Here is a 72,089-nt window from a genome sequence, read left to right as displayed (position 1 = left end):
AAGAAATGCATACATGCTCAGTAGGCTTCAAGGAGCCAAATACCTCTGAGGAGCAGCAGATTTGAAGAAGACAGACATCTGACCTCTGAAAAGGTTGAGAATGTTGAGAAAGCTGTTTACCATGGAGGGGGCAGGTCCAGTTTTGTGACTGTGCTCTCAATGCCCTCAAGTAGAGTCTCCCTCTCAAAAGGCAGCCTTGCACTTGGGGCTTAATGCTTTGTGGACATCATGTTGAAATTCTTGACAATTTTGTCTTTGAATTTGAGTTTTGTGAGTGCAATCTAATGGAATGTTAGAGGATGTGCCAGAGATTGGCACCTTGCCTCCCCACCTTCCCAGGAGAGGATCTCAGCTACCTGTTTTCTGCCCACATCCAAGGCCTATTGCTCCCCTCACTGGGGGCCCAGGCCTGGGCCTAGGAAGAGACAAGATCAGGCATATGATCCCCACACTTGGAGTTGTGGGCAAGACCCAGGTACCTGTGAGAGTCTACACCTGCCTGGAATATATCTCCACACCCAAGGGAGCATGACGTTAAATAATAACAAAAATGATAAAAGGAAAACATCACTGGTTTAGAAAGAGAACACAGAAGAAAGTGAAAAGCTATTTTCTCCCTGCTTTTTGCACAAAGAGGCCTGTGTTGGCTTTTCACACTGGGTTCCACAGATTACTTAGCTGGTTTTCATTGCAGGTTTCCAAAGGTCACAGTGGAAAGAGTCTGGAAGGAGGGCAATGCGATGATGAGTATTTGGAGAGAAGGGACATCAATGAGACCTTCTGAGAGGATGGATGGAAAAATTGAGATAACAGGGGATGATGAACTTCACATTTTGAGCAGTGGCCAAGGATATGTTTGTGAGAGACAGAGAGGTTAGCGTGTCAAAGATCCAGATGGAAACTTGGCCAAAGTTTTAGTAAGTGCACGGAACTCCAAAGTTTAACTTTCCTGCTGAAGGCTTCTACTCAGGGCACCAAATACAAAGCTGAGAGGTTCTTATTAGTTGGTTTAATAAGTCCTTTCCCAGGGGCTATTTAGTTACAGAAACTTCACTTCAAGTTTGAAACAGCTCCTCATGTTGAATATAGCAATAACCTCATGGTATGTGAGAGCAGGTAGAAGCCAAAAGAAGCCATTGGAGACAGAGTATGGGTCTCATTATAAAGAGCTGGTTACAGCCAAAAAATTATTGAACTTACAAAGGAAAAAGAAAAACCTCTGGGTCTTGGTTTTTCAGTTATCAACTTTTAAACTGAAATGAAAGATCTTCATTTCTTTGAGGTTTATCTGTAAAATAGAAATAATGATAATTCCTGCTTTTTGACTATTCAGTGTTGTTGAAAGTGTCAAAGTACATAACGTATGTGAGGTTTCCTTGCAAATAGCTACCTTAACATTGTGACTTTAATTCTATACCTCCTTTTTTTTTTGTTTTTGAAGGATTATAGGATGCTTCCAATTACTCTGTGACAGCACAGAAAGAGAAGCTGCAGTCATGCTTCCTCACTGCCAGCCCCCCACTTCTGGACAGTGAAAGCCGTAGGGTGGAGCAATGGAAAATTTGAAAACAAACAAAGCTAAAGCAAAAGGTGAAGCTCTAAAGCAGAGGAAGACGAAGTTTATACATAAAAATCTCAAGTGTGCATTGGTGAGTGCTTTAGAAAATTTATATATTGAGGTAAGAAGACTGGGAAGAGGAAGAAAAGGTCTTATTTTCCTGAATTTTAGAATAATTCCCACTCCATATAATTCATCTGCATCCAAGTTGTTTTTCTATGCTATTGTCTCTTCCTCTCATTCAATATATCATGGAAAGGCCTAAGATGTAAGTGGGCTTAGCCCTGTCTAGCCACCTCACCGCATTCACCAGTGGAATACCCACATGAAAGAGTTGTCACACAAGAGCAACTATGCACAGTGTGGAAAAAAATACAATTATAAATCTAAAGATATTAATGAGACATTTGATTAAATAACAATGTCAGGATTTTAGGAAAAAAGCTACTGGCCCAGAAATTAAAATTTAAGTACAATTTTTCACAGCCACTTTGATAATTAACAAAAATCCCAGAACTGATGTTTTTGAAGTATCTTTTCCCAAGCATGTATTTAACTTTTTAAATAACATCCACTTCTCCAGTTTTGTGAGATTTTGAAAACAGACTATAAAATCATATTGTGACCCCAAATTCCATTTTTTTCCCCTGTGGAGATGAAAGTAATAGCTGGAGTAGGATATATATTAGATGAATTCTCTTAGATGGAGGTGCCTGCATAGCTTCTTTGAAAAGATCGCCACCTAGGGGAAATTAACACATCAATGCAACATCTGCAATGCACCACACAAGCTGCACAATGCCTAATGACATATGTATTTTAAGGGGAAAAAAAAAACCATCCAAAATGTTCTCATATCTCAGCAAATAAGGTGGGCCACCTAGGAGACAGACTACCTAGTATTCCCAGAAAGTGTGTTTGTGCACAATTTTATTGTTATTCCTAACATTAGAACTGCATATAGCTTTTGTTTATTCATTAGGGCTTGACTTCTAATTTCTTCCTCCATATTTAGAAAGATTTTTACAAAATAAATGTACATTTGATTATAAAGATAAGACTTACACTTCGGGAACATTTACAATTTAAAAATAATAGTTTCAGCTAGTACCCTCAAAGTGTTGATGATCCTAACATAAAAGAATTTCTACCTGAATTAAGACTCAGAAATTAACAAGATATTTCTCCTTAAACTCTCTTGTTTCTGAGAATTTCTGACCGTATCTTCAAATAAGAGCAAGTGAAGTGGAAGATAAGTTAATTGGTTTATTCACGTAAAAATAGGCTATTTTTCTTTGTTTCAATTTCTGATGTTTTTGATAAATGTCTTAGAGAATCACTGCATTTTCTGAAAGCATATTTAACATAAAATATGATCCATGTAGTAATCTTTACATGCTATGCTACAGATGGAGGAACTCAAAAGAAAACAACAAAGTTTAAATGAATAATTAAGCAGCTACTAGAAATTTAGGTCTTGTTTCACAAAAGTAAGTTACTAATTACAAAAGTCAACTTTCTAAAAAGTCCTAAAGATGATTTTAAATTAAATCACATGCTGTGAAGATAATTTTTGATTAATTAAATACTTATAGATTATGAATTGTTAATGCATCAATAATTATGAATAGGCAAGATTCTTAATAGGGAAAAACAATTTTATAATTTATTTGAAATAGTATTATGTATGCTGTGTTTACCCTTATTAGATCAGTTGTCATACTGTCTGGTGACTGCCCATTAACTTAATATTCCTCACTAAATGATAAGCCTACTGGGGACAATGACTATGTTTTATATGCAGTTATTTCTGGGGTGCTATTTGGTCAGTGTTTGTTTTGATTAACTGGTGCCAGAAAACCAGTGGTTAAATATTTTGAATATAACCCCTAGATATATCTACTATGTGGAATAATGCCTGACATTTAAAAGGGACACAAAACACAATGGGTGGGTGAATGAATGAATGGTCTGGCAAATTAGGTCTGCCTTCTGCATTAAGTGTACATGTGTGGAATGTACCACCCTCCCACAAAAAAAAAAAGAAAAAAGAATCAAGAAATGAATCTACTGTAGAAAGCATAATCAATATTTGTAAGGTAAATATAAATTATTCCCATTATCCCTTTTTAGATTACTGCTACTCTAATCATCTTTATAGATAATCAAGGACTAGCAGTACATCAAAGGTAACTGTTTTTGTCATATGAAATTATATGTATATAATTGTGTATATACATATATATGTACACACAAAATTTTAGGAATCAGTAGTATATTTGGTCTTGGAATAGAAAAGATTCTTAGATGAATTTATATACTTGGATAAGTAGACTTGACATTTGATCTCTGCTTATTAAAATTATTTAAAATTACTTGGCAGTCCACCTGTAATACTCCTTGGTTATGCTAAATTCAACAAGCACTAATTGTCTTCAGTTTGCAAAGTAGACATGTTATGATTCTAAACTTTAGTGTTGTACAGTTTTTGTATAAAATTGGCTACTAATAATGAACACTCTAAATGCTGAAAAATTCTGCATTCTAAAACACACTTGGCCTCAAGGATTTCAGCAAAATCCTAGTGGGTATACCTTGTGTATATTATATAGACCAGCTAGCTTTCTGCCTATAGCTTCTATCAAACGTTCATCACTAAGTTTGAATCCCCATGAAATTTTATCTTGTTTTAGTCCCTACAGATTCTCTTTTTTAAGTCAACAACTTTGCTAAACTGGATAAACTAATCCATGCTATTATATGCTGAACACTATTAATTGCCAAATCTCTCCTGATAAATGTAGAATCTAATAGTCGACTTATAATGAACAGAAAGCTGTCTTAAACTAAAGGTGTGGTGAGGCTCTAGGTGGGATGTTTAAGATAGAGTGAACAAGAACAAGATAGATTGACCAGTAGAAGCTATTTTGAAGAAAGTAGAGTTTTAAGGTACACCAAAATGTAAACTCCCTGTCTTTGGCCCCTAGGTCTGATGGTAACCCTAGTGACACAGGAGTTATATCGTACGTAGTATTACAGTATTCCTAGCTAAGTTCTTTTTTCTTACTAAATCTAATCCATATTTTCTATTGAGATTCTTGTACACTCTGAAATTCCAGATACTTCCTCATGGCGAACCTTTGTTAGCTTTTATACTTTGATTCTTCCTTATAGTCATCTTCTTTCAACTGACCTCCAGATAGTGTTTACTACTTTTATTTTTCATACTGTATTTTTTTTTCCTAACTGTGACTGCCATATGGCAACCCTGGAGCTCTTCCCCTGCCAAGAGCTAGCACTTTTCCATTTCCATCCACTTCCATTAGTGACAGCTGATTCCTAATTTAGAGAATTAAGAATTCTGCATTCAGAGTGATCTTTATACTTTCACCTTAAAAGAAAGGGAAAGGGGCCAGGAAACCGCTTTAATGATGTGAATATTCTAGCACAGTTTTGCACTCTGCTTGTTTTCTCTCTTTAAAATGTCTCATCCCATAAATAATTTATCACAGAACCTCTGGACATCAATTACTGAGACTCAGCATTTTTCCAGGAGAGCATTACAATATGCAGTATGCAAAAATTTGGCTTTGGATATTGACTCAAAGTTATGTCCTTGAATAATCTGAACTGTATCTAAGATTTCATCATACTCCCATCCATTTCAGAGTTCAGTTAATAATATAGGGAATAGATTGTGTGGCCTCCAATCTCTATGACCTTAGCCTTGGGACCTTGGGTAAGTAAGTTGCTTAACAGATCTTAGCATCAGTTTTCTCACAAGTAGACTAAGCATATGAGCTCAGCACAGGTCCTGGCACAAGGTAAGAGCTCAGCAAACTTCAACATAGAATAAAAAGTGTTGGCTATTTTTAAACTTCTAAAACAGGTACTTTAAATTGTAAAATTATAATCTTAAGATGTATTTTCAGGTGCCCTGAAATACTAAGAGGAGAAATACTATAAGTATTTTCAAGGCGAATCATACTTACGCTGAGTCTTTGGCCCAGCAAGCTGGAACCAAGAGCTTCTTGTTACATTAAGAAATTTTCTACCCAGTTTCTATGAAGGTCTGTCTATCCATGAGGACCTGACTACTTACTGTGACACAGAGTTTAGAGTGCAAAAAATGTGGTTAAGCCCCCTCTTCAATTTTCTCTCTGCTTTCCTACTGAGAGTAGTTTTAGTAAACACAGGGATAAGTCACTATGCTCTTCTGTTAGAAGAGCCTAATAATCATAGTTCATTTCATAGATTTATTTTTATTTTATTCATTTTTTTCTTAATATTGAAATTATTTAATGAAGGCTTCTAATGTGCAAGACTATTCACTGGAAATAGAGAGATGATTCTTTACCCTATAGGATTTTCTAAGCAGAAGAGAACCACAAGCAACGAACTATAATTAGAAAAATATAATGGAAGTATCAATCGAGTGAAGTATTAACGAAGTATGATGCAGGAGTATCTACTCTTTCTAGAGGTGGTCTGGAGCAAATGCTATATGCATTACTAAGATAGCTGTAAATGAAGAAACTGCCTCTCAGATTTATGTTCCCAATATAAGTTGTTAAGCAGCTGGAAAGAGCTAGGAATGGGGCAGTAATAAAAATATTAATTATCCTCTGGGTGCCAGACCAGCAAACACACAGGTTTGCTTCTTTCTCTAACAAGATATACTCTAATTAGTGGCCATGACCATTAATAATTAAACAATGCTTTAGTCCCAGGAGGGGATTGACCATCACAAGTATTGCTTTTAAAAGTAGGCTGATGAGCTGGCCGGTTAGCTCAGTTGGTTAGAGTGTGGTGCTGATAAAACTAAGCTGATGGACATATATTTTCATTTTTATTTCTGAGGATTCAAGTGTCAAGCATTAGTTTTAGCAATTTGGATTTAAAAGTTAAGCATATAATTAGCAAATTCGTTGTCTTCTTTATTGTCAGTATTAAAAGCAAGATAACACTGTCAATGCAGATTGTTAATGTTAACTAGTGGCGTTAATGTCAAAAGGAATTCAAAATAAATTTTTTGTAGAAATGCCTTTAGATAAAATATAATTAATAATATAAAATTATTATATCTGTATAAAAATAATAATCCATAAAAATCCAAGAACTCAGCCTATGTTTTCTCTCTTTACACACCTCGATAGTTTATAGCTTAGTCTTATAGGTCAAAAAGATACTAATTATTAAACAATGAGCCATATGACAACACATTCAAATACATAATTTAAATATCTGAATATGGTACTTGTGCCAACACCATTGCAATACCCTTTTTATATGTAGTAGAGTATTATGTCTTCCAAAAAATGCATCTGTAAATGCAACAGGAACACACTGATTAGTCACATTTAAATGCTTTACCTTTACCACTAGGTGGCACCAATATATTGGAAGTTACAAAGCAAAAATTTTGCCTAAGAAGGCAAACTAGAGATGAAAGAAGAGAAAGGAAAGCTAGTTTCATAAACTTTCATTTGTATTTAAATATTTGTGCAGGAAACAGGGTAGAATTCAGAAAACTTTTTTCAAAAAAAGAAAAACTTTAAATATTCCTTTTTTTTTTTAAAGGTGAACATTTATTTTGGAAAATCCACTGGGGAGGGGGAAGAAAACGTATAGCCACTGAAATCTTGACCTCAGCTTGCCATTGTATATTATAATCTCCAGTTCAAGGAAATTCTATAATTAATGAACATTAATAAAAATAAAAGCCTGTAATTATATATGGCAGCATTGAAATTCAGCTTTTGGTATTAAATTTGATAAATTTAATATAAAAAAAATGTCTAGTCAAATAGTGACTTTTGTGAGAAATGGCAAATTAACACCCGTTAAGAGTCTTAAATTGCTAGGACTAAAAATTACATGCTAAAAATCTTAATATATTCATAAAAGAGAATGCTCAATAATGCATAATAACAGCTATCAATCATAAAAATATCAAATAATATATGAAAATATCAGAAGATGGCAACAATAATAGCTTACATAACAGCTAAAAATATTAGCTAATGTCAATCCCAAACTTTTAAAGAGAAATATATATTTCTATTCTTAGACGTTAAAAGTTTACTCAAGGTAACTTTACTGGAATTATGAAATACCACCAATAGAATTTGAAAGAAATCAAAAAGTAAAATAACACTGTAGTAATCATTAAATTTTTATTACAACTCTTGGTACTGTCTAAGCTCTCTTAAGTATTGCTTTGTATTTATTTATTAAAAATAACGCTATTGAATTTAGGCAGCACAACCTTAATAGTGTGATGCAGTGATATAAAGATGAATAGAAATTCAGTGTCCAGATCATGAGAAGAGTGCACTAGTGAGCTTGAAGTCTGTGATTGATGTCTTAAATTGAGAATAACCCATTTTAAAAGAAACATCTAAAAAAAAGGATTTAAGATGAAGCAGCCTACCAGGATGGTATGTGGAAACCTATGTAACATGAGCAGTTGTGTGAAGAATTAGAGGTGCTTCCCCAAAAAAGTGTCCAAATATATCCAAGTCCTTTTTGTGTTTGGAATACATTATGTTTGTTTATTTTTGCTTTAGTGCAAAACTAGGGCCAACTGGTGGTCATAGGTTAATTTTTAAAAAATCTTAAAACCGGAACTACTTGTTGGAAATAGGACCATCGATTCTAAGATGTAAAAAATAGTTTTGCATGTGATGTTCATATAGGAAACATTCAAATACTGTTTGTATAAAATAAAGGGAGTATTAAGAGATTTGAGCTCATGACTGCAATACACAAAGCCTATAAGCTTTTGATTTAAAGCTATTTGTTTGTATTTTTAAAACTTACAGCTAATGGAAATGGGGCACACTGTGTGGGGGAAGGACACACTTGTAGCCCTGGCTTGGGCAAGGCAAATGCATTTCATGTAACCAAAATGTTTGTATCCCCATAATATAATGAATTAAACAAAACTTACAGTAACAGCAATAACTATAGATACTCTAGTAGACGGAAACCAGAGTTAGAAATCCATGCATGGTCTTCATGCTGGAAATCAGTTTGTTATAATAAGGTAGACCCCCTGGAGTACTATAGAACCTACAGTGGAGAAATGGCACTGGCAATTTGCTGAAGTTCACTAGGGGCTTTAAATTACAAAGCAGTAGGAGCTAGTGTTCGCAGTTCCATAGAACGTTGTACTTCTATTATGTAACATCCTTTAGCTGCTCATTACTCAAGGAGGGCGATTGTCTGTCCCTCCTCTTGGGGATCCTTCTGAATATAGGATTTTTCTGTTAGAGGAACTCTGCCGCGTGTCTGTATTTATATATGTGTATTTATATGTAAGCAGATTTTCTAAATGGTTGACATCTAAAAGTTAAATTCTGCACTTGTTATACACATCGTGACTGAATATATTTTGAAGTGAAAGTATGCTTGACTTGAGGCATTGCCAGAGAAGTATTTAAATATAGTTTGTTCCGGGAATACATGTGTGTCAAACACTGCCTCCCTACCTCCCACCCTGCCCTAGTAGTAGAACAACTATAACATATTACTATACAGCAATATATAGGTATAGCAGTGTATTCTAAGATGTCCTTCAGTGTCTTGATCTCTCCAAATAAATCACTTTTAACTCCTCTTGACCACATGAATAGCATTCCTACTCTAAGATGATTGATCCCAGCTCAGTGGCCTGGCAAGGGTGAATCAACCTTGTGTATCACGCTCTTGACTTTGTGTGAACCAGCATAAGAATTATAATTGAGACAGGGATATCAGTATGTCTTCCTCAGGTGCCTCTATTATCAATCTCACATTGAAAAGACCATAGTCTTCCTACCCTCCTGGGAACTCAGGTGAAATTTATTAAAGGAAATTTTTTTTCTAGGTAGATTGTTTTAAATAAAACGACAGTGTGTTCAAGAAACAGAGTGTACCTACAACACTGAACTAAAACTAGAGGACTTGAATTCTGAAACAATTCTTTGAATTTCAGGTCATTCATCTATCTATAAAACGAAAATAAAGAATTAGCTCACAGGGTAGTTATATGTTTAAATGTGATAATGCATGTTAGGAATCTTGCATGTGCTCAAATGTTTTTTGAAATCTAAGGTTTATGTTCTGAGCAAGTGTTTTACAAAGGTGTCTTTTAAAAGGTATTTAATATTGTTTGGCATTTTCATATATTCATATTTTTATCTACAATGAGCTTGGCTTTAAATGTAGCATAAAATGGAACCTTCAATACAGTGGTAATATTAATATTATGAATGATATCCAGTTGTCTTACATACCTCTAAAATTACCTATAAATCTTAGGAATATTTTTCTAAAGTAAAACATTGATTTTACTTTAATTACAGATGAGAAGCAAAACATTTAGACCAATTTATCCCAATCAAGTATTTTTCCTACCAAGTATGTATATTGATATACATATACATATTATTCAATGTGTTAGATTTTCATTATATCATTTATATAAAATATCAAACAACTACTAACAAAAAGAGTTTCTTCAAGTATTACAATTGCATGTATTTTGATTTTGAAAAGATGCATTCAAATATCCATTGCTTATATAGGAAAGAATGGGTAATTCTTAGCACCAGCCATTAGGGTGTTCATGTCAGTCACAGGAAGAAAGGAAACATCATTGACCTAGGCAAGAGCAGAGGGAGAGATAAAGGACAAAAAATCTTATCTAGGGAATGAGTTTAGCTGGAGAGATTTAATTGGTTCTCATAGTCTGCACAATAGTATGTGCAGCTCAAAGTAATGCAACTGTGGTTGTCCTGGGAAAAACAGGAAAGAGTTAATGAATCCTTTTGTTAATTATTTTGAGAGATTTGACATTTATAATTGTTCTCACTAATAAGTAACTTTTAGACACCACGTAATATGTCTATTACCTCATTTGTATATTTATTGAATACTTATTATAGCTAGGAGGTATTGAATGCCACTATTCAAAGTGTTGGGTAAGTTTTGGCCCACTTAATCTTCATAATCTCCTTTAGTTCAGGAGGTTGATATAGCTGAGGAAAATAAAAAGCCAAAATTTCAGTAACATACCTAAGATCACACAAGTAGTAAATGATAAAAGTTTTCAATGCACAAACCATAATCTTAACCATTAAATTCCTATGAGACCTCTGCAATGGATCTAACCCCTAAACTACAGAGCTTCTAGGTGTTTAATGTGCATGTGTATCACTTAGAGACCTTGTTAGAAAGCATATTCTAATTCGGTAAGTCTGAGGGAAGCCTCAGCTTCAGCATTTCAAACAAGCTCTCAGGTAGTGTCAATGCTGCTGATTCATAGACCACACTTTCAATGTGAAGGCACTAGACAATGTGCACAGTGTACATTTGCACAGTGTTTTACCTGAAGCCGAAAGAAACTAAATTTCAAGGACAAGTTGTTTTATGCTCAGTTCAGTGGTCACAACTGAAACATCTGGATACCTCAATCCAACAAAAGTGCAATGAGATAAGATTTCCTGGACTTACTAATAAATCTAGAATGATCTAATGTTTAAAGTTTAAGTGAGATCCTAACTTTATAAAATACCGCCATTAAACTGAATTTATAATCATCAATAGTGATTTATAGTCTATGAAACAATTCTTCTCTAATAGTGGATATTTGGTCTTCACAATAGGCCTAAATGATAATAGAGTATGGTTACTATCTTTGAGGAAACAGAAACCCAAGGCAAGTGGCTATCACCACAGGTCACCAAGGCAGCAGGGCAACACACATCCAGGTCTTCCCATCCCATGCCTACATCTTTTTCTTCCTTTCTATCAGCTGACCTTGATGTTGGGAGGTTCTAGTAATTAGCTAAAACTGAATAGATCAAAAAAAAAAATGCTAGTATTGAAACAGCTAAGACACAGCCACATTCTGATTTTGCTTTAAACACTCAAGATGATCCGGGCCAAAGTGATTTGGAAGCATTAATAACTTTCAATTGTTTAATTAATATGAACATGTCTGAATACAAACAACATAACTGCATATATCATATTTTTATGCTGCTAAAATAAAAACAAAATTTAAAGAAGCAGTTTTCTTAGTCTTATCCACTCCCTCACCCCCAGATTACCTATGGAGTGATGTTAGTATTAATATCATTTACTTCCCAGATCTGTAGGTTTGGTGTAGCTGGCAAGAGATTATTTCACCTCTTGTGTTTATCTTAATGGAACTAAATATGTTGAAAATACCGTCTTTTTCATATACAGATGTTCTAAAGTTTTATGAAATCATACTCAGAGTTCAGGGTTGATCTCTAAATGTCAAGTGTATTTACCAGCTTTAGAGGACTAATATTTTCACAGAAAAAAAAAATCCCTCTGAGTTACTGGGGAGACAAAGTAATGGAGATAATTCAAGAAATGCTGTCAGTCACTAGGAGAGGAAAATTCCAGCACCTCTGCATGTAAAAACACCTCAGATTAGACAGTAAAGATGGTTATCAAGTCTTGGCCTTCTAAACATGTCTATGATGATTTATAATGTTATTTTTCTGACAACTGACAAAATAATAGCTCCATTCTTGAAAGAAAAGCTTAAGTGGCACATCATTATCACTGTGTTCACCCTACAAAGTTTTGAATTGATTTTAATAATAATAATAAACTTATTTTGGAAAATTGTATTTTTTCTTCAAGTGCACACTTTTTTCTAAAGCTAAAGACTCTGTTTATTCTGAGCCATACTAATACTTTAAAGTTGCCTGAATCATCATCAGGTTGTGCTGAATAACCTGTACAGGAAGTTCTCCAAGGGAGTTGAGAATTGTGGTACTCTAATCATGCTGAGCAAGAAACCCTAGTACTCTTCCCTTCCTTATGTGACAGTGGTGGGGGAGATCTGGGAAAATTGTACTGATAGGTGTACTGGGTGACCTATCCCTCCAACCCCCAACATGGCTTAATCATTTTACATTTGCCTTTGGGATTTAGCTAATAAAAAATTATTTAGCTAATAAAAAAATAAGTTCAGGTAGAAAATTAGTGATGAATAATAGTTGTTTCCTTTATTTTTGCTGGTGTCTATTTCAGAAGATATGGATACACAGGAATGAATAGATAACATGCCTTCTGCCTACCTCTCTCACTTGTCATTGGCTGCTCCTTTCAGACACTTTGGTCTTTATGTCCTCAGTTCTCAACAGCACCAAGTTCCTCCCAGCTCTTGGCCTTTAGATTCAGGGGCCCCTCTGCCCACAGCAAACATCCCCAACTTCAGTCTTGGGTTCCCCTGTGATATATGTTTTTATAGTGGTACATTTTCTTCGGAATACTTATGGTGACAAATTTATCTAACTCTTCACTTGTCAGGTTTTTCTAATGAACTGTAAACAACATGAGAGTAAGGGTGTTGTCACCATTGTAGCCTTATCACTATTCACAGTGCTTGGTCCCTAGTAGTTCAGTGAATATTTAGTGCATAATGGTACATGAACTAGAATGTCAGCTCCTGAGGCATTGTTCATGTTTACATCCCTTACAATGACTAACAAATAATTCCTTGTACATATGAAGGCAATTAATATGTGTTGAATCTCTAAGTTTAAAAGTAGAATCTTTTAAAGGAAGAAATTGTGAATTGTCTAGGTGTGATTGTGAAGAAATTCAATCTTAAATGAAATGGTTTCTTTAATGAGAACCTATTACTTAAGTTTGGCCTAGTGATTATTTTGAGTGACTTTAGTATTTAAAGGCTATGACTTTTAAGGATTGATTGACCAATATCAGGAGCAGGATTCTTGATTATCTCTACACATACACATTAGAACAGTAATAGAAACTCATATGGATGACCAATTTTAAACTACTTTTACAGGTCATTCAGAAATTGCATCTTATAGGGAAGTATTGATTTCTTAAGAGTAAAATTAAATGTTTGGTTATTCTCTGCTGCAGTTTGGAATGTTCAGTGTAATTTTAAAATTCCTACAATGTTTGTGTTAGTTTTTTTCCCCACTTTTTATGTTTATTCTTTTGGCCACTGATTCATTGCTGCATAGATTTCTGATGTTCAAATAATGAGAAATGAGAGACAAGGTACTCTTATTTAATACTTTAATTAATTATTTTTTAATTTAACAGTTTAAACTTATCATCTTGAAAGCTGAAATACACTGGAGTGAGATATATGAGTAACAATCCACATCTAGGTAAGCTATCACCATATAGTCTTCTCTTCAACAAATAAATACCAAGTTGTGGTTCAAAGGCAAAAGATATAATTTTTGAAAAGGCAGGTTCAACTTCTTCATCTAGGGATATTCTGGAATTATGCTATGGATGGAACCTTTTATTACGTGCCCATGAAGAAATGTATTATTACTTTCTAAAAATGTTTGAACAAAAGAAATTATTTTAAATGATGTATTCCCCATAGGTAATTGTTTAGATATTATCAGAAACTAGTTCACACAGGCTCACACTTACACATCTTTTACCCTCCTTTATAAGGAGGACAAACTGGGAAACAAGATATTCCACCCATAAAAGGTCAATAATCTTTTTTAAAAAAAATCCATCCTGCAAAAACAATTTTTATGATTTCTCTGAACTTATGACAAGGACTATATCCAGGAACAAGGTGTCAAAACCTAAGCTATGTTCCATAGTTTGCAGTTACCTTGGATTTTAACTAGATGTGCAAGTTGACTTCTGACCATGGGGAATCCTCTCCATGCATGGATTATGGATTGTTGAGGCCATGGCAGATAACCAGTTCCACAGAAGCAACTTCATGTTCTTCTGAGGAAGATCCATAGCACTGTGGAACAAGGAATATAAATGAGCGATGCCACAAAAGACTGCAAATGGGGTTACCAAAATACAACCCTCAAAAATGAACACTGAAGGTGAAAAATCTACAAGGAAAAATATTTTAGAAAAATACTGGGTTTTAAAATGGCTTCGATTATGTTAAGAGCACTGGTGGACCTTCAATCCTCATGGTGTGTGCTTCTTAAGCATCTAACAGTCAAAATATCTAATGTTGTATAAATCTGTTACAAAAAGAAACTCTTTTTCAGCATTACCAGAATTAAAAACAAACAAACAAAAAAACCTCAGTTGTCTAGAGGGGAGAACACCAAATGAAAATATGCAAACTTTAGTGATAAAATATTTGGCCTTTAATTGTTTCCAATAAAATTATATTTGAAAGCTTCCCCCACCCCCACCCATAGTCATACACAAACACGCCAATGTTTAAATATTTTATAATGGCCAAAGAAGGGGTTTACATAGATATGTTTATTTAGTGGAACTCACTTTTTAATCAGTTTTTAATAAGTTGCTAATCCATTTTAGCCTCAAATCAGTTCCATCCCATTCCTCAATCCCTTTCCTGATGTTTAACAGTTAATGTCCTGCACCATGAGTAGAGTTTCCTGTGGCACTTCGGGAATTATCTGTTCTGAGCTTAAGTAAGTATAGTTTATATAGTTCTCTCTCTCTTCTTCAGCCCCTACTAGGAACGATAAAGGCATTTCCAATGGCAAATGATTTTCTTCCTCTCTCTGCTCATCCTCCTCCAGCCCCTCCTCTTCCTCTTCTAGCTCCTCCTCTGCGTCCTCTTCCTCCTCCTCCCCCTCCTCCAAGTAGTCACCCTCTTCCATCTCCTCCTCCTCCTCTTCTTCTGCCTCTTCCTCCTCACTCTCCTCCTTTCCGTCACACACGTCTTCATCACACTCCTCTTCATCATCATTTTTCTCCTCTTCCTCTTCCTCCATCAGCTGCGGGGCGGGGGACTGATTTTCCTCCTCTGGGGCAGGACTGAATGCTAGAGCGGGATTCTGCCCAAAGCCGTACACAGTTGCTGGCAGCTCTGTGTCGTACTCACCGCCGCTGGGGGGCGCGTCGTTACCCGAGGAGCCAGCAGGGGAGGCCTGGCCGCCGGCCTCGGCCTGCTCTGCCCTCAGCGCCTCCTGCTGGCGATCCAGCTCCTCTTGCCGCATGTCCTCGTAGATCTGGTTCATGATGAACTGAGTGGTGTTTGGGGGCGCTCGCATGCCGGGCGCCCGCCACCCGTACAAGTTGACCGGCCGCAGCAGCGTTCTCAGATTCACAGGTGGGCTCCTCGGGGAGGAGCGGCGAGGGTGGCGGCGGCCCCTGCGACCCCAGCGCTTCTTCCTGCCTGGAGGCCTCGCCCAGCCGGGGTTCCAGGGCCCGCACCAGCAGGAGCAGCAGCAAAGGCAGAACGGGTGCAGGCCATACACCCGAATCACTTGCATCGGGCCGGGGGGGTTCCAGAATCCCCCTGGAGGTGGGTGCCAGGGCCCTCCCCAGCTCCCCCAGTTAGAGCACACGGCCCAGTTGGGCCGTCGGGGTGGTGGTCGGAACCAAGAGCCGGGGCCATATTGTTGCTTTGGCTGTTTTCTTGGGGGCTCATACTCCGCCTTGGGGTTGTAGCCGTGCCGTCGCTTGTAAATTGGGGCACCCCTGCGCCTTCGCTGGCAGGACGACCACGTGCGTAAGGGGGCCGAGGATGCCCAGCCGCCGGCCAGGTTAAGAGGGTCCTCCTTTGTGTTGAGGGTCTGGGTCATGGTTCGGGGAGTTCCTAGAGGTCTAAATAAATGGTAGCGTCCTAGAAGCTATGAAGTTTGGCCAGATCGGACTGTCTTTAGAGCCTCGTGTAACCCTTTCTCCGCGCAGCACCACATGCGTGTCCCTGGGGTCACGCCTTCCTCTCCAGGAGGCCTCTCTCTTCCCTGCTTGCGCGCTGGTCTGTCATAATCTCTTGTCCTTCGTACCCTGGTTGTCTCGCCCAGGTGGGTTGGGTGGGACTGGGGCTGGGTAAGGATGGTGGGGGAGGAAGGTGTTGGTGGGTGACACGCAGTAAGACCTGCTCCCGGGTCCCACATACACCCGCCTCAGCAGAGGCACGGGCTGGGGACGGGGAGGCAGGGGTTGCGCGTTACCTTGCTGCTCCCTTTCAACCCGGGCGCGTCGCCGTCCTGGCCGGACTGAGGTGGCTCGGGCAGCGGCAGCCTTTAAATAGCGGCTGGGGCCCCGCGTGCCCACCGCGTCCTTGGTTGCCCACGGCGACAGCCAATCGGGGTCGAGATCGTTCTCCTTGTGCGAGCGGCAGGGTTCTGGCCAGAACCAGGTGCCCCGTGAACGTTCTCAGGGGCTTGTGACACAGGTGGGGGGCGATGGGCGGGACGCCAAGAGGGGTTGGGGCTCAGTTTGTGCCCTCCAACTCAGACAAGGCTTGAGGCAGTTTATTTGAATCCTTTGTATCACCTTGAGGCGGGAGATTTGGAACATGGCCCTTCAGCTGAACCCGGGGTGGGGTGGCAGAACTTGTGTATTAAAAAACCCACATTCTACACCTTTGCGGGGAGGGTACCTATGGGGTAAAGAAAGGTTCCTAGAGTCAGAAAACTGGGCCCTACTCCTTACCTTATGGCCGGTGCCCGCTGTTCTCACTCCTGGGAGTCAGGATTCATCATCCGTAAAACAAGACCACAAATATTTATTGCGTATGCTAGCAGCACACAGGTGGGCTTATGCCAATAATCCTCACGGCTACCCCGAGAAATAGGTATTCTTACCACGTTTCACAGATTTCGGAACTGAAAGGTTGATTTGTTCAAGGTTGTGGGGCCAATGAATTTCAGCACTAGTATTTAAGCCTAAGCCTGAGTCCAAAGATGTTCTTAACCACATTCCTATAGGTACCACCAACCCAACTTAAATAGGATTTTTGTGATAAATAAATGACATACATATGGGAAAGTACTTTGCTAGCTGTACTATACCATACATATGTCTGTTGATTAAAGTAACGTTATTACCAGGATGAATACCATGGGTTTGTCCTTGAGAATAGGAATCTTCTGATTGTGTCTTCTCTTTTGTCCCTTCACTGACCATACAGCACATACATTGTGAGTTTTTAAAGTTTTTAAGCATATGGGTTTTGATTTAAACAGATGTGATTCAATATCAACTCACCAATTACTAAGCCTCGGGTTCCTTACCCATACCATGAATATAGTTTTAGTTACCTATTCCATAAGGATTAAATAGGGGTACAGTAAGGGACTTAGTGTTCTGGATTGGTATTTGGAAACTGTATACTGCAGGTCATTGAATAACGTTTCAATGTCATTTCCTTATAACGTTGATGAGGAAAAACTGGTTTCATTATACGTCATTTTGCTTAGAATAGCAGTTTCCAAGAACTTAGCTATGGGGTTAAGTGAGGACTTACTGGAATTCTTTAAAGCAGGTCCCTGGTAAGTACTCAGTAACTATCATCGTTATCATATTGAAATATTTTAGGACTTTTAAAGGATGTAAAGATACAAAAATAGGCATCCCCACTCTCATATCCTTTTCTTGTCCCACTTTGTAGAAACACCAAGGAAGTGCTACCAGGCTTGATGCTAGAGAAAATAATATCCCTTTATTACTTTCCTGTGCTGAGTGGAATTGTGAAAAATGGAACACTGCCCACTGGGAATCTCAGTCTATACAAGTCTCCATTAAATGCCAGAGAAGCAAATGTGTGAAAGCCCTGAAGCTAGTAAAGGTCATTTATGCATTCCTGGCTGAAAACTGAGAAAAGTGCAGGGGTTCTTGGATGAGGACTCCAGCTCTTACCTTGGGACCTGTAGACTTCATAGGCTTCATTCAATTTCATTTGCTCTGGGGTTTGCTTGACTCAAAGTACAGAATGCTGACACTTGTAGTCTCCAGCATCCCTTTCTATATCCAGACTCATACCTTTGGCTGTCATTCTAACCTTGCTCTTCTTAGCTCAAAATGGAATGGTGATAGTCCAGATTTATTTTTCTAAGGACATATGTGATATACAATACTGGGTTTTAATTGAGAACTTTAGAAATTGACCCTATTGCTGTAGTGGAATTCCCATAAGTTTCTTTTTAACTCATTTTATAGGACATCATTTTTTTTTTTTTATATATATATTTTTTATTTCAGCTCATCATGGGGGTACATAAGTTTAGGTTATATACATTTTCCATGTCCCACCCATCCCCCCGAGTCAGAGTCCCAAGCGCGTCCGTTCTCATTCTCCAGACAGTGCACCTGGCACTCATCATGTAGTTATACCTCCATCCCCTCCCCCCCCCACCTCCCCGGGTCTGCACCTTCAAGCATGACCATTCCCCAGAGGGTGTGCAACGCACTCATCATGTAGGCATACACCCATCCCCTCCCCCCACCCCCCATCCCAGTCTGATATCCAATTGGTATCCTTCCCTGATGTACATTTAGGTGATGATCAGGGAAACCAGTTTTCTGGTGAGTACATGTGATGCTTGTTTTTCCATTCTTTGGATACTTCACTTAGTATAATGGGTTCCAGCTCTCTCCAGGAGAACCAAAGAGATGTTGTATCATTGTTATTTCTTATAGCTGAGTAGTACTCCATGGTATACATATACCACAGTTTACTAATCCATTCGTGGATTGATGGGCACTTGGGTTGTTTCCACATCCTTGCGATTGTAAATTGTGCTGCTATAAACATTCGGGTACAGGTGTCTTTGTTAAAGAATGACTTTTGTTCTTCTGGGTATATGCCCAATAATGGGATTGCTGGATCAAATGGTAGGTCTACTTGAATCTGTTGAAGGTATCTCCATATTGCTTTCCACAGGGGTTGCACTAGTTTGCATTCCCACCAGCAGTGTATGAGTGTTCCTGTCTCTCCGCATCCACGCCAACATGTGTTGTTTTGGGATTTTTTGATAAAGGCCATTCTCACCGGAGTTAAGTGGTATCTCATTGTGGTTTTGATTTGCATTTCCCTGATGATTAGGGATGTTGAGCATTTTTTGATATGTTTTTTGGCCATTCTTATGTCTTCTTTTGAAAAATTTCTATTCATGTCCTTTGCCCATTTTTTGATAGGATTGTTTGATTTTTTCCTGCTGATTTTCCTGAGTTCTAAATAGATTCTTGTTATCAGTCTTTTATCTGATGTGTAGTATGCGAAAATTTTTTCCCATTCTGTAGGCTGTCTGTTTATTTTCATGACTGTTTCTTTGGCTGTGCAGAAGCTTTTTAATTTAATCAGGTCCCAGTCGTTTATTTTTGTTGTTGCTGCGATTGCCTTAGGGGTTTTCTTCATAAATTCTTTGCCTAGATCAATGTCTGTAAGAGTCTTTCCTACATTTTCTTCTAGAATTCTAATTGTTTCCCATTTAAGGTTTAAATCTGTTATCCACCGTGATTTGATTTTTGTGAGAGGTGAAATCTGTGGGTCCTGTTTCAGTCTTCTACATGTGGCTATCCAGTTTTCCCAGCACCATTTATTGAATAGGGACTCTTGTCCCCAGAGTATGTTTTTGTCTATTTTGTCAAAGATTAGATAGTTATATGAGGATGGTTTTATATTTGGGTTTTCTGTTCTGTTCCACTGGTCTGTGTCCCTGCCCTTGTGCCAATACCAAGCAGTTTTAAGAACCACAGCTTTGTAGTATAGTTTGAAGTCTGGCAAATCAATACCTCCCATTTTGTTTTTATTGCTTAAGATTGCTTTTGCTATACGGGGTCTTCTCTGATTCCATACAAAGTGTATAATTATTTTTTCTAAATCTGTGAAAAATGATGTTGGTATTTTAATAGGAATTGCATTGAATCTATAGATTACTTTGGGTAGTATAGACATTTTAACGATGTTAATTCTTCCAATCCATGAGCATGGTATGGATTTCCACTTATTTACGTGTTCTGCAATTTCCTTCCTTAGCGTTTCATAGTTCTCTTTATAGAGGTCCTTTACCTCTTTAGTTAAATATATTCCTAGATATTTTATTTTCTTTGTTGCTATTTTGAAAGGTATTGAGTCCTTAATTTGGTTCTCCGATTGAATGGTATTGGCATCATTTTTTTAATCAGTTGGTGTGATCTTTGTACAAATAATATTGGCCTTATACACTTTTTCCATAGTGAGAATATTTATTCTCCCTATTAAAAAACATTGACTCAATATTGTTTTGCCCCATTCTTCTTAAGAGAAGCAGCAATTTATGATTTTGATTATGATTTATGATTTTTCATTTATCTAAGGCTGGAATTATAATACAAATTTTTTATATAATGGTAAACCATCCAAGAAAATTTACTACCAAGGCATATTAAGTGCTGCAATCAGATATTCAATTTAGGAATTTATAAAGACTCATTTTTATAGTTTTATTTTATTTTTAATTGACAAATAATTGTATATATTTAAGGAGTACAATGTGATGTTTCAATACATGGATACATTGTGGAATGATCAAATCAAGCTAATTAGCATATCTGTCACCTCAAATATTTATAATTTCTTTGTGGTGAGAACATTTAAAATCCTCTCTTTTAGCTATTTTGAAATATACAATATGTTAGTGTTAGCTATAGTCACCTTGGTGTACAGTACAATACCAGAACTTATTCCTCCTATCTAACTGTAACTTTGTACACATTGACCAGCATAAGGACATATTTTTAATTGATCCATATTCTTTAAATACTGCAAAGTAAAATATTCTGATTGACTATTATAACATATTACCATGTTATATATTATATTAGTTTTATGTTGCTGCTAACAAATTACCACAAACTTGGTTACTTAAAACCACATACATTTATTATCTCAGTGCTTTCAGGGATCAGGGGTTAAGGAGCAGTTTAGTTGGGTCTTCTGCTCAGTATCTCAACAGGCTATAAGCAAGGTATTGGCTGGTTTGGATTCTCCATGAGCTCAATTCTGGAAAATCCACTCCCAAGATCATTTGTGTTACTGGCAGAATTCATTTCTTGTGGGTCTATGACTGAGGGCCTTGCCTTTATTCTCTCTGTTGGCTGCAGTCTACCTTCAGGACTTAGAGGCCACCCAGGTGTCCTAAGGGCCAAGGGCAGTTCCTAGATGCTGCCCACTGTTCCTCACTATGGGCTTCCTCAGCCTGGCTGCTCACTTCATCAAACCAGCAAAGAGAATCTCCTTAGTTCTTCCTAGCAAAGTGTACATGCAGATACATGTAGAGATACAGATATAGACATACGTGTGTGTAGGTACCGTAATCATGGCCTTTACATGTATGTCTTCCATCACCTTTGCCATATTCTTTTGGTTAGAAGCTAGGCCCATCCCAGAAGCACACAGGGTAGGGGAAGGGGGATTACACAAAGGTATGAACACTAGGAGACCAGGAGGTGTGAAATCATTGAGGGGTCACCTTAGAGTTTGTTTCCCACATATATAAGTAAATTTAGTAAAATACGTCCTTCATATTCACTAGTTAAAACTGTTTTGGGAAGATTTTAAAGACAGTGTTGGCATTCTGAAATTCCAATAAATGCATTATGATGGCATAGTTTATTAATATGTTATGCTTTATGTTGTACAGAGTATTATGTTCTTAAGTTGAAAACACGTTGCAGTTTTGGTGTTTTTTTGTGCATTTGTGTGACTTGAAAAGAATGAATTCTAACACTGGATGGCAGTAGTAGCTCATTCAAAAATCAGTCAGCAAGCATCCTTATGCAAAACAAACTGAGAACTAAATACCTCATTTTTGTGTTTTATCACAAATTCCGCTTTTAAACTATTCCAGATTGCCAAATCTTAATTCCCCTTTATTCTGATGCAGTACAATTGGGTACATATATTAGATTTTAACCTTTTTCGATTGGCTTTTGTGAAGTGAACCTCAGCTGGTTAAACTGGTAAATAAAATTATTCAGAGAGAAGTTGGATATGCCTGATATGGTTAGACAAATGAAATTCAACAAATATTCTTTAGATTCATCTATGTAACTAATGCAGTGCTATAGGATACCAAAAAATAAAAAATAAAACAAAAAACAATGCATGTTATGCACCGTCAAAGACTTGCCTTTTTGGACAAAGACATCTACACACAGGATTTTAAAACCAAAAAGGTCAGTGCCATCTTGTGGTCACAGAGTCTAAGTACAAAGTATTTAATACTAAGCCTTCCTAGCTTTTCAAAGGTGAAATAAAGAGATTTGAAATTACTCATCACTTTGTCTTAATAATTTAAGAAGTTGCAGGGTTAGCTTGAAAATTTGTGAGATATGTTGTATATCATGGAATACAATTGCGGTATTTGTCCACTTATGAATCCTCAAATCATTTTAAGCAAATTATGAAGACGAAGTGAACTGTGTGATAACGATAAAGATAACGGTTCTATAGATTTAAAGAGAAGCAAGAATGTTTTACACTCGTAATAGTACTATGTGTAAGTATTATTTGCTATCACTTTTTGAAAATATTATTAATCCTGTAGCACTCAAGATTTTCAGAGGATTAACACAACATATTGTAGTCATGATGTCTGAAAAGCATGTATACTCAGTAATGCTTATATAGGAATTGTTGACCTAGACATGTTTGCCTATAAATAATTTTAGTGTACAATATATTCTGGGGCAATAGAATGCAGCATTTTTTTCTTGGAAAATAACCTGTAATATTTAGAGAAAAATAAACATGAGTGGCTATTGAATAGGGAAAAAAGTTGGATTATTAAATATATATATATAGTCCTTAATCAAAGGTCAGTTTTAAAATTAGAGCTGTCAATTAAGAACATGGGGCATTTGAAATGGCTATTTAAATATGTTACAGTTAGCAGGATTGCTAAATTATCATCATCACATTTTCAGTTTTATAGTAGTAAGTCCTTTGTCCTAGAGTTCATGGTGAACTACATCTGAAAAGTAACCTTGTGAATAGGCAGTCATTACACCTGTGAGAGTGTCAGTTAGCACCATGACATTTGCATAATAACACTCTTTTCATCCTACTATTTTACTATTTGATCTTATTTGGTTTTATTTTCTTTTATTTTAATTCATTCCTATAATGTCCCTCCCCCTAGATTTTATAATAATTGTATACTGAGAAGGCTGTGAGAACAGAAAGATATTCTATGCCATTCATAGGGGGATCTGGTATCATCCATACTGTTCTTGCAGGCAGGGCCTCATTATGACTGTCATGGGCACCTGCCTCCATTGAAAAAATAGTAATAATAAAATAATATTATGTGGCTTATTGCTGTAACAAAGAAAATAATCCATGTTAAGTTGATTATTGCATATTTATTATCATTATTATTACCATGTTCTGTTTTTATTTTAAAAGAAGTTAAACATTTTTATAGGTTCCAACAATTATTGTGGGCCCTAAGCCTACTGTGCCTAATGAGTAAATCATCACAGCCTGCCAGGAGTCTCCTTTTAACCCTGTGGCCCTAAGGATCTCAATTGGCCTTTCTGCTGATTTTCTGGAGGCCAGGTATTTGGAGGACTTACTCCAGAAATTGTTCCTCCATTGTGACTTGAAAAAAGGCCCTTGGTCATTTGGAAGTCACTGTTGCATACAAAAAGACAACGGCTGATCTTTGCATTTCTGTCCAGCCTATCCACAATTTTCTTGCATTACAAAACAGGAAAAAGGCATGCCTGTGGTATTTGAGGCACAACAATGGAGTAGAATAGCACAGGATATAGGAATCAGCTGTTGGCCTTGGACAAGTTATTTAAGCTCTCTCCTCTGCTTTGTGAGTTGGAATAATTATTATCCCCAGCTCCTAGGATGCTGTGAATTAATACATACTGAACACTTTAGTAGAGTGCCTGGCACATAGTTTGTACCCAATAATTGGTTGCTATTATAACAATGGACTAACTTTAAGATAGCATTTAGTATGCTTCAAAGTTAATCTCAAGGCCTAAAAATGATTTTCTGACACTATCCACTGAAATATATTCTTTTGTGGTCTCTTCAATTTTAACATCTTCTGTTCTATAGCAATGATGTGGCGTAGTTCTTATTATTTTAAATAACCTTGTGCAAAGTTGTAATAATAACTCTATGGACATTCCGGGAGCTACTGATTTGTCCACTGACAGTACTAATCGTTTAACCTAATTAAATTGCATACACAGTAAGACAAAACAAGTGATTTTTCTTTTTCCCATGTTAATTTTCTTCATATTTCCCACAAATGCCAACAAAAGTAACAATTGAAGATAGTGTTGGCTAAACATATGTCTATATGTTTAAAATAACTGAATTTTTTGAAGGATCAATGCAATCCTTTTTTTTGAACTGTAACAAATGAATCAAAACCAAATCATCCATTTGGCTGCCTCATTGCAAACCAGAACTGGAAAAGTCAGGGATATTCTTCGTCTGTTTCTTTGTCCACATGAAGACATGACCAAAGAATAACTATTCCATGTCTAAGATATGACAGTAAAATGGCTTCATTAAATGTTGCTAAGCTACCTTCACTATTTTCTATGTGTTTAAGGGTAGAGAAGAAAAGTCATTTACAGTGAATCACTGTTTGCTTAATACTATTAGGACGTTTTTTTTAGGCCGTGTTAGGCATTTATTTATATATTTTTGTTTCTGAAATAAAAAAAATACTATTAGGACTTGAGACTGTGGTAGATAGAATTTTAAAATGGCTGTTTGTGATTCCTGTCTTGTGATTATTCAAACATTCCTCTAAGTAGTACTGTCTTTAAAATTTTTTTAGATGTCGTTAAAGTCACAAATCATGTGATCTTAAAATATGGTTGGTTAATAAGGTGGGCCTGACCTTATCCAATGAGCACTTTAAAAGCAGAGAATTTTCTCTGGATAGCAGCAGAAGAGGAAATACAGATTAAAAGCACAAAGGATTTGACATGCCATTGTTGGCTGTGAAAATGGAAGGGGTCATGTAATGAGGAATGTGGGCATCCTCCAGAAGATATGAGGGGCCCACAATTTGGGGGCAATTTTTGTCTGGCCTCAGTAGAAATCTAATGTAGATATACAACATTAGAATAAAATTTAGCTTTTAATCTGGTTCCCAGTCATGTAGTTATGAAGGAGTATATCTAAAAAGTCAAAACAAGAACTCAACCAATTTTTAAATGACACTGGTTTTTGGCACTTGATGGTTGGATGGTTATTCTATTTTAAGCTTTTCAACTTTGGGAGATACAAACTCTGATTAAATGCATGATTAAATGCTCCATAGGTCTCAAGCAAATTAACTATACTTTTTGTTATTAAAGACATATTAATATTTGCACTTTTAAATTGACACAGGAAAATGCTTATGCATCTAACGTACAGACATATTAGAACAATGCTCCCTAATTGTTATATTTTAGAAATTTTGGATTTGTCCATAGTATCTATGTATAATGGCATATAATAAATGGTGTGGAGCAATGAAAAGAAATTCAGATAATTTAGATGTAGAAATATATTTGATTGAAATATAATTGAAACATGTATATGTAGTATTTTTAAATATTGGAGGAAGTGTATTCCCAATTGTCTCATTTTTTAAAAAATATATTAGTTCAGAGATAGATTTAATAACAAACTTTTCATCTTAGTGAGGTTGTAGAGAATCATATTCTTCCCCACATTGTTGGTGAAAGTGTAAGTGGGTATAATACCTTTGAAGGGCAATTTAGTAACATTTATTAAAATTTAAAATAATATTTGACCCAGAATTCTACTTCTATGAAATTTATCTATAGATGTTCTTTCACATGTACACAAAGTTATTTGTGTTCAAGCAAGGGTATTCTGGCTGGCATCTCCCTTCTCTTTCTTTGGGATGCCATGCCATCTCTCTCTCTCCCTTTCATTATCTTTCTCCCTTTCTCTCTGTCCTCCTAAAAGGATAAAATAAATTCTTTTACTTCCATATATATTTTTTTTAAAAAGAAAGTTTATTCTGTGTAGTTTTCACACAAGTACAAATATCATGCATACATGTTACATACTGATATGTGGTTTTCAGAATCAATAGAGCTGTATGTGCTGATATGGAAAGATCACCAAGAAATATTTTCAAGTGAAACAAGCAAGGTTCAGAATGATGATTATTGTTTGTACTTAAGAATGCATGTTTTTATGTATAGATACATAATGGTGAAATGTATATATGTGTAGCACATGCACATTTATATTTGTGTAAAAAAAGATATTACATATATGTTAGGTTTTTTTTTTTTCCTCATGGAAAACTACGTAAAGGTATACAAGAAAACATTATTTCTAGGGAGTAGAACTTGGGCTCTTGCAGCTGGAAGGAAATTCACCTTTCATTGGATACTCTTTAGTCATTTAGTTTTTAACCATGTGCCTGTATTATGATTATACATTTTGGAAAGATCAACTCTTCTTAGAAGATATTCCTTAACACCTTCTCTAATGTAGTTATCATATCATCTTCTATATTTTCTATATTTTATTTCATCTTTTGCAGGCACATAAATACACCAAGTAACAAATCAGTTTACCAGAGGTCTAAAAGGAGTTGATAGGTCTTTAAAATGATAAAATGTTATCATTCAAAAGGTGAAAGTTATGTATATTATTGTTGTATATGGTTACTTGCGTAGTGTGATTATAATGAATATTTTCCCACAAGGCCATTGTAATTTTCAAATACATTTATTCTTTTCTTCATGCTTTAATGAATTAGGAAAAAAAAACATGCTTTAGTGAAAAAAAGGAATGCAAAAGTTTAATTAAAAATATCTAAATCTTGGCAAAATAGCTAAAGTGTTTTTAAACTTTATTACATACTTAATTTGAAATTATAGAGGATATGAACCCCTAAAATTTGCAAGTCGTATATGATTTATAAGAATATCTGTGAAATATTTTGTATCACTTAGTTTTGTTCTTTCTGTATATCTTGTAGGTTTATTCCTAACCCATTTAATGTTTTCTTAAATTATTAAATTTCCATCATAATTTAACACTTTGAGTTGTATTAAATATTTTATGTAACCATTTCAATCTTTCAGAACACAGTTTGAAAGCATCATGCTGAGTTTTGTTTTTGAAGAAAGCAGTAAGAATTGTTTTGCTACGGTAGGCCTCTAATGCTAACCATTATCTGAAATTAGACAAGGCTCCCAACAGGCAAACGAGGTAGACACATGTATGCTTGAGGAGTTTTGCTGAGATTGATAGGGTTTCCATCCAATCGAATGTCCTCTAGTGCCTTACGAATATAAGTCAAATTTTTAACATTGCAGAAAGTATCTTCATGCATCTCCAGAATGTTGTTATTCTAAAAAAGATGAAAATAAATTATGAGAAAACATATAATATATTCTTAGTACTGATTGATACCCTAGTTCATTTTACCTCACTCTTGTTTTTATTCTTTTGTTCCTTCCCTCAATCAGAACTACACAATATATATGCCAAGCATTTCTAGGCAATGGAGATAAGTCCATTAAAAAAGTAGACATGCTCTTGCCCTAATAGAGCCTACACTTCAGTAAGGGAAATATAAGATAAAGAGGTAATAAAATAAATTTTTAAAAAATTTATTTCCAAAAATGATGAGTTTTATGAAGAAAGGTTGGTGACTGTGTAAAATTATCTTAAGAGTTTGCAATTGAACTGAGAATGGAATGACAAGAAGACAGGGACATGGAAAGACCCAAGGGAAGAACATCCTAGGCAGAGAGAACATCAAGTTCAAAGTCCTGAGACATTATCATGGAATATCGCTTCCTCAGCATTCGCTATTCAAGTCAATGTGGATGAAGTGAAGTGGAGGAGGGAGGGGGCAAATATTAGAAAAATAAACAGGGCCCAGGGCTGGATTTTTAAATAGCTTTACTAAATATGTTTCACATACCATGAAATTCACCCACTTAAATGGTTTAGTACAATGATATTTAATATATCCAGAGTTGTGCAACCAACACCGCAATCTAATTTTAGAACATTTTCAACACTCCCCAGGGAAAAACCATACACATTCCCATCTCCCTAAACCCTGGCAACTGCTAGTCTACTTTCTGTTTCTATGGATTTTCCTATTCTGAGCATTTCACATAAATAGAATCATATAATACACTATCTTTTGTGACTAAATTCTTTCATTTAGCATCATGTTTTCAAAGTTCGTATGTGTTGTGGTGTTTGTTGGCATTTCATTCTTTTTTATTGTCCAATAGTATTCCGTTGTATAGATCTAACAAATTTGTTTATCCATTCATCAGTTAATGGAAATTTAGATTATTTCTGAATCCAAATTTTGGCTCTTATGAATAATGCCTCGAGGGACATTTGTATACAAGTTTTGTGTGGACATGTGTTTAGTTCTTTTGTGTATACACCTGGACATTGAATTGCTGAGTGATTTAGTAAATCTATGTTTAACATTTTGAGGAACTGTTAAACTGTTTTCCAAAGTAGCTGTACCAATTTACACTTTCACCAACAATATATGAAGGTTTTAATTTTCTCTGCATCCTAACCAACACTTGTAATTATCTATTTTAGCCAAGCAAGTAGGTGTAAATTAAAAGCAGTTATATACTGGATGTTGGTGAGGTAGCCTCAACAGAAAAATATTTTAAAAGGTATGCTTAATGATTTTCAAAATTTAGAATGGGAATGTAAAGCCAATTACATTTAAAAAACTCATATTTCATATCCAGAAACGTGTTTAAATATAACAGCAGAGACCTGCTTACTTTGTGGGACCAATATCATCACAGAAAAGAGTAATAAAAGTTAATTCATAATTGGAAAAAATTCCAAAATTTCTTCAAGGATTCCCTTGAAAATTCTCCCTCCAATCATAAATAAGGCAAGAAATATTCATATGCACAGGAATTTATTCCTAGAAAAAAAGAGGCAAAGAGAAAGCCATCTAGAAACAACATGAGGGCTTGAAAGGATATATACATTAAGGAATAAATACAGTCAGAAAAACTTGCAAAAAAAATAGGTATCCAAGACTCAGGAAGATATATACAAAAATACACCAAAAAGTATGGAAAATATATTTTCATAGGAAGAAAAGAAAATATACAGAGGTGAATATTTACAGAATCCACAGGGAAAAACACAGGAATCAGACATGCTCTTATATGGCAAAATCACTTCTTGTAGTGGTTTGTACTTTTTCTGCTAAAAATTTTTAATATTGGACTATGACTATTTCCTTGTGCATAAAATGTTTATGTTCTCTACATTTTATTCCATATAGCAGATGAAATTATTAGAGAAAGCTGATTACAGCTGTAGAACAAAAGTTACCCCATCTGAAATAAGAAATAATTTATCTTTCTTTTTTCAACAAAAATGTTTGTTTAATTGAACAATTTTTAATCATATGGATGAAAATTAAATATATTTAGAAACTATTAGATCATAACAATTTTGAAAAATGTGCTTTTACTCAATTACTTCAAAGATAAAATGTGGTGTAATAGGATTTAAAATAACTCAAACTTCCAAATATGTTGGTCAAAAAAATAACAACTGCACTCTCTCTGTCCAGAGAGATGGAAGCTTGTCATCTCTCAGCACATAGGAATGCCTTAGGATTTAATTTAATTCAATACATAAAATCTAAAATCAAAACCTGAAATTGACATTTTTCCACCCTGAATGCTAGAAGTCAAATTAAATTTTTCTTTTTCCTTTTTCTCTCTCACTTTTAATCCCTACATATTTCTTCATCAGGCGAAGATTTTGATTTATTTTAAAAGAAGCTTTGTATGCTACAAGTATGGATTTTGATTTAAAATGAATAAAAATAAAGACTAAGATTATCAGAAATAAATCAAGAGAGATAGGGCTATGAATGTATAAATATCTTGCAGTCAGATTGAGAGAGAGAACGAATGAGAGAGATAGAAGAAAAAGAAGGAAAATTGTCATAGTATGTCCGCATGCCATTATGGACAGATTTTTGTGTCCTGACTTCCTCTGTTTGGTTTTTGTTTGCCCCAAAGCTTTTGGGCGCACCTTATGAGTAGAATCCTACCTGGAGGTGAAGGGCCCGTAGGTTTTCTGGGAGGGGCAGAGGAATGTGGTCCAAGTTGTTATCAGTGAGGTATAGATGATGGAGATCATACATATCCTGTAAACATTCCAAATGTAGGGACTTAATAAAAATTAGTGGTGCCACAGTTATATTTTCCATTCTTTCTCCATGCAAATATTTGTAAAATAACATGTGCCTGTCCAGGTCTTGCTTTATACAGTTGAGGCAGATTAGTTTTCTAAGTTACTAGACAATTCAAATGAGTTTTGGAAAAATTGGCCATCAGCAAATATTTCTTCATGAAAATGAAATGTGTTCTCAATCTCCAGGAAGAACCTTATTTTGTTCAGTTCTTTTCAATTCTAGCAAGGCAGCTTCTTCCAACGGAAGATGTTCTGCAGTGGGATTTTGAAGATTTTTGTGAGACATAGCAAGAATTTCTCTGATTTCATAACAGAGAGAAATGAGAATTTCTCCTCAACAACAGCTTGGTAGCCCAAGTACCAGGAAAGGGGCAACCTACCAAGACAGAAAACATGTAGACAATAACGGGTCTATTCTAGCCAAACACACCAGAATAAACTGTCACTCCCCACCACCCATGCCAATAGAGGTGGGGCGGACAGACTAGACTTTGACCCTTGCCAGGATATAATGAGGTACCCCCAGCCACCATTAGTGGTGTCATAGGAGGTCTACCAGAGAAACAGGATTTCACCATGACCTGGTGGGGATGAGGCCACACTAACTCCTGTGACCTCCCTGGGAATAATTCCATATCCCTTCAAAGAATATTTTAAAATTATTTGTTCAATGTATATTTAGAAGAGCAGCTTGGCTGCAGTAAGTATGGGTAAGAAAACCAGTTGGTTACTATTCTTGGACTCTATACTGTTGTTCCAAGCAAGTCTGCTAACCCCAAACCTGCTTATTTCACTTAGAAAATAAAATCCCTAAGGTTGTCTGAATCCATCCTCTTTACAAGGTCTTTTAGGAGCTTCTGTCCTCAGGATGTCACCTGCACCTTGCCCAAGTAATGATCCTTTTAACCACATAAAGTACTTTTCCTGAGTGGAGGGCTTGGTAAACACAAATTCTCGGGCTTGCACCACTTTCAGGTGCTCCTTGTAGACTGGTGCTCCAGGCAGACACCTACTTCTTATTCTAGTTGTACTTTCTGTTCTTGGTGCTTGACCAACCTCAGAATGTACCTGAACAGTTATTTCTCAAACGTATGATAGATATGGCTGTGACATTTATTTTGGAAGTTAAAAGTCTCATTACATTAAATCCTCTTACAGAAATAAAAAGGCTAGTGAATGAAATGGGAAGATGAAAGTCTTTCATATAAAATTTCAAACTTACTTTAAATGCCTCTTGCTTTATCCCTTTCCTTCCAAGTCTATTGTTACTAATATCAATAAATGTCAAAGTGGTTGGCAATTCTGGGAGCTGCCGTATTTTGTTGTCACGCAGAACAAGCTCTCTAAGTTGAGGCAGCTTTCGGAATGCATCTTCATCAATCTCAGAGATTAAATTTGATGTCATATCAATCCTTCTTAAATCATCTAGAAGAAAAAAAAGAATAAGTTAAATATTCTTGAATATGTTTGCTCACATAAAATATGAACATAAATGTTCCCACATATAGCAAATATAAATATGAATTTAATTGGCAATGGACAGTTAATGAAACAATTATCTTTCTAACTGTTTTATAAAAAATCGTTTCCTCCTAACACTATTCATATTTATGCACTTACAAAAACTTTAACTTTGGCAAAGAAATTGGGACGTTATATTTAAAATAGCTGGTCTTTTCTCCATATTCTTCATAAACTTTGGATTCTACTATTTAAAAATGTTTTTCTCAGTAATGAAAGAGTGTTGTATTTTCTAATAGTCAAAGATACAGGCATTTAAAAAAATCTTCAAATGATTAAACACTTTATGAAGACACGTACCAAAATTCTTCTCAGTTGGCAATAACTATAGTCAGAATTTCAGCTTACATTCATTAATCACAGAGCAATGATGCTTTAATGAAAGCTTATTCAAAAAAGCCAACTCTTCATAAATATATGACCATAACATTTTACTCTTAATGTCATTAACATGAGAAAAAGTCCTAGAATATAAAATATAATTATTTATGATTTATATTTAATTTTAGGTTTATCATTATTAAAGCAAACCCTCATATTTAAAGAAGAAAAAAATACTTGATTTATGAGCCATATTTTGGCATTTAAATTTCATTCTAAGTACCAACATTTTACACTGTAAAAATTTTAAATAAGTCTGTAAAGAAGAGGACATTAATGCTGTCATCCATACTTAGGCTTGCAAAGTCGTTTCTGTTGATCTTTTTGATTCTGTTAAAGCGGGAATAGAAATAAGCAGTGTTTTTGGGCAATGGAGGAATGGCATCAAGTTCATGGTCATCACAGTATACGGTGGTACTTATACAAGTACACAAAAGGCAGGTTGGAAAGTCTAAAAGACAGAGGTAAATAAAATTATATGTAAGTAACAAAAACAATTTCTAAGAGATAACATAGTTAAGAATATTTGGTAAACAAGATTAGAGTGTCACACAGACCACATTGGTATAATTTATATTTTCTTATAAAGTTTTCTGCAAATGCAATATTAAAATCAAATATATCAAAGTTTTCCCCACAATTAATATATTCTTTGTAACATTTCAAAAATGTATTGTAAACTACTGAGCGAATATAGCATGGTTGTTATCAATGACCAGAGGAAAGGAGGAAAAACAGGATAAGGCAATAATATGAAGGCCAAGTGGAGAGAGAGTTTTAAGGAAATAATCAATAGCCTAAGGCTGCTGAGATGTCAGATCAGTTAACTGAAAAATATACTTGGATTAATTGTTACAATGATTATCAGACACCTTCCAAGATCTGTGGAGTGATGGGGTCATAAGCCAGATAACAGTCAGCTAAGGCAGAAGTTGAAGGTCAGGGAATGATTACAGCAAATACAGAAAATGCTTGAGATGTTGGTGAAGAATGAGGAAAGAGAGATTGCTATAACTGCAAGAAGATGTGTTTGTGGTTTGTATGATGGAGGGGGGTGATTAAAGTGGGAGAGATCCAGAGGAGGAGAGTTGAGTATGAAAGGGACCATGAGATGGCAGTGGGAAATAGAACTCAAAGCACAGTGGAAGGGATACACATTCACGTGTGGAAGGACAGACAGTGTCTCTGCGCCGTAGGAGAAGAGGGAATTAGAGTGCATTGATCTAGATGTAGGTAGATTATATGTCTGGAAACACAAAGTCCCAGGAGCTAGTGACTGGGAGATTGCACTTTCTCTGTGAAGTAGGACATTAGGTTATCTGATGAGCTGAGAGCTCTACGGGAGAAGGTAGAGACAGGTAGTGAGATGAGAGATGAATGGAGAAAGTGAAATAGCCATGACAGAAATTAGAAGAGGAGATTGGTGGAATTTTAAAATGTCTTGGAATTGCTCCGTGATCAATTCATCTTGGTTGACCTGGGACTTTCCTGGCTTTAGCATTGAAAGACACTCATTTCCCAAACTCCTCATACCCAGACAAACCAGGACATTTGGTTACCCTTGTTAAAGAGTCTATTTGTGGTTCGTGATCAAGAACTAATAATGCACCAACTAAGTTCTTATTGCTATCACTAAATAGCAAAATCATTTACAGTAACAACTTCAGGAATGAAAACTATTTTAAGAATGAAAAGCCAGGAAAAAATTTTAAGGGGGAGCTGTAAAATATTTAATACTTGCTAATTTCTCCAATCATTATAAATTAATATTTTCTACTCATCATAAAAATTGTAAGAGGTAAGATATTTGATTCTTCTATCTATTCATGGTCTTGCTAATTTAGCAATAATTGTCTAGGGTAATTGATATATATTCACATTGGTTATAATTTAATTCTAGCTTTTCTACTCACAACTCAAGCCTACATTACATGGCTCTAGAATATTATTTTAGAAATTTCTATTAAAGGTAAAAATATTATATTTTGGTTTTTAATGTTCTAAATATTTCAAAACTATTTAACTTTTATTAATTTATGCTTCCTCTCTGAAAATTAAATTATGAATAAAAGTTTTAACTTCATTATTCACCCTTGGACTACTTTAGAGACAAAATAAGAAGAAAAATTTCAGATTTTATATTGTTTCAAAACTGACATTATTGAGTCATAACTTGATTAAAGCTTTTAAAACTATTGGGCATTATGCTTCTCTGCTATTCCTGGATCAGATGAAAGACCCCAGGTATTAATGCCAGATGGGTCAACTTTCAAAGGATGTAAAATTACTTAAAAGTAAGTAATGTTCTAGGGATATTTAATTTTCCTATTTAGGGTGCTTTCTGCCAAATATTTACATTTCCTTCTCACTGTGTGTGTATCTTCCTACCTCTTTTTGTGAAGACACTGACTATGATGTGATGATCTTTGTTTGCATTCCAAACATGGAAGGTACCACCTCCATGATCTTAGACAAATTTTATACTATGTTGGAGTTTTATTTTTCTTATTTATAAAATGGAGAAAACAGTACCTAGTACATAGTGTTGTTGTGACTCTCTTCAGAGAGTTAATGTACATAAAAAACTTTAAGTGACTGGCATATATGAAGCATTTGATAAAAGGTAACTTTTTTTAATAATATATATTTTATTGTGCTGTGGTGTATCATTTTTTCTCTTGAGTGCTTTTATGAGTGTTTTTTCTTTTTTTTATTTCAGCATATTATGGTGGTACAAAAGTTTAGGTTACGTATATTGCAAAAGGCAACTTTTAATATTACTTATTAGTGAACAGTTAAAAACTCATAGAAGCAAAGAGTAGAATAGTGGTTACCAAGGGTTGTGGGGGAGGGGAAATGGAGAGTTGTTCAAGGAGTGAAAAGTTTCAATTATGCAAGATGAATAAGGTGTAGAGATCCGCTATACAACATAGTATTTATAGTTAACAATACAGTATTGTACATTGAAAAATTTGTTAAGAGTAAAAAAATATGGATAACCTCTATCAATAATAGGATCTTGATAATAAACATTTATTATACCTACTATACTCTAGGCACTATGTTCATTCATTTACTTCTGACAACAACTGTATAAAGTTAAGTTCTATTATTTATTATGTACTTTTTTTAGATGGGGAAACTAAGGCACACAAAATATTGAACACCTTGCTCAAGAGTGTACATCCAGCAAACTGTAGAGCTGGGATTTAGATGCATATGCTTAGGCTGCTCTGTCTCAGTTTTGACTCCTGTACTCTTATTCTTACTTAGTCTCGCCTTATATTATATTGCTCTTCCCTCTCTTTTGTCTCCCAATATGTTCTGTATAGACTTTTTGCAAAACACAGTATTGCCTCTACATTTGTTTAGATGTTTCTCTCCTTGTACTAGACAGAAATATCCAAGAACAGTGGCCATTTAAAAATGTTTTGTATCTACAGAAAAATAAGTTCTAAGGTACTAGAACTTACCTTACCTTACAGTGTTGATGTCAGGATTAAATGAATAAATGTAATTCATGGCCCATAGTGAGTATAATAAATGTTAGTTATTATTAAGAGTCTATTTTTTTTTTTTTTTTTTTTTTGAGACAGAGTCTCACTTTGTTGCCCGGGCTAGAGTGCCGTGGCGTCAGCCTAGCTCACAGCAACCTCAAACTCCTGGGCTCAAGCAATCCTCCTGCCTCAGCCTCCCGAGTAGCTGGGACTACAGGCATGTGCCACCATGCCCGGCTAATTTTTTCTATGTATATATATATGTTTTTAGCTGTCCGTATAATTTCTTTTCTATTTTTAGTAGAGACGGGGTCTCACTCTTGCTCAGGCTGGTCTCGAACTCCTGAGCTCAAGCAATCCGCCCGCCTCGGCCTCCCAGAGTGCTAGGATTACAGGCGTGAGCCACCGCGCCGGCCTGAGTCTATTATTGATAGAAGAGTTTATCCATTTTTGACTCAACAAATTTTCCTTGTACAATACAGAGATATTCAATATTCACTAAATCTTTGCAATGAGAACCCACCTCATTTTTCTATACTCCCTTACTATGCTGTTTTCTGTGTATGTAAAAGTCCTCTTGAGTACCCCTGAGGCTGACAGTGACAGATTCTAATAATAAATATAGACAAATCATAGAATCACATTTAGCACCAGGAATTCCTTCTCATTAACTAAAAGGCTCTGGTTTAGATTATCTTTAGGCCATGCAAAATGGTATCTGATGTTACAGAATGTTTTTCTCTTTTCCTTTCTCTGTTGTTTCCTAGGATTGAATGAGGAGGAGAAACCTATTTTTCCAATAAATACAGACAAGAATCTGAACAGGCTTGCTTCAACCCAGTGTACTGATAGCTTTGTAATCTCTGGCAAATTATAACCCTCTCTGAGTTATAGTTTGCTTAGTGATAATGAAAAGAATAAAACTAACACCCTCACAGGAAGGTTGTAATAGTCAAGCGAGATAATGTGAAGTGCTGAGCATAGGTCCACAGATAGTATGTGCTCAATCAATGTAAAATATTGTTATGACAATTGCCACTATTATCATCATCATTCCTTCTCACCTTATCACTTTGAACTGCTGCAGCCTGATCTCAGAGACATAGATTTCATCTATGAAAGCCCTTTGTTCTAGAAATGCATTCCACCCAAAAGTTTTGAGTAATGATGCCAGACAAATATTTCCACTCCAAATCTTTGGTTATTTGATCATTTCCATCAGGCCGAAACTGAGTTATTAGAACTGCTCTATATTTAAATCTAAAATATGTGTGTAACTCCTGCTTCAAACCTAGCCTATTCCAAAACTTTCTCCTTGGGTCATATGGGTTCCCTGTGGAGTTGGAGCTTGGCAAGTTTGAGGGATGATGAAGTGAACTCAATTATAATTCAGGTTTGATGTACAGACCTTCGTTGGTGTGCGGGCCCAGAACCCCTGTGAATTCGGGCTCCTGTGGGGAAGAGCCATCGATCAGCCTGGGGGTGGATTCCTCCTCTTCCTCCTCCTGGGCCTCTTCTGGCGGTGGGGGTGGAGTGAGGAGCTCTCTGTTCCCTGAAGGCATCACTGTCGCTATTTCAATCTGAAAAAATGCAGAATGTCATCAGGCAACCTTCTCAATCACCCTGGGTGGCAGTGACACAGATTTAAAATGTACCCATATTTGCCACAAGAGGTCAGTCCTGTTCTGAGATTCAACACAATGTGCCCAGCCTGTTTGCTTGGGGGAGCATACATGGTTCTAGTAACTGTTGTTGGTTTTAATTAATTCTGTTTCTGAAATCTGAGAAATTGTTTCTATTACCTTTTTCTTTTTTTGTCTTCTTTGTCTTTTAACATCATATTATGTTTGTGCACTTCATAGGTTTAAAAAGCCTTATGTATTGTTTTCTAATACTACATAGCATTATAAGAATACATCATTGTTGTGAAAGATTCAAATTAATCCAGAAGTATGCAGAGTAAAATCCAGAAGTCCCCTTCACTCTCCAGCCCTAATTTTACTCCCATGGAAGATAATAACTAATAAGAAATTGATGTGTATTTTCCTGTCCTGTCAATCCTTGATTTCCTAGATTGAAATATTCTGTTACTTACCAACAACTTATACTTCCTCTAATGGCATTTGATTAAAAAGTATCCTTTTTACTAAAAGAAAATTATAGTGTCATAAAAACTATATGATTTGATTATGACATGCCACTTCTCATATGTTGTCAATATTATTTGAATAACAGATATTAGCAATGATATTTGGATATGTTGATATGCCTGATTGACCTTTTGGAGAGGGTTGACACTAGGAAGCATTTATAAAATTGCAAAATTATTCAAAGATTTTTTTTCAGAGATTATATTTTAGATTTCACCCTGTTTTCTCTCTTCTTGTTTGCTCATTTTAAGTAATGAGTCGTTGCTTCTAAGAATACTTTTTGGATTTAGAACAAAGCCTTACTCTGATCTACCCTCCCTTCCCTCAATGTCTATTCCTTTGTATTACTTAGTAAATGTCTACCTCTCTGATGACCTTGTAAGCTTGGGCTGGAAATTTGCTCTAGACAATTGGGGTGGTAACATCAGGAACCCACCCTTTGTGGTCCGTGTACTCACAGTATCCCCAGAAGTCCCAGGTTCTCCTTTGACCACATCAATATTGCTTCTTGCTCCTTTCCACCCTTCTTTATTTGCTTTCATTAAAATGGCAAAGAAACTCACAAGTTACTTTCTAAATTACTTAATGCCATAATGATTTGCAAACTATTCATTTCTAAAATAAATACGTAATTAGACCAGATATTTTCTGGATGTTTCAGATAACCATAAGATTTTAAAGATAGACTTATGACTATATAGTGTCACTTTTGATAGATTTGAATACACTGCAAATCACAGATGAAAATTATCCTTTTTAAGAGACACTAAACTCTCCTTTGTCATTTGACATTTCTGAATTGTGCTTTCTTCTGTGCTTCCATAGAGTCTATTTCAGCTTTTCCTGCACTGTATTGTATTGGTTGCATCAGTCGTGTGCTTACCCAAGCCTATTAGATGGTAAACTCTTGAGTTATATATTTTATCTGTGTACCTCTAGTCTGTAACATAATAGGCAATCAACAAGTACTACTGAAATATAATTTTTTAAAGGTTGCTTTCCAAAATATATCTAATTCACAACTCTATGCTTAACTTCAGAGATTTTCTGAGAAGAATCAATGAATGTGCTAATGCTTACTTTAAATCACTTAAAGCATGAAATCACACCAAAAGCAGATTATACTGAATTGGGTACTTTAGAAGCCATACATGAAGATACTATAAAGCTTGGCCAGAAATCTCCAGCTGAGAAGATTGGGTACATTTCCTTAAACAGAAAGACATACGGTTTCCATCTGTAGGGTCAGAATGAGGCAGATTCAGAAGGAATGGATTTGCAAAGAGACCAAAAGGAGGCTCCAGGAAGAGCGGAAATTGAGACAGATGTTTCATGGAATGGAGGCAGCCTAAAGGGAGAAACAAATTCCAGACACGTTGCGTTGAATCTTTAGCTTTGTAAGAAAAATGTTTGCACATACTTTTTACAGATAATTGTTTTTCCACTGATTTGGTGTGAAGCTGTAAGATCTCACTTGTCATCCAGTATAATGAGGCAAAAACGGTTTTTGTGTTTATCAGAAACTGTTTTGTTCATGCTTACTTGCAAATAAAATGTGAATGCTGAAACAACTTTGAAAACCAAGAAAAAGGAATGCCTTTTCAGTTCAGCACAATTGCAGAACTGTAACCTCAAAGTACTGTGCCTGGAGAGCCTTTTGCTTTGTAGACACATTTATTCTCACTATTAAATAGAAGTGATTTAGGCTTCTGTCTTTTTCTCTCTTTTAACAATCTTCATACTGTGATATGAAGTTGTGAAGCAATGCATACAAAATAATGAGGCCAGGGAACCATAACCACCTGGCTGTCCGTGTGGCAGACTTTTATGCTTATGTTGCAGAAAACTAAATTTGAACGTAAACACAAATGGCCAGAAAATATCCCTGCCCCTTTTTCTCTAGCTACAATTGGCAATACTCAAAGGAAAATATAATGGAGACACTTATATAAATATTCATAAATTCTTCCAGAGTTTTCCTCCATTCTTTTTCCTTTACCTCCATGTTTTACTCTGACTTGCTTCTTACTGCACGCACTTTTTAAATTGTTCATTATATTACCCTAAAATTTAACAACATAATACAAAAGTCACTACTACATATGACTTTGATCTTAATCATCACTGCACTTGCACGTCGTCTTGACCTAGTACCAGAAGGGTACATCTTTGATTTGATTGGCTTGCGGTACGTTGTCTTATTTCTGTTCTCTTGTTTTCCTGGCTTTAGAACTGTAGATAATTTATGTCATGGTAGACTGTGCTTAGAAGCACAATTGGTGTCCTGAAAGAGTAAATCTATACCAGAGATGACGAACACATAGTCCAGACAGTCGAACACAGTCCAGACAGTGACCTGGGTAGAGTGAGGTCTCAGCAGATATCAGCCTGGAGAGATAATTGCCAAGAAAAAAAATCTTTACATCTGCCTCAGCCTCTGCACCCTGCACAGCCTTGACTCCGTGTGAAAAGCCCAGTATCTCAATCCAATCTCAGGGTAAAGGGGGTAGAATGACCCTGAAATGTCTCAGATTAAGTTTCTGCTCCCTGGAGAAATAAAGACTCTCAGTAGAAAATAATCTGCTTACATTTCTTCTACCAGATTGAACTGAAACTTTGGCTAGTAATATTTATGTTGTTAATAATACTGCAAAAAAATTTAAGACCTTCATTTTCCAGTAATCAGCATTGTTGTCAATAAGGAATCTCTCTATAAAAGCACTTAGTACCATTTTAAATGAGAGTAACATTTGGTTAAAAATAATTTTGATGAAATCCATTTGTCCCTTAGCAAAAAGCATATCTAAATGATCTGTATAACTATATTGCTACCATTAAGCCTCCTTAATTTATTTGTCTCAATTTCAGTATAAAATTATAAAGAATTTGTGTGTTCAGAAACAGCAATTATACTTCTCACTCATTGCTTCATGTGCCACTGAGTCCCTTTAGTACAGACTTCTTGTTGAGCATGCTAATTATACCTGTTTATGGTGATCACAAACCATTTGCTGCCATTCAGCATTGTGTTTGAATTAATAAAACTCAATCTGTTTTTTTTTTGTGATATTTTGATTTTTAAAAATCTCAGCAGTCAATCTACAGCTAAGTTTCCAGTGAAGACCTCAGTGAAAATGTAATATATGCATGATGGAAAAAGTGTTATGAAGGAATTTAAGTTACCCAGATTTGATCCCTACCTTCATGAATGAATAAAAGGACCACTGAGTAAATGGATGAATTTTTATATTTTAGAAAGCTTGCAGTCTTTATAATTATCTAATCAACCAGACTGAATGTCTATGCCAGACATTATGCTTAAGTTATGATCCACTGTCCATTTTATTAATATTTGTGGATATCATTTTCTAAATATCTCTCAATGCCATTATTTTTGCCTCCTATCTACCACCATCACCGTAATCTAAATTACTATCCTCTCTTGCCTGGAATATAGCAATAGTCTACTTACAGGAAATTGGAATATCCTCCAGTATACATGCAGTGAGAATGAACTCTTTTTTTTTTAACAGCTTTATTGAGATATAATTCACATATCATGCAATTCACTCATTTAAAGTGTACAAGCCAACGTTTTTTTTAGTATATTCACAGAGTTAGGCAACCATCAACACAATCAATTTTAGAGCATTTTCATCACCCAAGACAAATTCCATAACCATTAGCAGTCATTCCCAAATTCTCTCCCCAGTGCCTCTCCCCCTCCCCACTCCCTGGCCCCAGGTAATCACTTATCAATTTTCGGTCTCTGTATATTTGCCTATTCTCTATGTATTCACCTATTCTGGGCTTCCCCCCCCCGCCCCGTATAACTGTAATTTTATATCCTTTGATCAACATCTCCCATCCCCTTTTTCTCCCTAACCGCCTAATCCCCTGGTAACCACCATTCTAGTCTGTCCTTCCATGAGATCAGCTTTTAGATTCCACATATGAAGGAGATTATGCAGTGTTTGTCTTTCTGCATCTGGCTTATGTCACTTAAGGTAATGTTCATCCACATTCTCCCAAATGACAGGATTTCATTCTTTTTTATGGCTAAATAGTACTCCATGTGTAGACATTCCAAATTTTCTTCATCCATTCATCCAGTGATGGATGACTTATAGGTTGACTCTATATCTTACCTATTGTGAATAATGCTGCAATAAACACAGGGATGCAGATATCTCTTTAACATACTGATTTTATTTCCTTTAAATATATACCCAGTAGTGAGATTGCTGGATCATAAGGTAGTTCAACTTTTAATTTAAAAAAAATATTTTTTCCTTAATGGCTAAGTGACATTCCCACAACAGTGTGTAAGTGTGTAAGGCTTCCCTTTTCTCCACATTCTCATCAACACTTGTTACTTTTTGTCTTTTTGATGATAGCCTTTCTAACAGGTATGAGGTGATAATCTCATTGTGGTTTTACTTTGCATTTCCCTGATCATTAGTGAAGAATAAACTTCTAAAAAGTCAACCTGATCATGTCAATCCTGCTTAAATTTTTTCAGTGGCTTTTTATTGTTGGTATCAGCCACAAGAACAATGGCTTTCCAGAAACACTATAGCATATTGGCTAAGCAGAAAGATTCATGCTAGATGACTTTGAATCTAACCTCACCATGAGACTTTGGAAAGTTACTTTACCTCCTTGACCCTCAGTTTCTCTATTTGTAAAATCCTGGTGTAAATAGTTCAGCTGTGTTAGGATTAAAATATAAAATGTGTAAAACATTTAGAATAATGACAGGTACACAATAAGTGCCATAAAAGGTTAGACAGTTAGATAAATAATATTTTATAGTACAACAAAGTGACTATAATCAATGATAAGTTTGGATATACTTTAAAATAACTACAAGAGTAGAACTGGAATGTTTCTAATACAAATAAATGATAAATGCCTGAGGTGATGGATACCCCAGTTACCCTAATTTGATTAATATACATTGTATACCTATATCAAAACATCACATGTACCCTATAAATATATACAACTATTATGTACCCATAATAATTAAAAACAAAAAATTAAAGAATCAAAAAAAGAAAAGTGTTTGTTATTGTTTTTAGAATAAGTTTAAAAATCTTTGACTTACAGGACACAGTTTGGCCTTTCTAAGTGTCCTCATCCTTCGTCTCATACCAATTGTGCTCTTTTGCGTCTACTTAAGCTCACTGGATGTCTTTAGTTTCTTATGCTCTCAATGTTCCTTCTTCTGTAGGACATTTGCATGCACTAGTCTTTCTGCCTGGAATTCTCTCCTCTCCCTAGCTTTTCTAATTAACTGCTTATTTGTTCTTTCTATTCAGTTCCAGTGTCACTTCCTCAGGGAGACTTCTCATGACTGAGACAAATGTGTTTGGTGGCTCTCACAGCATTGTATACTTCCTGTCAGCATATCAACTATTGCATTTGTGGCAGATTTTTAAAAATTACTGCAGTTATTCTCTTCCTTGGATCCATGCCTTTTTGCAATATGACTTTTCAACTGTAACCACAGGGTAGAGCCTAATTTCTCATGCCTTGAAGTTTAAGTTTAGACCAGCCCTCTAATTTGTTTTAGTCAACAGTATATGCTCATGTTATGTCAATTTTGAGGGTTTTTCCTCCAGAAACATTGAAAATTTCCATTTGCTTTCTAGGAACCCTGCCTAGTCATCATAAACAGAGTGTGGTCAGTCTCTTGGAAGGTGAGAGAGCACGTGGTGAAGAGGAAACCATCTCAGCTGAGGCCGACCTAGTCCAGCCAGCCCTGAACCAACCCAGCAGCTGATCACAGGTATTTGAGTGAACCTGGTCCAAACCAGAAGCACAGCAGAGCCCAAATGGCAGAACTAAAAAACTGTAAGTTAAATAAATAGTTGTTTTAAGCTACAAAAATTTGGGATTATCTGTTACAGAGCAAAAATTGATACCGATTTTATGTTGTACATGTGAATATTTGATTAATAGCTATCTCCCCATGGGAGTAAATACTATATATCTCTTTTCTTTTTCACCATTATATTCCCAGCTCCTGCCCCAGTGTGCCTAGCTGTTAGTAGGCCTTCTGATAAATATCGTTGAATCGGTACAGGTAAACAGTGGCAATTTATGACACGTTAAGAGTATTGTTTTGTACATCAGGGTGAGAAAAAAAAAAAGAAAATATTGTAACAGGGTTAAAGGTACATGAGAGAGCAGGTGTGAAAATCAATTAGTTATGGCTCAGACAGCTCCATGCCTGCCAATGAACCTTCACTGTAGGGGCAAACATATTGTGAAAGGAAATTAAAGATGTGTGCTTTGACTTCCTTTGATGGAACTGGCTTCGAATCTATTGCTGATTTAAGAATGTGAGTTAGGCATGTTCTATATTTGAGGGAAAGATGGAATTATACTCCCAGAGGTAGAGCCACTCTATTGCACAACTTCAAGAGGCACTATTCATGTGATATTCTATGTGAATGGTGTTCCCTGGATGTGTACCAGGTGATATCCCTGCCTGAGCACATATTAACTCTAAATCATCAGTTAACCAGTCTTAATGCCTAGGTTTTTCTTTTTTCTTCATATGTTGTTTATCTCAGCCACATTCTTTACAATTTTGACTTCACACCCCAACTTAGGCAGAGGTGGAAATGTTTTATTGTTATTTCCTTTGCTCTTATGTGCAATTGGGAAATAAGGACAGTCAAGAAAATTCCTGAAAAAAGAGAAAGTAAAAGCATGTATGTACACTGAGATCCTTGTTGATTCATAGATACTCATTGTAGAATGAAGATATAATTGTTCCTATAGGAAGAATAATGCATATTTTAGTATAGATACACCTAGGACAGGGATAGTGTCACTTTGAGATCCCCACCCCAAGAAATTGAAGTTACTTTTGGTTGTTTTCATGATGGAAAAGTGATCTTAATGCACAATGAAAGAAAATTGTTCCTCCTAAGCCCTTGGAAGCAGCTTCTTGACTCTTTAGTTGTGATGGTAATTCAGCTAAAAGGCAAAAAAGGAAAATGAAAAGAATGACAGCCTAGAAAATTTAGACTCCCAAAAGAGTAGTTCATTATTCTGGCCAGCACTGTCTGAAGGAGAGAAATAGTAAATTTGTTGAATATGAACAATACAGCCCCTAAGGAGATTATTTCTGACATGGAGAAGAAATGTTTCATTGGATCTCATCATGGGCTAGATGAAAATTATGGAAATAACTGGCATGGATTCTGTACTCATCCAAATAAACTTCTACTGAATAATCCAGCTTCTTATTTTCCTTATCTGAGAATGAGGGTCTCTGAATAGGAAAAGTTAGCATTATCATTGCTGGGAAATGTCTATTCACATTATAAATTCATAAGTGGACTTTCTTGTTCATGTTTTAAGCCTCATATGATTTTTGTGTGGCATCATTCAGCAACCTAGAATCTAATCTGATCATGACTGACTATGCTTACAAAATTCAGGTGCTGAACCTAAAGGCCAAAGGCCATGCCCAAGCCCTTTTGGCCCTATGGGAGTACTTGGCATTCAGTTAATCATTCCCTCAAACTGACAATCATGAAAAATCTCATTTGACATTGATGTAGGAGAATTGTGAAATACAATCAGCATTTATTATAATTCTCTCTTACTTTTATGAGAAATAAGTATTATGTCAGAACAGCCTGCTTCTATAGGATGGGTGAGACAATCTCATGTATGTACTTGTTTCCTTTTCCTTCTGAACGTTCAGCTAAAATACATTCTCTACTTTCTCGGAATCTAAGTTGGGTCACATGGCTGGTTCTAGCCAGCTGAATGGGAGAGGAAGTGATGTGCCACATCTGGTCCAAGCTGGTGAAGAGCAAATGCACGTTCTCCACATTCCTTCTCTTCCCTTAATCTGTCAGTGGAAGATACCAGTGGACCTTGAAGTCTCAGGTTGAAGATGATGAAGTTCTAGCATGAAAGAATTTTTGATCTCTGAGTAACTACAGGGAGGAAAGTAGGACAAAGTAGTACCCTTTGACCTGTACTGGACAGTCGTGCCAGCATAAACTTTTATTGTGTTAAGTCCCTGGGACTTTGGAGTCATTTGTTACATCTACTAGTATAACTTGCCCCAATATTTTTGATTTTCAATTTTTGGTTTTTTATCCATTTCTTAGTTATATGGAGAGAGCAATTTTTATTTTATAGGTTGATTTATCTAGCACATAACATTGACATTAGAAAAAATACTTGCACATTTTTTTGTCTCTATCCTCTCTGATTTCTTTTTTACAAACAACTGTTATTTGATCTTGGTTATTTTGTATAGTACTTACTGAAATATCCACAAATTTGAGTACATTTATCATTATTTCAATATATTTATTTTTAAATCTCAGTATTTTACTAACTTAAGCCAAAATGAATAGCTATTAATGAATAAATATTTGCAAGTTGAATATCAAAATTAGTTAATAGCTTTTTGTTTATATCAGATAGGATAAAATTGTTATAATTGATGTTGACTTGCTAGGATATCATGAATTTAGAACATGTAAATGCTTTCTTACTTGCTTTTTTCCACTCTATCCCAGTGTATGGTTATTCTTCATAAATTCATAACTCTAAAAGATAATGATTCTTTTTATTCCATATAATGTTTAAGTCAAAAATTTAATGCAAAAGAGACAAGAGGTAATTTAATAGTTTCACTTATTCATACCCTCTAGTCTTTGGGGTTTTTTTTGTTTGTTTTGAGACATCAGTATTATTTTCTTTGCTCACATCTTTATTTTCTAATTTCCATTTCTTATTGTCAGAAAATGGCAATATTCCATTTTTAGTTGCCAGAAAGAGTTTCGACTTCAGCTTTATCCCAGTTTATTCAGGACTCCATTCACCATCATCTCCTCAGGCTCAAGAAACTTAATAGGCTTCTTATTATATTATCTAATTCTAATTAAATGTCTCTAAATAATGTTGGTAGGGAAATTTGGCAAAGACTTTAGAAACATTATCTAACAGCAAAGTCAGTTCGTGTTCCCTTTTCCCTTACTGCCCTTGTTCTCCACGTAAGGAAGCCAGAAGGACAATTTAGATAATTTAGTGTAGGCTGAAATCAGTAATCTCATGAGGATGGGGGCGGGAGAGTCAGTCACAGTAATTGAAAACAAAGACATTGGACTGAAAACCAAGATATTTGGAATCTTCTAAACTCTCTTTATTTGTGGTAGAGTAATTTTGTTGTTTCTTTTTTTTCTTTTTCTTTTTTTTATGTTTCAATATTTTTCATCGCAACACAAATTGTTTCTTCTAACACAGCCTTTAGCGAGGCATAAAGTATAATAAGCCATGCATTTTAATTTGTAGAACTTCTTTGTATAAAACTACTGTTTACTCATGAGGAAGAAGATGATAGTGACAATGACTATATTATCACAGGGTAACTATAGACATTTTGAATAGGAAAAAATGTGCATTTACAGAGGATGCCTCAGGGAGGAGCAGCTAACAGTGAATCGCCTTTGCAAAGGATAATTATTACATTTAAATTTTTCTACTGTCCAATATCAGTGGCAAATTCTTGCAAAGTTTTACAAATTTAGAAAGCTAACTTTATCTCTGAGGGGCAGAATTATTTTAAACAAGTTCAAAAGGTTGCATGAAACCAGAATGCCCACCTGAATCCTCTTATTGCCATCAACACATTTGTGTAGGTAGTCCCACTTGGGAAGCTAATTATAATCAAAAGAGTGTTGATGACTATAGAACCAGTACAAAGAACTCTAGATAAATCCACTCTATAATAGCATAAGGCAAAAGAAGAGCTGTTTTCCAAGAGATCAAAATCTTTACATTTGTTAAGGATCGTAAGTTTTTGCAGTCATTAGCATGACAGAAATCATCCTGCCGGTAAAATAAGACTGCTGAATAGAATTTTATTGGCTTGACAAATTAGCCTCTGGGATGTTCTTTTTTTTTCCTCTGCTACCAAAATTTACTATCCTCTTCAATTTCCAATTTCTCTTTATATATCTTACAAATTCAATATAGTTATAGTAGAAGAATTTTTATCTTAAAATTTCTTAGATATGATTTCTTTCATTTCTATGTCTTTAATCAGAGTTTTTGATATCAAAACTCCAAAGAGAACACACTTGTGAAAAGATTTGATCAAGCATCAGTATTTTTATATATATTTTCTCTGTTCATCTTTTCAAATGTGTCAAGTAATATAGTATAAAATTATATATTTGCATACATACCATTTAATACTTTGAAGCCCACATTGAAAGTTAGCAAGGAGATCGGCATAATGTCATTGTGATCACCTTTTATAGCTCACATATTTGCATTTTACATTGGCTGCATTAGCATCACAAACCAATAATTGTACAACAATATTCACAATAATCACAATTAAATCATCACAATAATTGATGATGGATAACAACATCACTAAGCAATAATTCTTGGATTATTTCAATGCCTGTGTGTGTGTGTGTACCTTAAAAAACACAGGGTAAGTCTCTCTGTCCCTAGAAAATTCAAGACAGGGTTTACCAGAACTTGCCCTAGGAATGCAAGAATGAGAAATTTGTGCAATTAGGGAAGATCCAGTGAAAATCAGGCATTTTAGTGGAGAGTTAGGACAATAATATGTCAACTCCAATTCTGGCTTGAAAATTAATCCAATGGGAAAACATATCCAGGTAGGATTATCCAACTCAGAAATTTGAAGATTTCCAAATTTTCTTGTGAATAGCGTTACTTTTGGCAGCCTCACAACTTACTGATTTTATATCTGTTACTGCGGAAGGTGCCACAAGATGAAATCTAGAGGACTATGTTAGAAAAACAAAAGTGTGAACCGGAACGAAAATATCAAATAACTAAAAAAAAGGGAAGGCTCTCTTTCTACAGCATGCAGTCTAAAGAACTAATGAGACCAAATTAAGAAGCATATTAAAATGACTTTTTTAAAGAAAAGCACTGAGTGACACTGCCAGGATAGCTGAGGGAAGTCAAACTTCAAATCTGGGTCTTACCCACAAATATTCTGATTTCAGTGGTCTGGGGTGTCTTAGAAACTGGGAGTTTTAAAAGCTCTACAGGTGATTCAAATATATGGCCAAGGCTGAGAATCATTGAATCAGAGAAGTGACTTATTCTGCAGAGTAAGATGTAGGAAGGAGATGTTGAAATGTTGAGCAAAGTCTTGATGAAAATGTGGTAGAGGGATTTTATTTTACTAGGCCCCCAGCGGAAAAGACTTCAAAAATATCAACAGCAGCTTTAGTTCAGGAATCTGCTGCAGTTTATTCTCCAGCTGAAAGAAAAAATGGGGAATATAGAAAACTCTCTGGGCGGCAGACTCTTGAATTCCATAGCAGGAGGCAAGGGAAGAAGCCACTGCGCACATAGCATCAAGACTGAAGAAACCCCCAGGTGAAAATTCTTGCTCACAAGAGAGTCTGTCACCTGACAGAACACGCATGCAATGCAGCATCATGTGCCAGAAACACAGGGCTTAGCAGAAAAATGGTCATTCAAAGGCTTCAAGGTAAGACCCGGTGACTGAGATCCCATTTTGTATATTTACAAACTGTGCCATAAAACCTGAACATCTAAAGTGTTACTCAGAGAAGAGACATTAGGTTCAGGGTTTTTTTGTTTGTTTGTTTGTTTGTTTCGCTAGTTTGGTGCTTCTCAAACTATAGAATCATTGGGAAGACCTGGAGGGCTTGTTAAATAACTGGTCATTGGGCCCCTCCAGAGAGTTTCTGATTCCTTAGGTCTGGGGTGGGACCCGAGTACTTGTATTCCTCACAGGTGATGCTGTTACTGCCAGTTCAGGGACCACACTTTGAGAAGAGCTGCTCTAATATTGGTAAAACCTGTGTTATAATTTAACTCCTAAGTGAGAGAGTTCTCAAAACTGTCTGTGAGTACTTAGGTAGCAGACCAGAGGCAATGAACATGAACTGACAACCATCTGGAAGAGACTAAACCAAGATGTTTCCATCTTATGACTTTCCTCAGGTACCATCAATTCTCTTGTCGAGTCTCTGACAGTAACATATATTATTTTTATGGAATACACTTTTGCCTAGAATAACTCTTTTAGGTACTCAGGATTAACTTTTTCTTTAAATTTGGTGAGGGTGGGGCCAGTGTTGTGATAATATTTTGTGTACATTAATGCTTCATTCTTGTTAAATATGAAGGTCAGGGGATACTTGGGAATGAACTAATACACCTGTGTGACACTGAAGTCCACTCAGGTTGTAGTTACTGAAAGAATCCAGCTTGACCCAGGCACCAAGAATCCATCTAGTTGATATGAAGCAAAAGGAATTAAGGAAGGGGAATTTTGTACTTCAAACTGTTTGGACTTTTAAATCATAAGGCAAGAAATTCTAATTTTGGATTTAAAAAACTATAGACTGTAATTTGCAAGAGGTCTATAGTCTCTAAATTTTCCATAAAAACTTCATAGAGGTAGGGGAATTATATACAAACTTGTGGCATCTCCATGTTTCTGGAATTTTATTATTGGAGTATACTCACTTAGCATTTGATTTCAATGTAGAACCTCTCATAAACTCTATTGGATAATGTGACTTGGTATAATTTGAGGTAGAACAGAGAACTGAGAGGGAAATTTCAATCTCAGGTACAGAAAAGCCTTTGGTAGAAATTCATTGATGTGCTTTTTGACCATTTCAGAGCTTTCTGGGGCAAAATCTATACACCAAAGAATGGTAGTTGGCATGGGCCTAGGTTACATGAAGATGAAAGCATGACTATCCTAAAAATGGAATGATTTCCTCCCTTGAAAGGGAGAACCATACTGACTTAATGGCTGAGCCTAATGGCCTGGGAGGACACCATCCTAAGGAGTGGGACATCCTCTGTTGATCCCTTTACTCACCACTCCTGAGGGAGGAAGAATGACTGGGGAAACTGATGAATAAGAAAAGGAACTGGGCCTAGGTGGTTCACCTTCCCTTTTGGGGGGAATCACTTGTCTGTTAAGAGCTTAGATTCTTTCTTACCCCTCGATGCATGCTGGGTAGGCTCTGTCCTGAGGCCTGTGGTTGGCCAGCATTGCCTGTGACTGATGGCATAGTTTAGATCTGGAGTTTTATATCAGGAAGCCCTTAGTTGCGTCACACCTAAGTCCTATATTTCAACCTAGACTTTATCAGTATTGAAGGGGCTATTTGGAGCTCCATTTTTCTGTCTCTCAGCTGATCCTGAATTTAGATAGGGTATCAACAAAGCAAGTATAGGGGGTCCCTTAAAACCTAAACTATTGCCCAGAAAAACTTTAATATTATATGTACCCATATGGGTTATAATACAAAATGGTGTGTAGTTTGATGTATGTACCTGACTGCTGGCTTTGTATTATGTTCCCAACTTTTATTTTTCCTTTGTCTTACTTTCTTAATTTATTTTTGTCATCTCATAATATAATATAACATAATTAATAATATATATCTTATGAGAGTGTAGAGAATATAATGTAATATAGCCTATATTATATATATTTTATATATTACTTTTTGAGCTAAAACTTGAATACAAATTTATATGTCTAAATTTTTATCTTTATATATTTATTTGTGTACACATCATGGCATTTATTCATGTAAGCACCCTTAAGTACTATTCAGAAAAGGTAGTGAATAAACACACAGGTAAAATACTTTATATCTCAGATCAGCTGTCAGGTCTACAACTAATGATAGATTCAAGGACATAGTGAACTCATAGAAACTTATATTCCAATAGATAACTATAAATCTTGTATGCACATATATGTATCTTTTTGCACTTTATTTTGTTGAAATTGTCTATTTATAAATGCAGTAGACTGGGGGTGTCAAAGGATAGGGAAGGAGTTGATCTAATTTATCTAAACCTAGCATTAGGTTTTCTAAATATAATAAATTGGTATAGAACTTTGTTAATGTTAAAGGTTTAGAAAACCTAATGCTATTTCAATACTTGGTTCTCAGCAAAAGATTGGTAAGTGGACCCAATGTGAACACAAGCATAATAGAAGTTAGCCTTCGTTATAGCTCAAATCTCATCCCTTCCCTTAGGCATTTGTTATCAACAGCACATATGCTTCAGCAGCTGTTAATTGAATGAGTGATTTTATGGGAAAGTTACTCACATTTATTAAACATTTGATGTGTGCAAGGCTCTACATCAAACAGTTAACACGTTTATCTTATTTAATACTCAAAAAGTATCTTATAAACAGGAAGCTGAGGCTCAGAGGAGTTGTATGACTTGTCCAGGGTTATAAAGTTAGTGGGAAAGACTTGGCAGTCACATCTAGGAAGTCTGACTCCCGGGACTGTGTTACTCAGCACTATGACAAACTACCTCCCAACAATGAAATGGGTGTATACATGAATCATACCTAAAGCCGGTGGTTTCTCTCACTGTTCTCTGTAGTGTGTGTGTTAATGGTTACGTGCCAGGCAAAGAGAGATTGGGAAGCAAATATCCTCACCTATTTATTCACTTAGTTTAGGATACCCATTGTACCAGTCAATTCCTAACCAATAAGCTCTGGCCTTCAGCAGATAATATTTAAATTATAGGTCTGTCTTCTATTTTTTTTAAGTATTTGAAATCCAGAATGTTATTTGGATTTTTACTTAAGCACAAACTAAGATTTTTATTAAAGAAAATGGAATTTTGTATTTTTTTCTGAAATTGTTTTACATAGTTGAATAAATAAATCTTGAAGCTATCCCTCATTGTGACCATTATGTCAATTGGCTTCCAAAGGTGTTAAAAAGTTCTCAGCTGTTCAGCCAGGGTTACTAAGGATGTGTTCTTATGGGTTTAACATACAGGCATGTGGATGTGTTCAGCACGCTAGAATTCTGCTTTAAACATGAGACTGGTGCTCAAATTTATTTAAGTGATCTATATTAATTATCTAAAAGAACATGACTATGAACACCTGGCAATGAAAGCTGTATCTTATTTTTCTATTTTATCTTGAAAGGGATGAGGAAGAAATGTATTTGGCAAAGACTGCTCAATTTCCATATTTTTGACAAAGCAGCTTTCAGTTCAAAAGGATCATTTTACCTCTTGCTCCCTTAAATACTTTGACAGCTTAAAGAGATGTTTGGATACTGTGTTAATTGTAATCATTGGAAAATTGTTGTTTTTCTGATTCCTAATAATCAAAATACTTAATTTCAGAAAAAAGAATCCTCAGTATTGGACACAGATAAAAAAGAAGTAAAGATTAAAGAGAAGTAGCAGAAAAATAATGGAGGCTTTTAGTGCCAAAGACTCTGCTTTGGCATTAAAAGAGTCTGGTTTAAATTTTACTCTGAATCCTACTAGCTGAATAACCTTGAACAAAATTATTCTGATCCTCAGTTATTCTTATTAAATGGCTACAATAATATCTTCTTTCCAAGGATAATTGTTTGAATAAACTTTTGTTTGTGGTATCATAAATAACGTATAATACAAACACAAAGATGTCATTGGCAAAGACTATCAGTATTTTTTTTCCCCAATGAACCGCCATGATTGTATATTTTTTGTTGCTTCATTTTTTAAGGTTTTATTAAAAATGCTGTAGCTTAAAATAAGGATCAATGGTTAAACACTGTTTTTAAAAGAATCATGGAAAATAGATCAGACAACCATATTAAAAGCTCATCAGCAAAATTCTTTCCACCCTTCCTCCAGAGAATCTTCAGTGAAGAGGGAGATTAGCTTTTATTCCTTTCCCATATCCTGAAAAGAATATTTACTTCAGGCTGATAGAGTTAAAGTCTCTTCTTCCAATATGAGGTTTTTGATGTGCAAACCATATGTTTGAAACTTGAAAGTATACTGTATAAATTGGCCAAAGTGAGGTATAATTTCAAATATAAACATAAACATATTGCATAAGTTTTATTACAAGAGTAAAGAAATAGTCAAAATATTACTAATTTAAATATTTTTTGTTCAGAAAGCACAGAGATAATTGTTGTGACAAACTACCCTTTAACATTAACAAAGTTCTATACCAATTTATTATATTTAGAAAACCTAATGCTAGGATCTTTTTTGTATATCATCATCTAAAGTGGACATTGGTTCCTATAAATTTTCCAGAGTTAGCTTCCTTTTAAAGTAATTTCTGGTGTTACTGGGCATCAACATATATCCTAAAATTATTTTGCCTGGCACCATATTATATTGATGACAATAGAAAAGAAACCTTTTCTCAATCGTTAATTGATACAACTGCCTTCATTGAGTTTTCTTCCATTGCTACAACTTTGCTAAATTTAATTTTTATTCCTTTGATGAACCTTATAGCTTCTTCATATTGAAAAGCTATCTTTTTTCAAGCTGAATTGATTTGTTTCAATGGCGACTTTTTAATAAGTATAACCTTAAACAATCTAGCCATTTGTATTCTTTATAAACAAGAAAAATTGGCCTCAATTTTAAGATCAATGGAGGAGTCAGAGCAAGGAAAGCATCCCTTCTGCAAGAAGATGTCTGTGGTAAATTTTTAGTGATATTCCTTTATGCATTGTTCTTGTTATTAATATTTACTTATGAATGCATACACTGTGTCATTCCAGAAAGGACATGAGATAATTTTAAAACAGTGTATAGTAATACTTCAAAAAATCTACATGAGGAGTTACGGTGACAGGAAAATAAAGCTCGGGGAAGTTATATAAAACCAGGGAAGAATGACACAAAGATTGGGCTCCAGGTGTTTGAGCAGGCAAGACAAAGTCACAAGCACAATGAGTTACACAATATAGAACCTGGAAAACAAGCAAATTCCTTAAAAATTGCAACCCATTCTGACATGGAGGCCTGAGAGAAATTTCTCCTACACGTCCTCATAAAGATCATTGCACAGTATCATTGTGAGTCCTTCATACCATCCTACAGCAAATATAATTAACAGCTCCATAGTGTTCTGTAGTATAAAAATTCTTGATGTTTATTGAATACATAGGGACACTGCAGGTAAAATTAAACAAAAGTAATTATATAAGGCTAAATTAATTAATGTAGTTAGTGTAGGCAAGAATAAGTCTAATTACCTGGATGAAGCCAAGGAAATTTTACTGGAAGAATGGAAATTGACATAATTCTGTAGAGCCTCCATAAATATGAATATTGCTACTGAGCACTTTGCTGGAAAGAGACATTACTCATGGACAGAACAATGTTTTCCTTAGAAAACAAGTTGAAACCCCCTCCAACTGAAGGGAAATGGAATAACAATAACCCCAAAGTATGCCATGAAAATGGAAACTTCAAATAACCACCTTCATCAAGAAGACAATATCAATTTAAGCCACTCAAAGAATACCAACCATAGAACAATGTAGTTTTCTGATGATTACTTTAAGGCAAATTAAAAAAATGTTTCTCTAGACTACTAAATATGTGATATATATAAAATTAGGTTATTATCCAGAACTTAGATATGTGTTGAAGAACACATACCCACAATTATTCTTTGAAGTAGTCTTAAGCCATTTTGGGGGAATGATTAGATAACGGAGTGAGTTATGTATAAAAGTAATGTCTAGTTCACATTATCCACCCACAGAAGAATGCTGTTCTTTCTCTTTTAGGAGTGTTAGGGCACCTGGCATCTAGTTCACCTAAAACCATCATCAAGTTAAAAGGGCATTTGGAATAGGATGAAAAATGGGGAAAGGATAATACATTTTTTATTACCCTGATGGAAATTATTTTCTGATATGAGAAGATAGCATCAATATGATTATATGTCATTACTGTTTAGTCTTAGTCAAATTATTTAATTAACTATTCTTTTCTTGATATCCTCGTCTATTGAATGGGAAAAACAATAGCAATTCATAGTTTTGTTGCGAGCAATAGATGAGATGATACATGTAATATGACTAGAATATAGTACTTGGCACATAAAAATTGCTCACTTAGGGTTAGCTATTATTTATCAGAAAGTAAAAAAGGCTATACGTTGATCATACAGCCTATAACCAATTCCTATTCATACCATTAAAGTAAAATGAAAGCTCAGTAAAAACTGTAACCATTTCATACCAACAAATTTATCTACAGGGCAATACATAGCCCTCTGATGGAACTGTTGGGTCTAAAACCTCTCCTAACAGAACCTGGAGGATCCTAAATATTCTGTTATAGATCATTAGAAATTAGTAACTCATCAGTCTGTAGTTCTATTACTGTATATAGTTTTCAAAAATATAAATATTTTGGTGACCCTTTCTCAACCACTGAAGAGGCAATGAATATACCACCACCAGTAGAAATCAACAAATCTCAATTGAGATTCTAACACTGGGTTTTGGGGTGGTTTATCTTATTAAGTAGCTAAATCACTGGACTCACAAGTGCCAGATTTGCAGCAGCAGTTTATTTCAAATCTGGTTTTCAGAAATAAAAAGTTTCCGCTGGGCGCGGTGGCTCAAGCTGGTAATCCTAGCACTCTGGGAGGCCAAGGCGGGTGGATCGCTTGAGGTCAGGAGTTCAAGACTAGCCTGAGCAAGAGCGAGACCGTCTCTACTAAAAATAGAAAGAAATTATATGGACAACTAAAAATCTATATAGAAAAAATTAGCCGGGCATAGTGGTGCATGCCTGTAGTCCCAGCTACTCGGGAGGCTGAGGCAGAAGGATCGCTTAAGCCAAGGAGTCTGAGGTTTCTGTGAGGTAGGCTGACGCCACAGCACTCACTCTAGCCTGGGCAACAAAGTGAGACTCTGTCTCAAAAAAAAAAAAAAAAAAAAGTCTCAGTTGTTACATGTTGTATTAATTTTATATTGCTGCATAACAAATTGCCATCAAGTTAGGAGCTTAAAACTATACCCATTTTTTAGTTCACAGTTTCTGTGGCTCAAAAATCCAGGGATGGCCTGACTGGGTTCTCTGCTCAGCATCTCATGAGACCCAAATCAAGGTGAGAGCCAGTGCTGTGATCTTATGTGGAGCTCAGGTTTCCTCATCTATAGGACTGAGGTCCCCAAAGCTTTCCAGCTGTCAGTTTCTCTCAGCATCTAGAGGCCTCCTGCATTCCTTGCCCCATGGACCCATCTCTCTTTAAAGCTAGCAGCAGGCATTTTACCTTGTACTGAATCTCTCTCATGATCCAAATTTCGTCCCTGACATCAAGATACTGATTTAATGGAACTAGAATTGTTTAGAAAGAAGTCTGTGGAAAACTAGGGATGTTTGCATAAAGATACAGTGTCACATATTTGGTATTTTGCAGTAAGTTCTTATTCCAGAATATGCAAATACTGAGGAAAGGTTATATATTAAATCATCTTTATATAACTATGTCTTTTAGCTTAAATTTCTTGATACTAGGAAAAACTTCAGAACTTCATGAGAATGCCCGGGGCTTTATAGGCAAAGAAAAGGATCCTGACAGCAAGGAAGGGGTCAAAACCATTCTGGCAATATAGCTCATCTTCTTTACAATTTTGCCTAGAGAAATCTTGGTCCAAACAGTATTTTTTCTATTGTACATTTGGTCTAGTGAAAGGAATAAACAGAACCTTTGAATCCATTCCTCAACCCTACTCAAAATATAGGGTTCACTTTTGGTAATTGTCAAATCTCTTTGCTCCTCTGGAGTATTTTTTGGGTGAAATGACAAATAATTTTGAACTAAAATATTTAATTTGGCAGATAAATTCATTTATGGCCTAAAACTTTTTAAAAATGTATATTTGTGCAAGATAGAAACAGAACAAGATGATGGAACTTTTTTAAAAATATATTTATGCGAGATGGAAAAAAGCAGATGAGTTAACCACTGGGCAAATTTCATCTCATACTCTATGTTGATGCATTAGTTTGGAGACACAGAAGTCATGTAGAGCAAGATTAGTGTTAATGACCCTATGTTCCCAATAGAAAATCCCCTTATCATAGCAGAAGCCATAGAGTGGAATGAATCAAACTGTAAATATCAGTAAAGACTTAGAAAATAGAGTCACAATCAAATGTGCAGAATAAAAGTGATCTGTTGTGGAACCTAAAACTTTATTAAAGAGAAGGAAAGGGAGAGGGAGAGATGGAGCTGGGGGGAGGAGGAAGGGGGTGAGGGCGGAAGAGAGTGAGAGCGAGAGGGGGAGAGAGAGAGTAGAGATAGAGAGGCAAAGGACAGGGAGAGAGAAAGGCAACAGGGAAGAAGACTTGTGAAAACTGTCGTTATTGTGAAAATCTGACTCTTGTATTTCATAAGGCAACAAATAATAATAAAAATTTTTACTATCTTCTTAATAAAGATATATTTTATTGCAAGTTAAATATATGATTTTGTCTAAATATTTCATATTCCTGGTTAACAAAAGTAGTTATTCCAGGAAGATGCATACTTGAAAGTCTGCCCCAAATATGTTATGATCCTTTAAAGATGACATAATTTTTTTGTTGTTTATTTATTTAGTCTTTGTCAATGTTGCACATTAGTTAACACTCTAGCATTTCAAGGTCTGTTTGCTTTCCTATTCATAAAAATTAGCTTGTATCCTTTAGTTATGTAAAAAGCCTAGCATTTGGTGAGGAACACGTCATATCAGATTTATGTAATGGGCTACAACTTTGCCAATTTCTACATTAGTGTCTGAGAGATGATCAGTCACTCAGGGAAGCACATTCACTCTTGGGACACACTGGAGTTCCTGCCCATTGTCCTTTCTCTATATTCTTTTTATTTTCTGCTAATTCTTTTTAACCTTACATCCCTCTCCTTTGGCCCAGACTTTCCTTATTGTGGCATGCATATCATTTTAACTCTTCCTCACTGTTTGCCTTTTCCTATAATTTTCTTTGTTTTAGCTTGATAGACATTCATTTTTGTCTGCAATTTGGTGAAGAAATTTCAAGGAAATAATATAAACACTAGGAAATCAAAAGACTGTCCTAGTAGTCGAGTTTTAACCTCCAAAAGACTGAACATGGTCTGAAGAGAAGAGGTTAATATAAATTTATCAAGATAAAACCTCTCTTCTTATAAATAAGCAAAAAAGCTATTTGAAGAGAATAAACCCCAATCATCCCTCAGGCCATGCTTTCAAAAGTCTCAAGGGTGGAAGGAATCAATTACCTCAGCTTGATCAATAGGGATGTTTTCATAGTTGTATAAGTTATCCAGGTCTTCCAAGGTGGCATCGTAGGTTTCTGAGTCATAGTTGATGGGCGCCAGAGTTGGTGCAGCCACAGCAGCATCCAAGATGGCAAGGCCCAGAACGAGTCTTGTGAATGTCTTCATTTTTCAAACTTTCCTAATCGTAAAATGTTAAAATGCATAAATATTTAAGTGATAATAATTTATGAATAGTTTTTACTAACTAGAAATGACAAATCAATGTCAACCTCGAGGAATTCAAGCTGGTGGCTTTCCTTACATGGATAATTAATTTACAAACATAACACACAAGAAATTACATGGCTTCTGAGGCCATTGCTACCAGATGTCCAAATTAATGCATGTTTTTACAGTGGATATTTTAATTACAGTGAAACTGATTTTATTTTATAGAGAAAATGGAATGCAGAAAGATTGTGATACACTTATTCACAAACACCTCTTGATTATCTAAGAGTTTTACCATTTAATAAGCATTAAGATTCTTACATCAACTCTGGGATATAGAGTTCATGTTGATGATGGCTACAACTGCCACATCATTTTACAGTTGAGGAAACTGAGACAAAGTTGGCCAGTGATACCACTAGGACTCATGACTGTTTCTTGTACACAGAAGCCTAAGGCTTTCTCCAGAACAACATAATGAATTTTATTTTTTTCTGCTACTTCTTTGTTGCCTCTGAGTATCAGAATACATACATAATTTGATATGTACATAAGTTAATATCTCATGCAATATTTTTCAAAATGTTCGTAACTAACTAGAAGAGAAAACACATTATTTTTCCCTTTAGTTCTTAGTATTTTATTTTAATTCTTAACAGCTGTCTAAGATTTGAAGTCAGAATCAATAGAAATAAATGTTAAAAAGCACTATTTGCCAAGATTCCCTTTCAGGAGGATTTGCATGCACATGGTATTAGAGCAGTTATTTGTTTTGTAATTATTTAACAAACATAATTCTTATTTTCCATTACATCATATGTTTTTGGGGGTTCAGTCAAGATCTTATAATTTTAATTATTTTAGTTCTGTATATACTCCAATGAATACATTCACTTTAGAAAAAAAAAACCCTCACATTTAATTTTAAACAGTTAAGGTTGTCCTATCAAAAAATATTACCTAGTGATCATTTATTGAATAGGCAAAGTATCATAAAATTTTTTATCAAGCATGTGCAATTTTAGAAGGTTTTGTATTTTGGATATGCTTCTTGGGTTTACTTTAAGAACGGTAGGTATGGTGTTGGTACCTATGCACACATATAAAAGGAATTCATGATAAATATTACTTTTAAACTTGAATGCACTGGCAGACACACTGACGTTCAGCTACTTGAAAGAAGGTCTTTATTAAGCAGGTTTAGGCAGAAGGATATGAATTCCTCTGAGAATAAGAGGCAGTACAAGGAGCTCCTTTTTATTCCCTCCTATGCTTTCTTCAAATAAAATTTCTTATTCACATTGGATAAACTAAGCCTCTATTTTACTTGCTTTTGCAGAAGTCTTTGCAGGATTGCAGATTTGGAACTGTTCTAGGCAATTACCAACAAAGTCCTTCTTAATAAAGCAGTGTGATTTGCAAATCTTCCAGGAACCATCCTTCCATATTCCAGTGGGAAGCAGAGGCCACTACCAACCTAAAAAAAATATTTTCCTTGTATATTTCTGGCAACTTCCATTGTTCCAGGAAATCATGTACTTGCTGATAGTTTTTCTTACTTCATACTCTATATTTGATTACAAATGGCTACATATCTGAGTTTACTTGTATTTGGCATATTTGCTAATGCTATCAGCAATAAGGCAGTCTGTGTGAAGCTTACAATAGTGAGAAACATCTATGTTTAGTTAAAAAAATTATGTTCCATCCTTCAAGCAATGATACCAGTACTTAATGTAGTTTGTTAATTGAAACTTTGAATTTTTGTCCTCTTGATACCATTTCATAATATTTTGAAAATGTATGTTTACTTAAAACTTTAAAATACATAGCCCCAAAAGACATTCCAAATGCATAATGTAATGATCATTGGGATATTTTTAAACACCTGAAATTTCACTATTTTCTCCCTTTGCATAATATTTCATTCAATCTTAATCAATAGTACCTGTCTATACTGGCAAAGGATGTGGTCTGTGTCAGGGCACTTGATTTAAGGCATATATTGGAAACTACAATAATTTTATTGGCATCTGTCATGACGTGACTATTGAGATCAACTACTTTGCAGAATGTTATTAATTCCTAAGCTAATTGAGAATTTTGGATTTTCCAAGAATAATATAAACTCAATAGCAAAATTAAACCATAGCCATTAAATCAAAATTCACCAGGAGATATTAAAGCAAGTTGAACTATTTTTTAAAAGTTGTTATAGTAGGGGAAAAGGTCTCTAACCCAAGAAGAAAGCAAGTATAAAAACTTACCTTTGGCTCCGACTTGGTGAAATGGCACAAAGTGACTGAGGACGCAGAGCCAGTGGTATTTGCCCCTGACCAATGGATGTGAATTCTGGTCTGTGGGAGGTGGAATTTATAACACTCAACTTTCTGTTTGGAAAAGCTAACCTTGAGAAATACTTCTCAGTCTTTAAAAACCCCAAATTATTTTATAGTCATCCAAACTAGGCAGTGGAATCCAAATTACATAGTATATTAGACTCTTAAAATTATGTTAATGGACTTATAATCACCAATATGTCACCTTAAAAATTTTAAATTAAAAAGTTAGTTTTAACATATCTGTAACAAATTCACCAATTAAGAAAAGAAGTTAATGTATACAGTGATACTATAGATAAATATGTCAGAAATGTTCTAATGAGAAAAAATTTTCCCAAATCTTTCACGTCTTGAATTGCTTTCTTTACTTTTCACAAATGTTAACTGAAATTTAGTAAATGTTGCAAAAACCTAACCTGTTTAATGTTGAGTAAGTGAAAAAAGATATCCAAATTATTCTGATAGCTTGGAATGCTTTGATAGCAATGAACAATGAACCTTTTGCATAAAATTTCTTGAAAAAATATGTCCAGAAATAATGCATAAATATGATCTTAGTGTTTTGAAGGAAAGGGGCTTTTTTTTTTTTGTTCTTTTGTCTGTCAGAGTCAAACAAATCTAGTTACATAAAAATATTTTTCCCCTAGAATATAAGATTTATTTTAGGTACCTGACATGGTTTGTGAAACTGACTTTTATTACAGGTATGGAGAGAAAATATATATGTATTAAATTTCCATTCCTTTCTTTTGCACTATAAAAGTTCTAGAGAAAGATGAAACTTGCATCATGTATTCTAATTTGCTTTATAGAAATCTAGGAGTCTGGTTCTCACTTGTGCATCAGGAATCTTTCTTCCATGACCGTAAGTGAATAGCTGCATCGAACTTGAAAAGCAGGTTGAGTCCTGGGCAAAGTAATGGAGGAGGAGGTCTGTCTTCAGAATTCTCTCACACCTCTTTTTGCCTCCTCCACCTTTCCTCTGCAACAAATGTTTTTGCCCATCCAGTTTATTCAGGGCAGCCTCATTCATCATCTTCATCTTCATCTGCTTGCAAACAATTTGTTCTCAGAGTGCATTATTTTTCGTGAGAGCAATTTTACTTGGAACAGAAGCAGCAGCAATAGTGGGTAAAGTATGAAGTCTGCTAAGACCTAAGTAGAGAGCCCATCTTGGAGGTAGGGACTTCTTGGCGTGTTTGAAGTCTCCCCTCATCATATAGAGGCTCCTTTCAGATGCCGTGCTGGAAAGAGGTCTGAATCTGTCTGCAGTTCCTAAGCTGGCTCCGGTTAGCAGTACGGTCCTATACTGGGTAGTAGGTGATTTCATATATTATTGTCAATTATCTCAACACATTCTTAAGCAGAGTGGTTGTTACTATTCACAGGAAAAATGAGACTCAGATATTAAATGATCCAGAATCACATGTGACACATACACACACACACACAAAAAAAAAAAACCCAGAAAGTCAAATTGGATTTTCTCTGGTTCAGGTCTCCAAACCTTACTGAGTCCATCTGAGCCTGTTTACCTGTCAGACTTTGAAAGAGAATCTAAGGAACCAAGACCTACTGTTGTCTTTTTATGTCCACCCATAGTTTGGGGGCTTTTTCAGATGTTTTTAGAAGAAAAATAGATTAATAGAATATCCATGAAAATATCTAGCATCTCTTCCTCTTCCCTCATTATTTAATCTAGTACTCTGCATACTTTGTCAGGTGACAGAGGTGGCATCTACCTGGTCCCTTACTTTCTGGAAGGCTCTGGCTAAACCTATAAGACTATTTTCAGAAATAATATTCTCACACTATCCTTTGTACAACTATTGGTGTTTAAATGATATCTTCCTCAGGACACTATCTACTAAAGCAGCTGAAGTCCAATTTTTGTGACAATTTAAAAGCCAAACTAATTGTCTTAGTATAGGATTGAAAGCATAAATTATCATTTGGGAACCTTTTCTTCCTCCAAATAAATAAGACTTTCCCTTTCCTTATAATAATTGATGATTTCTTAAATAATTTCTCTTGATCTTATTTGGACCTTCTCCAATATTTCAAAATCTATTTTAAACTGTAAGAGCTCTGGTTTGTAACAATCCCATGAGGACCTAATCACCACTGAGCAGTGAGGAAGGATTAATTGCCAGTTCCAGCCTCTCTTATCGCTGGCAAATATCTTCTAGTCTCATGATAATTTTCTTAATAGAGCCCAAGCTGGGTTATTGGAAACCCTCAGGGGATCAGTTATTATGACTCCTTGGGTTATCTAGTAACTGAAGCTTTGTGGCTTTATCCCTGTAAGCCCCCAGACACTTGACAAAGCTTTTTGGCTACTACTCTTTGCAAAATTAATTAAACACTGTCCTGCTTGCTTACACAGAATTACTTTTAAACAAAGCACAGTCTTCTCCTAATGATTGCTTTCTCTCTGTTCTGTGGCAGTGGTGGGCAGAGAGTGCCAGGCACTCTGAGGACAGCCCATGGCGGTCTGCCCTTGCCCCAGCCACGAAAGGCTGCCACGTCATTAAGAGTAGCAGGAGGGTATAGATGCCCCACCCCACTGATTATAAGAATAAAACCATTGCTTGCAATGATTAGCTACCTTACTATTAACATAAAGAACTGCTAGGATAAATCCCATGTTGCCTCAGAGGATTTCTACTCACCAGAAATACAAAACTCTACACTTTCCAGTTTCACCATAAGCACATATTGCTGTGTTGCTGGTAACCTCTAATCATTTTGTTTCTATTTTATTTTATTTCAGAATATTACATGGGTACAGATGTTTTGGTTACATAAATTGCTTTTGGACAGTTTGAGTCAATGTTATAAGTGTGCCCATCACCCAGATAGTGTGCACTGTACACGTTAGATGTGAATTTACTCATCCCCTCCTCCCCGCGCCCACCTACTTGATTTCCAATGAGTTTTATTTGTGTCCCCTAATCTTATCCAATCTTTTTCTCCAAGAATATTTCAAGCCTGATCTGCAATCTACAAACTCACCTTTGTTCTCAGTTTCTTTTTGAAAATGTTCCTTTAATTCCGTTGAAAGAATCTGGGTGTCTTCTGACAAAGGTCTTCCTCTGCAGTCCTTTGGAAGTGCTGTGTGATTGTTTCTTTTCAGTCAGATAATTCAAGGATGGAGGGGTTTTTCTTGCTCTACATTTTCTCTCCCAAATGATTTCTTCTCTCTATTTTTTCAAAAGCTTCATCCATCCTGTAACTCATGTCATTCGACTTAGTGACCCACAACCTTTTCCCTGTTGTCGGTAGCTTCACCTACTCACCATCCCCTCCTGTAGTTGATGATCTTTGTCCCTGGTCACTCATTCCCTCTGCACATGACCCTGTCATCATTCCCACTGATGTGAACCTCTATGTGCATGATCCATCTATTTAGTGGCCTGGTAGTTGCTTTATCTTCTCATGTTTGCTAATGTTACTGTATTCCGACCTGGCCTCCCACCATCATTGTTGAACCCAACAGCTTGTTATTACCAGGCCTTGCATAACCGACTGCTAGGGCACTGTAACCATTTGTCTTGGCCTCATGAGACCTTCATTGCATAGACCTCACCATATTTTTTACTACCCATTAAATCTCCTATGTTTACTTCCTCCTTATCCTTAAATCCCATGGGCCATTATTATGATTATTCCCTTTCAAACACTTTTGTTTTGTTTCTTCTTTTCACTTCTATCATACTCACCTGGGAAAACCTCAACTCTGGTTGAGCACAACTCCCAACTATCAACCCTCCTGCATGTGAGAAGCTGTATGTTACCAGTGAAAATCACACACAATGGCAATTGGTTTCACTTCAAATTCTGGAAGATAAGCTTCAACCCTACCTGGCAGATCTAGGAAGTTTCAGATGTGGATTCCCTTCCCAAGACTGAAGTGACTATTTTATAATGTAGCCTCTGTCTTCAAATATCCTATATTCTTTTTCTCTTCATTTAAAAGGTAGAAATCATCAGAGGAATGCTCAATTAACTTTCCACCATCAAATCTACCTGCACTTACATGCATCTTCTTTGACTTCCCTTCTGTGACACTGTAAGAAGTTAAAAGGATATTGCCCAAATGAAAGCAAAGATTTTATTCCCTTCTCTCTTCTCAAGGTCTATATTTATTCAGTTATCTCCTCCTTCTCAGTATCTCCCCTTCTACTAGATCTATGCCATATACATATACACATATCTTCTGGGCACAGGGTCAGGCAGGTATTCTATTAATATATAAACCATGTAAGCTCAATTAAAGCCAATAGAAAGCAGCAACTTAGCACATGCTAAGTCTAAAGCAATGAAAAATGAAACTATTTTAAAATATTCTATAGACCAAAAATGCATCTGCAGCTTTGATTTAGCCTATAAATCCTTCAATTTTGGCTTCTTCAATTATGCTCTGTTTAAAAATAATAATGGGCCGGGCATGGTGGCTCACGCCTGTAATCCTAGCACTCTGGGAGGCCGAGGCGGGCGGATTGCTCGAGGTCAGGAGTTCGAGACCAGCCTGAGCAAGAGTGAGACCCCGTCTCTACTAAAAATAGAAAGAAATTGTATGGCCAACTAAAAAAAAAAAAAAATATATATATATATATATATATATATATATATATATATAGAGAGAGAGAGAGAGAGAGAGAGAGAGAGAGAGAGAGAAAATTAGCCGGGCATGGTGGCTCATGCCTGTAGTCCCAGCTACTCGGGAGGCTGAGGCAGGAGGATTGCTTAAGCCCAGGAATTTGAGGTTGCTGTGAGCTAGGCTGACGCCACGGCACTCACTCTAGCCCGGGCCACAGAGTGAGACTCTGTCTCAAAAAAATAAATAAATAAATAAAAATCATGGCCTTCAGACTCCACATTTTCATTCTACTACTGTCCCATTTCTATGTCCCCTTTTACAGAAAAAAATATCCCATATAAATGGTTATGCATTGGCTATTTCTGCTTGCTATGTTCCCATTCACTCTTCATTTCACTGCTCTGTATGGGCTCTATATGGGTGTTTTTCTGGCTTAGTCTTAACACCCCAATATCCTACCTTGGCTTTGAAGTGGCTTTTCTCCTACTTCATTGGCTATGCCTTCTCCCTTTTTTGTTTTCTTTCTTTTTCTCTCTCCAGTCTCCAAATTTTGGAGTGCCTCAGGTTTTATTCTTATGGTTCATCTTTTCTCTGTTTATTCTTTTCCTTGGTGACCTCATCTGCTTCCATGCTATAATTACAACAAAATCAATGATAATGTTAACAATAACTAACATTTTGAATACTTACTCTAAGCCTGGCATTGCTTACTACCCTCATTTATGGAAGAGGAAACTGAGATCCAGGGAGCATAAGTGACTTCAAGGAGTAAGAGGCAGAGCCAAAGTCAAAGCTGAAGCAGTTTGACAGCAAAGCCTGTGTTCTTAACCACGTTACTAAACTACCATCTTATGGGTAAACCTTCCAGCTTTGCATCCACAGGCCCCACATTTCATTCTGACCTGAATATTCTCATGTGCTGTTGACCGTTTACATACTGGCATCTTCACGTGGATATCTAATTAGAAAAATTATTAATAAAATATGTCTGATATAATTACTGTTGATTTCTTCTATTTTCCTAATGTTTCCCATATATCGAATATATCAAAAGAAGTCAGTTCCCCTTCAAATGTATCTCATTTCACTGTCATCTCTCACCTGTACTTCCAAAAAAGCATACTACAGGGTCTTCCTGCTTCCTCTTCTGGGTTTTTATCGTTCACTCTCCAAACACCAGCCAGAGAGGTCATGAAAACATGAATACATAAAACCCCACAGTTTTTTTTCTTTGAAAACTTTCAATAGCTTCATAGTTTTCTTTCTCTGAGTAAAATTAAAACTTCTAAGCCATGGCCTGCAAAGCGCGCCATCAGCTAGATCCTGCCTGCTTACCCAAACTTAAAGCAAGCGCTTCGCCCTCAGTCACTCTGCTGCAGTCCTATGGGTGATCTTTCTGTTCTGCAGTCATGCCAAATCATTGTTTCTGCAGTGGTACATCAAATAATTGCTCCCGTGTTTTAGAATGGCCATCTCACTTCTTAAACTATGTAAATTTCTGCATAAATATCACCTCAAAGATACTTTCCCTAACCCTTTCCATATCAGAGCAGACCCTCTTTTTTCTGCTTATACTCTACAAGCTCACCACATTTGTTTTTTCATAGTACTTGCCACAATCTGTTATTATGTTTTTCTATTCTTATATGTTATTTAATATATGCCTATGCAAGGTGAATATAAACTCCATAATATATAAACTTTACTGGTTAGGACTGTTACAGCCTCAGTGTCTAAAATAATCTTTGGCCCACAATTTCTGCTCAGTGTTTTCTGAATAAATCAACTAATTAAGGATTGACTGAATTAATGAATTAGTAAATTACCTAATAACTGCTATGATTTGCTTGAGCTAGTCTAATATATATATGGGGTTACTGGCATTTCTGATAACTGGTTCTTGACTAACATGCTAGATGAATTCTTTCTTCTGTTTTATTTTATTACTTTAGTGTTTTACTTTATTTTATTACAGTTAGTGTTAGCTAACTGCCAAGCTGTCTAGTGACACTGTCCAAGCTGTTGCCCATGGGCCTCTTGAAGTGAGGTTTTACTTTTACTTGCTGCTAGGACCTTCTTATGTCACATAGAAAGATAGATGGTATACACTTTTGATGAGACTCTGAGAGAGTTTCTGTACCATTTGAGATTCCTTCTGGCTAGCAGTATAGAAAACCAAAAATCAAATTGTTTTAGGAAAAAGGGAATTCACTGACCCAACTAACTGAAAAGTTCAAGTTTCCCTTTTTCCAGAGAGCGTCCTTAGTTAGTGTCATTCTCAGATGTGCTTCCAAATGGAGGAGATGGCTATAACTGCTCCACATCTTGCAGTTTTTCAGGTTAAAATCCAGAGAAGCAGAGAGGAATTCTTCATTCTAGAAACCCCTCAAATATTTGATTTGTGTCATTGGTTCTGAACAAACCACATAGTCATCATTCAAAAAAAAAAAAAAGAAAAGAAAAGAAAAGAAAAGAAAAAAATGAGTAAAGGAGTATTTAATGTCCTAAATTGGCTGAATCCTCATCTCATTCAATCTCTGCTCAAATGTCACTTCCTCAGTTGCTCCTTCCCTGACGATTCCATTTAAAATAGGGCCAACTTCTTTATAATACTTAAAGCTTTGACATTGCTGTATAAATTATTACTTTATTTATTTCCTCAACCAGAATTTTATCTCTATGAACACATGGTTTATCTTTTTTGTTTACTGCTATTATCCTAGCTCATAACACATAGCAGGCATTCAGTAAATATTTGTCAAATAAATAAATGAACTGACTCAGGCCCTTAGGCCAAATGCTTTTATCCTCCAGTCTTCAGGAGACTAAAAAGGTAGTGAAGAGTGGTTTCCAGTAGAGACTAGTAAAAGAAGAGCAAATGGATCATGAGTAGCAGAAGTCTTTGAATCTTAGTGCATGGGCCTTTTGAAACTTGTTTTTGCTGAGCTGAAGCCCCTTTTGGTAAATTTCTGATTCGTGTATGTCTTCTAAATGAATTGGATGTAAGATATTGACAATATCATTGATAAGCAAAATGTTATGATAATATTAAATTTATACTTCATGTATAGCTTATGGAACCCCATATTTTCTAGATCACTTTTCACATTACTCACACTTTATCAGTAATATTTAAAATAACAATTATAGTCAATCACCATTAACTCTCATTTTATCATTATAATTTGGACTTTGAATTATTTTTTTATTTGCCTTTTTAATATTATTTTTTAACAGCTTATTGTTTTGGTATAAGTCACACATATTTGTCATTATAAAAATTCATGGATTATAATTGTTTTGAGAAAAAGTAAAAATAATTACCCAAATTCTTACCACCTCAAATATTATTATCTCTTCATATCTACAGATGAAAAAGAGATAATATAGATAGCTAGACATTACATTTGTATGTGGTAGCCAGATAATATTACCTGTAAATATTATAAAATGTTAAAAATATGGTATTTTATTTAAAATATTTAACTCTACTTATATTTAATATGAGAAAATTTTAATTGAAAGAATTGGTGAAAGTCAGATAGATGTTTCATCATAAGAAATATTAGCTCAAAAATTATTCATCTGAAGATTAATAATTATAAAAAATATTAAGAATATAGTCATTTAAAAATATTTCCAAGTTAGATGAACTTATTTATATTGACACTTCAGCCCATTTTCCAATTTTTATGTTTTTACTTTTAGAGATTGATATCAATTTTTCTTATGTCTAAAATGCAGACTGCTTGCTTTAGCTAATATATTTTGAAGGGTTCTAATGTTTCCTTCACTTTTATTTATATATCACATCATTTGTAATTATTACAACACCTATTAAATTGTTGCCATTATTAATCTGCCCAAGAAGATACAACTAAAAGTGTCAGAACTGAAATTATTAGAATCTGGATCCAGACCATTCTTTCTGTCCCATTATACAATACTGTATATTAGATATATATATACACTGATGTTAGATCTTAGATATATATATACAATGTATATTTAATACTAATGATCTGTTCTTTTTCACATATCTGCCTCATCATTTTTGAAATGCCCAATTTTGATTCAAGTCCATTTTATAGCTATGTTGATTTTTCACATTTTCTTTCCCAAAGTCTCATATTTGCTATGTTCCCTGAGTTCCTGCATGTTTGAAAATGGCTGTGAACTTTTTACTCTAAGGACAAAATTTTTGGTAGGATATTTTGGGGTCACATTTTTCTTAGAATATTAAGTCATTGTTTCATTGTCTTCTGGCACAACAGGTTGCAGTGGAAAAATCTGAAACCAGCCTAATTATCTTTCACTGTTTAGGTCGCTTATTTTTCCTCTCTGGAGGCTCCTAAGATGTTTTCTAGACCTCAAACTGGTAACATCGCCAAATGATGACTTGGCCTTCATGTGTTCATACAAATATTTCTTGGAGAAAAAGATACATACATTTTTATTTGCAGATTAATTATTATTCTTACTTTTAGTACAAATCTATTCTACTACACCTTTGAATGATTATTTCTATTTAATTATTGTGATCTATTTTCTGAAATAATAATTATGTCATGTTGAAACTCATTTTGCTTTTATTCATCACTAACATTTTTTACTCCAGTCAACTTTATTTTATTCTTTTTTTGTATATTTCCTTAATCCCGCCATTCTCCTACTGTTTTTAGTGAATATTTTGAATTATGTCCAAAGAAAGAGTAACAAAGGCCTGCCTCTATGGGAATCACCTCTAACAGAGCCAAATCTGTTCTGGAAAATGGTCAATCAGCCAACTCCAAACCCTTCCAGCCTTGATCTCTCAGATAAAGGAAGGAAAAACAAAGGGAGTTAAGAATTGCTTCTGAAGGTCATAGCTCAGGGACTCAAGTCCACTGAAATCTAAGATTTAATCATATGAATATAGAATGCTTACCCTCCCTAACAATTTACCACCACATCAACAGGACTTCAGTATAAAAACAATGGATGAAAACTAAGAGAGCTTCAAGACACAGACTAATATGGAGTTCTTAGGGAAACCCATCTCTGTCCAAATAACATAAAATCAAACTAAAATCCTGATTACTTCAGTATCTATTGTCCAATAAATCATGCCAAATTTTCAGCAAAAACATTACATGGCATGCTAAAAGGCAAGGGAAAAAAACAGTTTGAAGAAGCAAGGCAAGCATCAGAACATGACTTAGATATGATGCAGATTTGGGAATTATCAGATAGAGAATTTAAAACAATTATGACTAAATTATTAAGAACTGTAATGAATAAGTAGACAAAATGCAAGAATAGATGGATAATTTAAGCAGAAAGATGGAAACTCTAAGAAAGAATCAATAGGAAATTCTAGAAATCAAAAGACACTGTAATATAAATAAAAAAATGTTTTTGATGCTCTCATCAGTAGACTGAACATGGCCAAGGAAATAACCAGTGAGCTTGAAGGTAAGTCAATAGAAACCTCCAAGAGTGAAACACAATGAGAGAAATTTTTAAAGAAGATAACAGTATATTTAAGAAATGTGAAATAATTGCAATAGACATAAGATATGTGTAATGAAAATACCATAAGTATAAGAAAGAAAGGAACAAAAAATATCTGAAATAATAATAACAATATTTTCCAAAATTAATGACAGCAAACTGCAGATACAGGAAACTCAGAACACTAAGTAGAATAAATATGAAAAATCTACACCTAGGCATATTGTATGTCAACTTCAGG

At 35.4% G+C, this 72,089-nt stretch overlaps 2 protein-coding genes across 2 annotated transcripts; both read right to left on the bottom strand.

Moving 5' to 3' along the window:
* Nucleotides 1–14,785: 14,785 nt before the first annotated feature.
* On the bottom strand, nt 14,786–16,164 carry CCER1 (coiled-coil glutamate rich protein 1). Its single transcript, XM_045555125.1, has one exon. The coding sequence runs from the start codon at nt 16,120–16,122 to the stop codon at nt 14,932–14,934; it is 1,191 nt and encodes a 396-aa protein (XP_045411081.1). The 5' UTR covers nt 16,123–16,164; the 3' UTR covers nt 14,786–14,931.
* A 10,867-nt stretch (nt 16,165–27,031) lies between these two features.
* EPYC (epiphycan) lies at nt 27,032–61,757 on the bottom strand. The gene is made up of 7 exons (XM_045555124.1): nt 61,678–61,757; nt 59,201–59,378; nt 37,350–37,521; nt 32,737–32,895; nt 31,765–31,967; nt 30,400–30,495; nt 27,032–27,675 (listed from the first exon to the last, which is right to left on the bottom strand). Exons 2-7 carry the CDS (start codon nt 59,363–59,365, stop codon nt 27,505–27,507), a joined length of 966 nt encoding a protein of 321 aa, XP_045411080.1. The 5' UTR covers nt 59,366–59,378; nt 61,678–61,757; the 3' UTR covers nt 27,032–27,504.
* Nucleotides 61,758–72,089: the final 10,332 nt, after the last annotated feature.

This window comes from Lemur catta, chromosome 6 (genome assembly GCF_020740605.2).
Source record: "Lemur catta isolate mLemCat1 chromosome 6, mLemCat1.pri, whole genome shotgun sequence".
Classification (NCBI taxonomy): Eukaryota; Metazoa; Chordata; class Mammalia; order Primates; family Lemuridae; genus Lemur; species Lemur catta.
The sequence above is the reverse complement of the archived record's forward strand: the minus strand, read 5'-3'. Positions and strand labels throughout refer to the sequence as shown.

What these genes read in the sequence shown, in the direction of transcription:
- EPYC (XM_045555124.1), bottom strand. Translation starts at nt 59,365, where the DNA reads ATGAAGACATTCACAAGACTCGTTCTGGGCCTTGCCATCTTGGATGCT. An exon ending in AAACGACTTTGCAAGCCTAA is followed by an intron (nt 31,968 to 32,736) that starts GTATGGATGACA and finishes TTTTTCTTCTAG; the next exon opens with ATGATTTAAGAAGGATTGAT. An exon ending in TAAAGCAAGAGGCATTTAAA is followed by an intron (nt 30,496 to 31,764) that starts GTAAGTTTGAAA and finishes GAATGTTTACAG; the next exon opens with GATATGTATGATCTCCATCA.
- CCER1 (XM_045555125.1), bottom strand. Translation starts at nt 16,122, where the DNA reads ATGACCCAGACCCTCAACACAAAGGAGGACCCTCTTAACCTGGCCGGC.